General features: G+C 32.8%; 2 protein-coding genes across 2 annotated transcripts; one reads left to right on the top strand and one right to left on the bottom strand.

The window, feature by feature from the left end:
* Positions 1-2,785: 2,785 nt before the first annotated feature.
* LOC127731633 (leucine-rich repeat-containing protein 40-like) lies at positions 2,786-40,695 on the bottom strand. Its single transcript, XM_052240398.1, has 14 exons — positions 40,537-40,695; positions 35,492-35,673; positions 32,829-32,902; positions 31,991-32,120; positions 31,061-31,184; positions 30,463-30,605; positions 18,740-18,912; positions 17,781-17,871; positions 14,626-14,795; positions 14,225-14,332; positions 12,270-12,380; positions 10,552-10,629; positions 7,368-7,553; positions 2,786-3,239 (listed from the first exon to the last, which is right to left on the bottom strand). The coding sequence occupies exons 1-14, from the start codon at positions 40,679-40,681 to the stop codon at positions 3,134-3,136; spliced, it is 1,821 nt and encodes a 606-aa protein (XP_052096358.1). The 5' UTR covers positions 40,682-40,695; the 3' UTR covers positions 2,786-3,133.
* Positions 40,696-48,842: 8,147 nt separating this feature from the next.
* Positions 48,843-56,872, top strand: LOC127731722 (Krueppel-like factor 6). Its single transcript, XM_052240560.1, has 4 exons — positions 48,843-48,949; positions 50,264-50,476; positions 52,337-52,826; positions 54,009-56,872. Exons 2-4 carry the CDS (start codon positions 50,273-50,275, stop codon positions 54,413-54,415), a joined length of 1,101 nt encoding a protein of 366 aa, XP_052096520.1. The 5' UTR covers positions 48,843-48,949; positions 50,264-50,272; the 3' UTR covers positions 54,416-56,872.
* The last annotated feature ends 6,477 nt before the right edge of the window (positions 56,873-63,349 follow it).

The raw sequence follows: 63,349 nt of genomic DNA, 5'->3' as shown, positions 1-63,349 counted from the left end.
AAACAGCTGCACCAGAAGTGCATGATATGCCAGTCTTTTGTCTTTGTAGCATATATAAACAGCTGTACGAGGAGTGCATGATATGCCAGTCTTTTGTCTTTGTAGTATATATAAACAGCTGCACCAGAAGTGCATGATATGGCAGTCTTTAACTTTGTAGCATATATAAACAGCTGCACCAGAAGTGCATGATATGCCAGTCTTAACTTTGTAGCATATATAAACATCTGCACCAGAAGTGCATGATATGCCAGTCTTTTGTCTTTGTAACATATATAAACAGCTGTACCCGGAGTGCATGATATGCCAGTCTTTTGCCTTTGTATCATATATAAACAGCTGCACCAGAAGGGCATGATATGCCAGTCTTGTGTCTTTGTAGCATATATAAACAGCTGTGCCAGAAGTGCATGATATGCCAGTCTTTTGTCTTTGTAACATATATAAACAGCTGCACCAGAAGTGCATGATATGTCAGTCTTTTGTCTTTGTAGCATATATAAACAGCTGTACTAGAAGTGCATGGTATGACAGTCTTTTGCCTTTGTAAAATATATAAACAGCTGTACCAGAAGTGCATGATATGCCAGTCTTTAACTTTGTAGCATATATAAACAGCTGTACCAGAAGTGCATGATATGCCAGTCTTTTGTCTTTGTAGCATATATAAACAGCTGTACCAGAAGTGCATGATATGCCAGTTTTTTGTCTTTGTAGCACATATAAACAGCTGTACCAGAAGTGCATGATATGCCAGTTTTTTGTCTTTGTAGCATATATAAACAGCTGTGCCAGAAGTGCATGATATGCCAGTCTTTTGTCTTGGTAACATATATAAACAGCTGCACCAGAAGTGCATGATATGCCGGTCTTTTGTCTTTGTAGCATATATAAACAGCTGTACCAGAAGTGCATGGTATGCCAGTCTTTTGCCTTTGTAAAATATATAAACAGCTGTACCAGAAGTGCATGATATGCCAGTCTTTAACTTTGTAGCATATATAAACAGCTGTACCAGAAGTGCATGATATGCCAGTCTTTTGTCTTTGTAGCATATATAAACAGCTGAACCAGAAGTGCATGATATGCCAGTTTTTTGTCTTTGTAGCACATATAAACAGCTGTACCAGAAGTGCATGATATGCCAGTTTTTTGTCTTTGTAGCATATATAAACAGCTGTACCAGAAGTGCATGATATGCCAGTTTTTTGTCTTTGTAGCATATATAAACAGCTTTACCAGAAGTGCATGATATGCCAGTCTTTAACTTTGTAACATATATAAACAGCTGTACCAGAAGTGCATGGTATGCCAGTCTTTTGCCTTTGTAGAATATATAAACAGCTGTACCAGAAGTGCATGATATGTCAGTTTTTTGTCTTTGTAGCATATATAAACAGCTGTACCAGAAGTGCATGATATGCCAGTTTTTTGTCTTTGTAGCATATATGAACAGCCGTACCAGAAGTGCATGATATGCCAGTCGTTTGCCTATGAAGCATATATAAACAGCTGTACCAGAAGTGCATGATATGCCACTCTTTTGCCATTGTAGCATATATAAACAGCTGTACCAGACGTGCATGATATGCCAGTCTTTTGTCTTTGTAGCATATATAAACAGCTGTACCAGAAGTGCATGATATGCCAGTCTTTTGTCTTTGTAGCATATATAAACAGCTGTACCAGAAGTGCATGATATGCCAGTCTTTTGTTTTTGTAGCATATATAAACAGCTGTACCAGAAGTGCATGATATGCCAGTCTTTTGCCTTTGTAACATATATAAACAGCTGTACCAGAAGTGCATGATATTCCCATCTCTGCCAAAATCTTATACATTGTATCTTTGAAATGTCAATTGTTTTTTTTGTGGCAGCAACAAAAAGTTATAGCTTCTGAAAATGTGTTACACTAACTTTGCATAAACAGGTGAAGTTTTGTACCATATATCAAGAAGCTATTTCTGTTTGTTGCTGCAACAAAAAATCAAATGACATTTTAAAGATACGATGTACAAGTTTTTGTCAAATAGGAAGTAGAATAACATCAAAGAAATTTACAGGTCACTTCATATGGCATAACCAGATGAAACTTGGTACCATATTTCATGCAGCTTTGACTTGAAAACCAGGGAGATTTTATAGAATGTTGCCTTGAAATTTCAGAATTCATTAAGAAACTGAAAACTTGGGTATATAATTATGGTACGTGTAAAAAACCATTAGAAGTTTAATTTTTAATTATACATCAGAATAGAAAATAATGCACCTTCAACATGAGACTGTGAAACATGGAAGTTTAGGTATGATCCCTATGGCCATGTAATTAAAGGCGAACTCATCATCATTCTAAACCGCAAGGTTATTAACTTTCTGAAAAAGGACAAAAATTTTGTTCTCCACCAAAAATGTTTTTTTTTTATTGTTTTATATGTTGTCAATGTCAGGGCCTTGCTATTCAGTATGGGTTTTGCTCCTTGTTGAAGGATGAACGGTGACTTGTAATCCACATCATCTGAACTCTTGTTTGGATAGTTGTGTCATTGGCAATCATACCACATTATATTTTATACACATTTACATTCACAAGGATATAATTTTGTCCATCATTTATATATATTGCATTGGATAAGTGAAAAGAAGTACACAATTATGTGTACACTAATTTCAAGTTCATGTAAAAAGTAGCATTGTCCAGTGACAAATAATTCATGCACATATATAATGAGTAATATGTTATATTGTAGTAATGCCTTCAAGATCAAACAGAACTTTCACAAAAAGTAAAAATTTATAATTTAATGCATAGAATCTAATCACAGAAAACAGTGTATAAAAATATATCAAAAAATATATATAGTCCACCATATTGCATCAAACAAAATATGCATGAATTTAATAATCAATTATATTGCCTATGTATTTACCAATTTCTTTATGGAAAGGAAAAAAATCATAAATATGTTAAATTTGAACAATAATCATAGCAAACAATAATCGTAGAAATCAAAACTTTATCATATTAAAGCAAAATTTGGATGTGCTTATGGTGTTATTATTTTTATGTCTTATTATATATTAAATAGCACTTTCATTACACCAAGCAAAGCCCCCTTATCAGAAATTCCAATGCTATGATACAATGCGACTACGTAAATATTCCAGCAATGCCAATGTTCCTTTAGCTAAAATAGCAGGTCGAGGGTTTCTAAAAGCATTCCCATTCAACATTAATGATCTGAAAATAAAGAAAATTGATAACATATACATTCAAACAAAACGCTATTTCTTTACAATACAAATATGAATTTATTTGCTTATAAATTGTGTATATTCATGAAACAAAGTAAAAATACCATGCCTGATATTGGTCTTAGAATTCCTAAATTATCACAGTAACAATCGTGTCTTGTGACATCCTGTAATTAGTGCAGTTTACATACCATAATTTCCTGATTCCTTTGCTTTTGTAAATGTGTGTGAGGGAAGGTGTTTTTGTGGCGGACGTTTTATTAACCCTAGACAGTTAACAATTGTGTACAATTTCCTGACAGGTATATTGTTTAATCATTTTCCTGACATACTTAATCTGTGTACAAGAAAATTTGATTTGGACCAAATTGAATTATATATCAAACTGTTTCAGATTTGCAGAATAAAATGTTGAATAGACCTGGGTATTTTGTATAAAACATTTCTATTCCACAGCTTTTACTTCTCTAAAGAGTCAACTGACAATATAAGCCATGCTGATTTATAAGTAGATCTTGTCATGCTGATCAATTTTGCTGTTTACAGCTCCTCTCTCTTTCTACTATAGTTTGCACACATAAAAAAACAAAATGGGTAAAAATCATCTTTCAAGGGCAATAAATTCTATAAGGATTGAAAAGATCATTTCAGTCATGTTGACTGATTTGTATTTGTAATGAGTACCATAGAAGATTATTGTAAAAAGTTAACTGAAGAGGATGAACAACAGACAATGAACAACAGGACAACAGATGACAGACACAAAGTAAGGAGAAAAGCTCACATTGCCTTTTTGACCAAGTGAGCTAAAACAGCAAATTTGCACAAAAATAATTGACTTTTTACATAAATATTATAAAATAAATAAACTGCTTTGCCTAGTGCAGCTGGATACGACCGCAGAGGTCCAACCCTGAACAGTTGGGGCAAAAATGGACACAATATTCAAGCTTGATACAGGTCTGAATTGGATTGTAATTAAATATTTGACACATAGGTTTCTGACACAGAATAAATGTAGTCAAAGAACTTGAAATTGTTTATATGATTTGAATTTATATTCAATTGAAGACTGTTGCGCAATACTTAGTAAATCTGTTTTCAGACTATATACAAAGAATTAGCAAAATAAATTGTGACCCCCAATTTTTCTTTGGAAAATTGACAATTTCTTAAATCTTGAGGAAAAAAAATTGACCCCCTAAACAAAAAAGGCTCGACAATAAATCTAAGTCCATTTATAAGTAATATACAGAAAAACAGGAAATAAATTTTTACAAAATTTCCTTCTAGATACTAGCTTTTGATCATAAACAAGCTTCTGTCCAAGATTGGTACAAATCCAGGATAGTTAAAGAAAGTTATTAAAATTTTGAAAGCTTTAACCACAGAGTGAATGTAATGTTAACTAGTAGAAAAACTAAGTCTATTTATAAGTAAAATACGTATAAACAGGATTTTTTTTTTAACAAAATTTACTTTTGAATACTATCTTATGATCACAAACAAGCTTCTGTCCAAGAGTGGTACAAATCAAGGATAGATTTGAAAAACTTTAACCACAGAGTGAATGTTATGTTACAACTGGCAGAAAAATTAAGTCCATATATGAATAAAATACAGATAAACAGGATTTTTATTTTTACAAAATTTACTTCTGGATACTATCTTATGATCATAAACAAGCTTCTGTCCAAGTTTGGTTGAAATGCAGGATAGTTTAAGAAAATTATTAAAATTTGAAAAACATTAACCACAGAGTGAATATTTGTGGCCGCTGCCGCCGCCAGACAAAGACGACGACTACAACGCAGATGGAATGTAGGATCGCTATGTCTCACTTTTGCGACAAAAGTCACAGGCTCGACAAAAATCAATACATTTAAACACAAGTTATTGCCTGAAAATTAAAATAAAATGCTCCGCTGGGGCGCAGCTTGATACGACCGCAGAGGTCGAACCCTGAACAGTTGGGGCAAGTATGGACACAACATTCAAGCTTGATACAGCACTGAATTTGGATTGTAATTAAATATTTGACACAGCATAGGTTTCTGACACAGAATGAATGTGGTCTAAGAACTTAAAAAATTTTATTTTACCTATTCAAACCATATCATTATTATTTGCTTTTATATATAAATCAGAAATAACCAATTTAAAATGGAAAATTTTAAAGAAAAAAAAAATCCCCCCCTCCCCAAATTTTTTGAACCCCCTAATGATTCATCACCCCCGAACTCAATCCCAGCCTTCCCTTTGTGGTATGGTACCTTGCAGTACAATTTCAGAGAGATCCATACACTTGAACACAAGTTATTGTCTGTAAACTTGAAAAATGCTTTTTTTTTGGCCCCTTTTTGGCTCCAAATTCCTAAACGTTTAGGGCAATTACCCCCAAACTCAAACCCAGCTTTCCCTTTGTGATATAGAACCTTGCAGTACAATTTCATAAAGATCCATACACTTACACACAAGTTATTGTCCTGAAACTAGAAAAATGCTTGTTTTTTTGCCCCTTTTTGGCCCCTAATTCCTAAAACTTAAAGGCAATTACCCCCAAAATCAATCCCAGCCTTCCCTTTGTGGTATGGTACCTTGCAGTACAATTTCAGAGAGATCCATACACTTGAACACAAGTTATTGTCTGGAAACTAGAAAAATGCTTATTTTGGCCCCTTTTTGGCCCCTTATTCCTAAACATTTTGTGCAATTACCCCCAAACTCAATTCCAGCTTTCCCTTTGTGATATGGAACCTTGTAGTACAATTTCATAATGATCCATACACTTAAACACAAGTTATTGTCATGAAACTAGAAAAAGGCTTGTTTTTGCCCCTTTTTGGCCCTTAATTCCTAAAATTTGGAGGCAATTACCCCCAAAATCAATCCCAGCATTCCCTTTGTGATATGGAACCTTTTGGTACAATGTCAGAGAGATCCATACACTTACACACAAGTTATTGTCATGAAACTAGAAAAATGCTTGTTTTTTGCCCCTTTTTGGCCCCTAATTCCTAAAATTTGGAGGCAATTACCCCCAAAATCAATCCCAGCATTCCCTTTGTGATATGGAACCTTGTGGTACAATGTCAGAGAGATCCATACACTAACACACAAGTTATGTCTGGAAGTTACAAAAATGCTTATTTTTGGCCCCTTTTTGGCCCCTTATTCCTTAACTGTTGGTACCATAACCCCCAAAATCAATCCCCACCTTCCTTTTGTGGTATTGAACCTTATGGTAAAATTTCATAGAGATCCATTTACTTAAACTAAAGTTAGAGTGCGAAAACCAATGTGTCTTCGGACAACGACGACGACTCCAACGTCATACCAATATACGACCGCAAAATGTTTTTGCGGTCGTATAAAAATGCTTGTTTTAGACCCTTTTTGGCCCCTAATTCCTGAGCAGTTTGGACAACTACCCCCAAAATGAATCCCAACCTTCTACTTGTGGTATTGAACCTTGTGGTACAATTTCAGAGCAATCACAATACTTATACACAAGTTATTGTCCTGAAACTAGAAAAATGCTTGTTTTGGGCCCCTAATTCCTAAACGGTTGGGACCATCACCCCCAAAAACAATCCCAACCTTCCTTTTGTGGTATTAAACCTTTTGGTTAAATTGCATAGAGATCCATACACATAAACTAAAGTTATTGTCCGGAAACCAAAATATCGTGGACGACGAAGCCGAAAATTTTTTTTTTGCAGTCGTATAAAAATATTTACAGCATCGTACCCTTACCAAAATAACGAAAAAGATTATTGTTGCGTATGACATGATAATCAAAATCGGGCAAGTATAATCCACAGATTCTTACTTCATAATTCAATTGCAAGGTAGTGGTGCTTCATGACAAATTCACCCGAAGTCTATCCTTAAATAAAACATGAAAACTCTTCCATATGAACTTACTTAAATAATGTCAAAACAAAGTAAGACAGCACAATAAAAGTATAGTTAATATATAATTAATTATTCAGAAATTTAAACATTTTTTTCAATAATGGTGACAAAAGGTTTAAGATTTTCAATACAATTAAAAGGCACAACAAGCCCAAAAATGTGCCTTGCTCAAATTGTGTACAATATCTCGACTTACTTAATCTGTGTACAATTTCCTAATTCTGGAGGCACTTGGTCTATATTGTTATTCTGCAGATCTAGTGTGGCCAACATTGTGAGACCTTTAAATCCGTCAGCATCTATCTGTGTTATTTTATTAGTATCAGCAAAGAGATTCTCTAACTTCTTTAGTTCATAAACAACACTAGGCACAGAGGTAAATCTGAAACAAACAGAAGCAATTGTAAGATTCTAGAATACAATGCAAATTCAATAATTCAATAATCTATTATACAATGACTTGCATGAACTGTGTATGGATAATGGGTGGACAAGTCATGCAGGTTAATTATTCCATTGGAAATCTTTCAAACATTCGAACCACAAAAACATTTCTTACATGTATGGCATTATTATGGATTCAAAACAAAAATTATCATTGGATAAATTTTAAAGTGGTCACTCCAAGCAAGTCTGCATGATAAGACTAGAGAATGGTAAAACTACCAAAATAATAGAGTGAACATGTTTGTCAGGTTAAGCATACCCTGACCAGCAGCTAAAAGTATTGGAAAACAGTGGAAGGTGTCTGAAAAGCACTTACACTTTATCACTGTCAAGATGCAGACCAGAAATGAAATAGACAGTTCAGTAGAACTGGAGAAATGTGACAAAAATCCAGTCTGTCAATTTTTTGCTATGGGAAACCCCAAAAGTCACTCAAGAAATTAAATAGGTGCAAAAAAACATATGGTATAAAGTAGTTCTGTCAAGTTTTATTCCATTTATATGAAAACTTTAGGAATTTAGAAAAGGAGGAAGATAATACCAACAGGGCATTGATACACAATAAAGTGAAGAAAAACCAACAAAACTAATGGTCAAGAATAAGCAGCCTGCTATGCCAAGAGCCCAAGAAACCCTCTAATTGTCCATTTTGAAATTGTTGCAAGAAAAAAATGGAATATTTAGAAAGTTTTTAATCAAAAGAAAATTAAAAGGCGCTGTAGAAAAACATGCATGAGGAAATATTGCATCAAATATGACTGTTAAAAATCCCATAACTCTATATTGACAAATCAGAAAATTTGCAAAATCAAAAGCCAGGCTACATTCACCAATCCTAGAACAATGTGAAGTTTGTAGTAATTTGATATCAATTCCAACATAAATGTTAAGTTTTGAGATCATCAAATCCCTGCTTACTGGATTTAGTGCGCAATATAATATTAAATTAAAAATAAAATGCTTCGCTGGGGCGCAGCTTGATACGACCGCAGAGGTCGAACCCTGAACAGTTGGGGCAAGTATGGACACAACATTCAAGCTTGATACAGCTCTGAATTTGGATTGTTATTAAATATTTGAAACAGCATAGGTTTCTGACACAGAAAGAATGTGGTCTAAGAACTTGAATTTTTTTAATTTACCTATTATGGTCCAATGTCCAAAATCAAAATACATGGTTAGATTCAGCATATCAAAGAACCCCATATATTCATTTTTTGTTAAAATCAAACAAAGTTTAATTTTGGACCCCAACTTGGACAAACTTGAAAACTGGGCCCATAATCAAAAATCTAAACACATGCTTAGATTCAGCATATCAAAGAACCCCAAGAATTCAATTTTTGCTAAAATCAAACTAAGTTTAATTTTGGACCCTTTGGACCTTAATGTAGACCAATTTAAAAAAGGGGACTTAAAATTAAAAATCTAAATACATGGTTAGATTTGGAATATCAAAGAGCCCCAATAATTCAATTTTAGATGAAATCAAACAAAGTTTAATTTTGGACCCTTTTGACCTCAATATGAACCAATTTGATAACAGGGTCCACAAATAAAAAATCTAAATACATGGTTAGATTCAGCATATCAAAGAACCCCATATATTCAATTTTTGTTGAAATCAAACAAAGTTTAATTTTGGACCCCAATTTGGACCAACTTGAAAACTGGGCCAAAAATCAAAAATCTAAATACATGTTTAGATTCAGCATATCAAAGAATCTCATATATTCAATTTTTGCTAAAATCAAACAAAGTTTAATTTTGGACCCTTTGGACCTTAATGTAGACTATTTTGAAAACTGGACCCAAAATTAAAAATCTAAATACACTGTTAGATTCGGCATAACAAATAAATAAATGTGATCAAAGATTTAACAAATCTAATGCGCCATACTGTGCAATTAAAGATTACTTCTTGAAATTTTTCAATATTTGAAATTTGAAAAAAAAAAAATATTTGAAGAATAATTCTTTTTAATTTCTGAAATCTGAAATGAGAAAAAATTGACCCCCCACAATTTCTTTTTTACCCCCCCCCCCCCTTTTTTCCCCAAAAAAATTCTTTCCCTCAAGATATGGTGATAATCTCAATTCAAATTTCCAATGGAGTTGGCAACCATAATTACCCATTTAAATTAACCATAGTGCTAACTTAATCTATTTTATAATAGAATTAAAAATATAGTGTCAAATCTTTCATATGGATTTTTTTGTAAAAAAAACAGATGCAACATTTGCAGATATTTTTACTGGTCTTCCTTTATAAATATGCATTTCTTTAAACATAATTTAAAAGCAGTGTAAGGGAAGTAACCAAAACGTTGTATTTGGATTACCTCCCTTACACTGTTTTAAATTATCTTTATTGTTCATTAACCATTACTTTATACATAATTTAAAAGCAGTGTAAGGGAGATAATTTCAATGATGTATTTGATTTATCTCCCTTACACTGCTTTAAATTATGTTTTGTACTAAAGTATTTGTCCATTAACCAGGACAACCTTGTATTTCCCCCTTTTTTGTCCCTAATTCCTAAACGGTTTGAGCCATAACCCCCGAAAGCAAATCCTAACCATCCCTTTGTGGCATGGAAACTTGTAGTATAATTTCAGAGAGATCCATACACCGTTCCACAGTTATTGTCTGGAAACTAGAAAATGCTTATTTTTGGCCCCTTTTTGGCCCCTAATTCCTTATCTGTTGGTACCATAACCCCCAAAATCAATCCCAACCTTCCTTTTGTGGTATTTAACCTTATGGTAAAATTTCAAAAAGATCCATTCACTTAAACTAAAGTTAAGAGTGCGAAAACCAATGTGTCTTCGGACGACGACGCCAACGTCATACCAATATACGACCACAAAATTTTTTTGCGGTCGTATAATAAACCATAAATTTGGCTGTTAAAGTGCAAGTATACTAACCTATTATAAGATATGTACAATTCTCTCAGTTGATATAGCGAATACATTTCATTTGGCAAACTGGTTAACTGATTATTCCTAAAACAAAAATTTGTCAATGTTATATCAAAAACTTCATCATTTACTAGTACTATAACTTTCCAGTTTGTTGTCTGTTTTCGTTTAAGTCTAGTATTATATAAGTAAATACTTCTAAGATAAATGATACATGTTTCTGCATTATAAGTTTTATAGTGCACAATTGAAATAATACGCAATACACAGGTAGTGGAAAAATCAGTACAAGCTAAAAACATCCATACAGAGTGATCATGCCAATCATGGTTGAAAATATTGTAGGGTATCATTGTCCAAAGAAACTTAAATTTTATTAACCCTTAGACTGCTGCATTCATTTCTATTGTACTTTTGTGTATTGCTGAATAAAATTTTAATCACTGATGAAACAAACATGTTTACTTACAATTGCTATATCTTTGTAAATATTTAATATTCATCAATGAAAGTCATATAAAAAAGTTTTGTTAAATTCTGTATTTTTTATTTATTTTATTTTTGTGTGAGTCTCTGGTCATTTATTACCTGTACAGGTGCAAATAGAGGTAAACAAAGGTAAACATAATTTTTTTCATGTTTTATTAACGAATCCATCAATGTAAAAACTTTACAAAAGTATCCATGACTTCAGAATTGAACCAGTATAGTTAAAAATCTGTTTTAAGAACTAGTTCCATTGTGATTATCAAAAGAAAAAAGTTTCTTCTCCGACCAACGGCCTTTTTTATGCAACTATTTTCTGGTATTTTCCTTCCGACTTTCACTGCGCAGACTTTTTTTTACTTCCATGTACAAATATATTTATACAACAAGTTCATTGATATAGCTTTCATCAATAAGTAATCTTGACAAATTAAAGTTCGGATCTATCGTTGTCAGTGATCAATATTGATTCACAGTTGAAAGGCGCAATGATAAACATCACAAATCCTGTTTCATGTCATCCATTTCGAACATGGTCTGGGGAATCCCTGTGGTTCTCACTTTAAAAGTCTTCTGTTCGCAGTTTTGCTAGAATGTTTCTATTTCCATCTATTGTATCTTCTGTTCTCTTCAAAATCCTTTAAATCGGCCGCCACTGTTACATCGTTATCATAGAAATACTTCTGAACGTGTTAGCCATCATTCTAAATAATATCCGCCATTTTGTCACTTTTTTTATCAAAATTTTTCACTTTCGGTTTCATCGCTTATACCTGATTTAAAGTCAAGAGACACTCGAAAGAACACAGAATTTTAACTAATCAGAATCCGTACAAGTCTAAACTGCCGCAATCTCATGAATATTGACTCCGCCCATTCCATGGTAACTGTGTAAACAAACGAGTTACGGAAACGACAATAGTCGTGCGTAGCAGTCTAAGGGTTAAATGAATATTTTCTACTTGAGAATAAATTATCAAAATATGACATAACAATTGTTATACCAGTAAAAATAAACAAGTCTTAATTCAAAATCTCTATCTAGAAAAGATTATTTTTCACCATTCAAAATACATGCACTATGATTATAAGGCAACAAATGCATGACAAATATTTCTTATTCATGATTTATGTCTCAATCTGAAAATTCTTCAAGAAACTGTTATCTATTTAAAAGTCAGTAATGGATATGAATCAGATGCCTTTTATGCTGACTAGAAACAAAGAATTTTTCTCACCTCAAATCTAAAATAGTCAGTTTTATATACAGTCCTATATCTGGGTTTAAAACTGTTATTCTGTTCATTCCCATATTTAATTCTTTCAGCCATTCAGACAAACATATCATCCTACAATAAAACAGAATCACACTATTGTACCGATAAAAACAGAATCACAATATTGTACCGATAAAAACAGAATCACAATATTGTACCGATAAAAACAGAATCACAATATTGTACCGATAAAAACAGAATCACAATATTGTACCGATAAAAACAGAATCACAATATTGTACCGATAAAAACAGAATCACAATATTGTACCGATAAAAACAGAATCACAATATTGTACTGATAAAAACAGAATCACAATATTGTACTGATAAAAACAGAATCACAATATTGTACCGATAAAAACAGAATCACAATATTGTACCAATAAAAACAGAATCACAATATTAATCACAAAATTTTACCGATAAAACAGAATCACAATATTGTACCGATAAAACAGAATCACAATATTGTACCGATAAAACAGAATCACAATATTGTACTGAAAAAAACAGAATCACAATATTGTACCAATAAAAACAGAATCACAATATTGTACCGATAAAAACAGAATAACAATATTGTACCAATAAAAACAGAATCACAATATTGTACCGATAAAAACAGAATCACAATATTGTACCGATAAAAAGAGAATCACAATATTGTACCAATAAAAACAGAATCACAATATTGTACCGATAAAAACAGAATCACAATATTATACCAATAAAAACAGAATCACAAAATTTTACCGATAAAACAGAATCACAATATTGTACCGATAAAACAGAATCACAATATTGTACTGATAAAAACAGAATCACAATATTGTACTGATAAACATTTTTCTAAATGATATATAACAGCAAGTATAATCCAAAATAATAAGAATTCAAAGAAATAAAATATTTCACAGGTTGCAATATTTAAAACAATTGTCATGTAATAATTACAAAGGACAACTGCAAAACTCTGTTGTTCATCATGAAAGTCTGTAAAATGAAGGTTTTACTACAAGTATCACATAAACTTAACATTATCAATATTCTATGAAAATGAGGTCAAGGTCAGATGGTCCATGCCAGACAGACATGCACACCTTACAATCATTCAATACACAAAATATAGTTGTAGAATCACAATAGTACCTGAGAAACAGATCAAACCACAAAATCTTAACATTGACTAATGAACAATGAAAATGAGGTCAAGGTCAGATGAAAACTTCCAGACGGACATGTACACCATACAATCATTACATACACCAAATATAGTGGCCCTATTGCTGATAATTTCTGAGAAATAGACCAAACCACAAAAAAAGTAAACATTGTCCAATGAACCATGTAACTGAGGTCAAGGTTAGATGAAACCTGCCAGTAGGAGATGTAAACCTCACAATAATGCTATGCATCTAAAGAAGTTGACCTAATGCTTATAGTATCTGAGATATGGACCTGACCATGTAACTTTAACCTTGATCACTGATCCATGAAATGAGGTCGAGGTCAGGTGAACCTTACCTGACAGACTTGTAGACATTGCAAAGAACCCATTTGCCAAATATAGTTATCCAATTACTCATAATAAGTGAGTATTTCACTTGACAAAAAAAAAAATTCAGCAGTCACTGACACAAGAAAATGAGGTCATGGACAATGGACATATGACAGATGGCAACTTCCTATCATAAGGTATCTGTTTACAAAGTATGAAGCATCCAGGTCTTCTACCTTCTAAAATATGAAGTTTTATACAAATATTTTATGCAGTCGCCAGATTGTAATCCCTATGTCTAGCATTTCATCACAGGCGAGACAAAAATAACAGTTTCTGGACCCTTCAAATGAGTATATGAACATTATGAAGTTTTTTTACATTGGTATATGTATAGAAAAAATTACAGAAGTTACCCTGGAGGAATATCTGTGAATGCATTTTTGCTGAGGTTGACAGAAGTTATCTCCCCTTTTTGAGCTACTGTCCATACTTCATCTGATACATCTGATGTCTTCTTGTTACTAGGAAAACAAATATGTTCATTTCAAAGTTACATACAACAAAATTACATTATTAAGATAACAACATACTTCTTATTATACATAATCAAAACATTCCTTTATTCCATTAAGTAAAATGCATTTGAAAATTTTCTTGTTACTAGAATATTGACATGCTTAAGTTATTAAATGCAACATGTAAAACATATAATTCGAACCTTTTGTGTCAAAAATATAGCATGAGAGTAAATATAATGGAAATATGAATTCATGACAGTTTTGGATTAACTTCTGGTCTTCTATTGTATTGTCACCTGTAATCTAAAGCCTTTGACTGACAAACATCATGTGGATTGATACCCTGGCCAGTACCACCAATGATTCCCGATTCTCCCTGGCCACTGCTGACACCTTTATTACTGACAGGTTTGTCTGTGTTTTCCATTCTGCTCATCAAGTATTTCTTTATTTCTGTTGTTCCTCTCTTTAAAAATGCAATTTCAAAACTAAATTGTTTCAGTATGGCAGAATATCTTAGGATATGATTCAAAAATAACAACAAAAGACCAAATCTGAAGTGGCATAGCTCATGTAACAACAAATGAAACTAAACTATGAGTGAACCCCCAAAAGGAAACCCCTGCTTCATCCAACAAATTTGATTATCACTTCTTTAACATGCAAGTCAAGGATTAGATTCCATTATGCCACATCTCAGGTAGTGTTCTATTACTGTATAAATTTTCATTAATATTTATATAGCAATTTGGGAGGAGTTGCACTTATGAGGGACTATCACCACATAGTTCAATATTGGTTTGATTATCTCCCCTTAACGTGTAGGATTGGTATTACATTTTTTTATGCATATTCTCAGATGGTGTTCTGCAACTGGGTAAAGTTTCATCAATATCTGTTAAGGAACAGTTTTTTTGTGTTTCCTGCAGCTTTTGAAAAGGGTAATTTTTTTCTCAGAGGGCACTATTAGCATGATTGGCTACACTTTTAGGGCACCCTTTGCGCAGAGGACTACACTTTTAGGGCACTCTTTACATAGATATAAAGGCACTGTTATGGATAGGGATTTAATTGAATATACCATTGTTTCATATTTATTGGTAAGAAATAAAGATATGTATACTAGGTTATTAATTTAATTCCTTTTTGCAATAAAATTATCACTTCTAGACTCAGCTTATAAAATCTTGAGCATGTTCATTGAGCAACTGCCTCTGTCAATCAATAACTCCAGTTATAAACTTTAATAAATTGTTAACACAGAGATATGTCTCGCCTATTTGTTATTTTGATAATGCAAATGTTGAAATTAAAATTACAATACTTTAACATGTAAGTTATGCAAATATTCAAAGTCAATGAACCATGACTGAAGGTACAGGGCTAAACAATCTCCATGGAGATGAGATGTGCCAATGCTAATACAACTGCAAACCAAATACCATTGACTTTTCATAAGTCGTTCCCTTTAAACAAACCTAAACACAAACATTAACCTGTAAACTATGCAAAAGTTTCAAAGTCAATGAACCATAATTAGGGGGTGGGGTTATATAATCTCCATGGAAATGAAACTTGCAAAAGCCAATACATTTGCATACCGAATATCATTGACTTAACATAAGTGGTTCATCTTGAACTGACCTAATCACAAACTAATACATGTAAACTAAGCAAAAGTTTCAAAGTCAATAGACCATGACTGAGGGGTAAGGACCAAATATTCTCCATGGAAATAAGATGTTCTAATGCTTCTACAACTGCATACCAATTATCATTGACCTACCACTAACGGTTCCCCTTAAACTGACCTAATCACAAACTAATACATGTAAACTAAGCAAAAGTTTTAAAGTCAATAGACCATGACTGAGGGGGCGGGGCCAAATAATCTCTATGGAAATGAGATATGCCAATGCTTATACAACTGCATACCAAATATCATTGACCTACCACTAGTGGTTCCCCATAAACTGACCTAATCACAAACTAATACATGTAAACTAAGTAAAGTTTCAAAGTCAATAGTCCTTGACTGAGGGGATGGGGCCAAATAATCTCCATGGTAATGAGATGTGCAAATGCTAATACAACTGCATACCAAATATCATTGACCTACCTCTAGTGGTTCACCATGAACTAGACTTATCACAAACTAATACATTGTTGACGCCGCCGCCGCCGTAGCAGTCGTCGCCGCCCCCGCCGCCGGAAACAGCATACCTATGTCTCACTTTTTGACTCCGTCAAGGCGAGACAAAAATGGATCACTGAGACTGATTGTCTAAGGATGTGTTGTGAAAGTGGACTTTGCATGACCAAGAGCATATGCAAAACATTGCTTTTTTGATGCACAAAAGAAGTGCCAAATACCTTTTGGATATCACATGTTTATAAAAATCAAAGCTACCTTGGCTCATAACAATTAACTGTACAAATAGTTTTAGGATATTTAAAGATTTGTATAGCAAGAGTTAGACTTACTATACATATTCTTGTGCTATTCATCTTTTTTTCCATCTAGTTCTGTGCTTTTTGTTGGGTTTTTTTATTGAAACATTGTTGATTTTTCTTACTATTCAAAACTATATCAGCTATATTCTTAACTTAATTTATTTAGATAACAATAGTATGAAAGCCCTTGTAAACCCAATCCGACGTCTCGACGACTGAATAATATAAATAGAAAATATAAACAAACATCGGATTGTTTACGTAATCAGTTGTAATGTTCATCCCATGCATTGTAAAATTATAACTCAAACGATCGCCTGGTTCCCTTTTAAGTTGTCTACATTTTAAATTCGTAGAGATACAAATTGATGTTGTCCCTATAAGATTCAATCATGAACCGTATTTGTACTCTGTTGCTTCAAAACTTCAAACATAATTACGAAATTCAATAAAATGTTGGCCATTAAAATTTTATAACTCGAAATAGTTTTGCTAAAAGATGAATTGCAGAACCGAAATTAAATTACGGCGGGGCATTCTGAATTACGACGGAAAAGGAGCATGGGGCCATTTTTTTTCCTAAAAAGGGCAGGGCGTCAAGAAAACACGGCAGGGTGCAATACCACGCCAAAACCTCCTGTAGGAAACACTACGTTTATCATATACTATAACCACTTATTGTAAGTTAAGTAAGTTCAGTTATCTCCCCTTTAACATGTAGGACAAGGATCATATTCATTTAAAACTTCAAATATCAATCATTTAGGTTTTTTGTTATTTTCTTCATTTCAATAAGAAATAGAGACTCTTAATGTGCAAAAAAAAACAATATTTTGCTTGCTCGTATCTTTTCTTCCTATCCCAAAAATCAAAAGAGCTAAAAATGAAATTATTGTGGCCTTATAAATTATTCAGTAACTCAATACCATAAAGGGTTTTATTATTTAGATCAGTCCAGACACTGAATCTGAGAGCACAAAAACAAGTAAAAAGTTACCAAAATTATGTCCCTTCTGATTGACTTCATAGGATTTCCATCTAAAACAACTGCCTTTAAAGCAGTCATTGTTCCCATAGCATATGGCAATCTGAAAACCAAAATTTTCTTATAATAAAACATTAGATTTTGACTACTATACATTCCTCAATCAATATTGAGGACTAATTCATTGATATTCTTCACTCCTCCTTTTAAGTTATGATTTAAAAAAGTTTTTTTTATTGAGGCTTGTAGCTGTCTATATAATCACTGTATGCAAAATAAATTGGCTGGTTAGGTCGTTGGCAAAAAAATGTAACACAAAATTTTTTGTCATGAAACTTTGTTTTTCTGACTATTTGTATATAAATTATTGATCCATTCATTGATGGCGTTGTCAGTTTTTCTTTGACTTTGAATGTTCCATTGGTATCTTCCACCTCCTTTTTTGCCCTGTGAACAAGAGCGAATTATTGTAACATAAGATTTGGTAGGTCACAAACTTTTGGGAATGATATTCACTGAATTTAAATCCCATTTAAAAATTACCCATTAATTAGGACCTGCATACATATTTATAACCATATCTTATAGTCTTAACCCAGACCCCATTAAGTAGGACCTGCATACATACTTATAACCATATCTTATAGTCTTAACCCAGACCCCATTAAGTAGGACCTGCATACATATTTATAACCATATCTTATAGTCTTAACCCAGACCCCATTAAGTAGAACCTGTATACATATTTATAACCATATCTTATAGTCTTAACCCAGACCCCATTAAGTAGGACCTGCATACATATTTATAACCATATCTTATAGTCTTAACCCAGACCCCATTAAGTAGGACCAGCATACATATTTATAACCATATCTTATATTCTTAACCCAGACCCCATTAAGTAGGACCTGCATAAATATTTATAACCATATCTTATATTCTTAACCCAGACTCAAGTTAAGACCTACCCAGTCAGATCGTTGTTTGTCAGATCAAGTCTTTGAAGTTCAGTCAACACAACAATTTCATCTGGTATAACAGCCACTTTGTTGTCCCTTATATCAAGTACACTGAGTGTTTCCAAGTGATTTAAATGTTCTTCTGTTAATTCCTTGAGCTGGTTATTACCGAGATGCAACTCCTAAAAAAATGATAGAAATGAGAATCAAAAATAAAAATATCTAACAATAAACTGAAATAATATTTACATATTAAACATTTATAATACATATCATTACATCTATTCTAAACAGGTGTATATTGAGTCCATGACGATGTCACGCATGTTTTCTTTATTTCAACTATAAAAGGCCAAGACTTTCAAATCTAAAAAAAACAGCCAGAAAATTTAAGAGCAATTTTTTTTTATTGGTTCAAAATTTGTTTTTAAACTGAATGAAATTATTGAGAGAAAACTGAACATTGAGCAATACAAAAAATAAATTGCCTATATTTTAAAAAACAAAGCCCTCAATTCTGAAATAACTGTTTGGGAAAACATCAATACTACAACAATGCTTGTACTCGTGGATCTTAAAAATCTTATATTTACAAAACGAAATAGAACATCATGATCATCAAAAAAGGATTTAAATCAACAAATTGGGATGTCAATATCCAATTCCATGCCATTAAATGAAAATGATATGTAGTTATCATATTACATATGAAGAGTTGTCACACTCAGATGTCCTGCTTTATGAAATACATGAATTATTTCAAACTATTACTGAAACTAAATAAAAGTTAACTGAAACCTGTCAGAGGAACATGTATAAACACATAATGAGTTCATGTATATATCATCTCAATCCATAATGTACATTTCTGAGAAACAGACCTAACCCAACACTCACCTCAGTAAACAGGACAACATGAGCATGAAAATGAAGTCAAGGATATATGACAATATCAGATAGCAAACTAGAGGTGCTTTGAGCAAAGTTCATGAGTTGATACCCCCCAAAATATGTAAAAACATAAACATATATGGTCAACAGGAAGATGATGAACAATAGATGTGAAAATGTACAAAATGATATGAAGCTCAATACCAAAGGAGTATGGCCACGAAGTGCCGATATTGGCCCTGTGAGGTGACAAAAAATAAAAGAGAAATAAGGTGGATCCTTTATAGCTAAAACATATCTATGTATATCGTTATTTGTTATTATAGTATAAAAACATATTTTTGTGACGTCATTAGTGTGACGTAATACCCGGAATCGAACCGGAACGCTCAAAATGTCCAAATTCTTAAAGAATTTCACACTTCCTGGTTAAAATTCGCATTGGCCACAGGCCTCGACCAAAGTAATTTTACTCTTATTTTAATTGTTTGACATTTTGACTCAGTTTGCAACAATATTTAGCGTGGTTGAGGCCTGTGGCCACATCGAAAATCTAACTTTTTCTAACAAGCAAATCCTGATTCAACGCCGCCATTTCCGAGGTACGATACATTTTGAGACGAATTAACTGTACCAAGAATTTGTACAATTGCTATAAACGTGATAAATAGAAATAAATGCTATGATTCATTTTTTGATTTTTTTATCACAAACTAAAAAGAAGAAAATGGAATAGCAAGTCTTTGATTTTAGCGAAGCTTCGTTAACCGCTGACCCGTCGATGGTTTTATTTTTAAACACCGATATGATACCTATGATAGATACGTCCTCATAACTGTTTTATTAGAAAAAAAGACAAATTGGAGGAAATACATATTGTGAATTTGTGTATTATTTTAAAGTTCATTTCCACATTATTTGTAATAATTACCCGGTCTATGCTATGCAAAGTTGAAACAAAAAAAGGACAGTTTTAAATTAGAGCAGTAGTTTTTCTCCGTAAAATTCTACATTCAGCAGATCGATATGGGTGCCAACATTAAAATTGAATACAAATGTCCTTTTAGATACACGTATTAATTTTGTTTTATAAAGACGAGATCGTCGAAATGTAACTTCCATGGAATGTAATCTAATGTTGACGCTTTGATGAAGTGCTTTCTTTCACGTCCGCATTTTCTATCGAGTATGACATGCCAAGCTAACATTTTAAATAATTACTACGGATGGTGAAAACAAATTACAGAACTATGAACAATAACATACATTGAAAATCGTAGGATTTTCGTAAGAAATCACGTTTGAATTGTTATATCATATTGCACAGTAGTTGAATAAGCTTTTCAATATATTTTTCATAAAAATAAAAATTACGACGCCATTCATGAGAGGGCATGGTGTATACTGTCCGTGACATTCAACCAGAACAAATATTTGTGTGCAATGAAAACTGAAATAAAGATGAAACAAAACTATGATATAGCTTGGGTAACTTCAAATAAATATCTGATATTCACGCGGGATAGCGTGCATAATTGGTCAGAATGCTTACAAGGAGCAATTGTTTATTTGGTCCCTTTTTGGTGGTCCCTTTTAAATTTGGGTGAGACTGCTACAAGCGACCAACAAAAATGGCTGCTTACTATGAATATACTATCTATGAGATATCTTTATATTTCTGATTTTTTTCGGTTTTTGTGGTGGCCCGAGGTTCGTGTTCAATCTGTAGTTACCTGTTTTTATATTTTGTTATTGTTTTTTTTTCCTTTTGTCGCCTCTATATGTTCATGGTGTTGTATGATTTTATTTGTCTTATGATTCTTTATTACGCCCCCGCCTTTTCTCTTATTTTCAATGACAACACATGCAATTTCTTGTTTCCTGTTTGAAATAAATTCTCTAAATTGCTCCCCGTCATAAATATGCATGAAGTATTTGCCACTGGACGTTCGTCAAACAACTATCAATCATATCTCCTCTAAAGTTAAAGTACAATAATGAATTTAAACATAATTAAATAAATGATTTTAAAATCTTTTGAGCAGATATCTTAGCGCGTCTATTATTTCACTTTTTGGGAAAAAAGAAAATAAAAGAATATTGGATATCAAAGAAACACACTATTTTACTAAAATGAGTTGTTTGTCTCATGATTTTATTATTTTTTTATTTTTGGTGTTTTAACGCCACTTTTAAGCACCACTTTTGGGCTATTTCATGGCGGCCAGTTTTTATTGGTGGAGGAAGCCGGAGTGCCCGGAGAAAACCACCGACCTTCGATAGGAAAACTGACAATCCTAGTCAATTAAGATTGGTGTCGAGTGCACCCGCACGAGCGGGGTTCGAACTCACAACCTCAGTGTTGACTGGCTAGTGATTACAGTAGTAACTACTTAGACCACTCGGTCACCGAGGCCCCCTGTTTGTCTCATGATGAAGGATGACTGTTAAACGTCCAGCGCAAGTTAAATGCATAATTCGGACGAGAACATGTTAATTTGCGCACAGTGGGCATGGCTATATACTCTGGTATCTAGGGAATACAAGACATAATCTGGACATCACACATGTCCAGAATTAAGGAGCTTCTCTTGAAAATGCAGCATGCCATATACGAAAGTGACCGTAAGTAGAGTGTAGTTCACCGATTTGACTCAAATTCTCATATTCGACTCATAACATACTAAAACGTACATCCAAATTAAAAAAAACATAAAATAAACAATTTACGATGCATAGAGTCGATAGTATGAATCAGCATTTCGTGTGTATTTTAGTCTAGACGCCGTTTAATTAACCATCGAGGCGACCTTCCGAAGACTGCCGACGGTCATATAACTCGATATAAACATAAACATAGATAAAGATAGATAGCGAACTCGTGAAATTGGATTTTTCTAGGTCTGTTTAATTTCATATTATAGGTTAAAACGATATGTTAATAATCGTTTGTACCGGTATAAGAATGAGTTTTCGTAGATTGAATCAGTCAACCAAATGGTTTCCCATTGTTTCACTTCCAATGTTGACAATCTTTTTCTTTTAATTGCTGAACACGCCTAGTTCATGTGTAACCCATCTCTTGCTAAGGTGTTCAATTGACATTCACATGAATACGGATTTAATGAGGTCAAATTATCCTTTTGCAAGTGAATAATTCATTAGCGATGTTTCTTTGCTTATTTTGACAAAACCGAAGCAAACTGGCTGCTAAAAGCGAATAATTATTTCACTATTTCACTATTTCACTTTCATTAATGACTGAACAAAAAATGATATTTTTTTTTTCTATATCTCTTAGATAATGCCCGTTAACGAGAACACGAATCATAAAATAATAAAAGTATTTGTTCTTTTAAAACGTAATTGATAGAAACATGCAAAAGTCGGATAGATTTAATTGAATATAGCTAAATTGCTAAATGAAATCGTTCACAATGGACAACTGATAATGAGTATTCTATCAAATTTTTGAGTTTTATTTAAACTAGGCAGTGGCTATTTTGCCGGCGCCAGCAAAAAAGGAAAAGATGCTATTTTGTCGTCTTTGATTAAAATATCTTAATTAAAACAAGCAAAATAGCATATTTCGAGAGCAATGGCCATTTTGCCTGCGCCGGCAATATAGTGAATTTTCTATTTTGCCAGTTCTTTGTAAAGAGTGAATTTTAATATTTACTTTTGAAAAATACTACAAAAATATGCATTGTCAACATAAAAGAATCAAATTATTATTCGACATATAGTTGAATAAGATAAGTTTCACAATATTTGAGATACATATAATCGTTTAAAAACATTTATGAGTCAGAGTGAAAATAAAAATTTGTAAAAAGGAATAAAAATAAAAAGTATTGAGCATCCATTTGTAGCAATGAAATCATATCAAAAAATGTATTTGAAATTACTTCTAAAATCAGTCTAATGCTACATGTATGCATAAGAATAAAATCTCAGATTTTTAAACTATGCTGTAAAAACAAATGAAAGATAAAAGTCTCAGAGCATATAGATTTGATAAAAACGTTATACAGTCTAAAAAAAATCAATCACATAGCTTCAAAATCAAAAATGTTTAAATTAAAGTTGCTTTTGAAATAAAAGTCAGTTTTGAATGGCATATCTGTAAATAAAATCGTTTTTACTGGCATGCTGGCTTCCGCTTACTGAGAGTTGACACACTAGCATATTTTCAATTTTGGCGGCGGCGGCAAAGTAGCCACTGCCTTTTAACTATTACTTTGTCTAGCAAAAAAGTTCTTGGAAAGTATAAAAAGGATTCATTGAACCATTTGAATGAATTATGTTTCAATTTTTACAGGTGACTACATATTTCATGCGCTTTAGGTACAACTAGAGAGAGCAGTACTATATAATGTGGTCAGAAATGTATGAATGGCAGTATTAAATGAAACTATCGTTCATTCAAATGTTTAATTCTGAATGTTGATTTGAGAGTAAATATAAATAAAATGCTCCGCAGGGCGCAGCTTGATACGACCGCAGAGGTCGAACCCTGAACAGTTGGGGCAAGTATGGACACAACATTCAAGCTTGATACAGCTCTGAATTTGGATTGTGATTAAATATTTGACACAGCATAGGTTTCTGACACAGAATGAATGTGGTCTAACAACGTAAAAATTTTAAATTGGACATTCACCTATTATGGTCCAATATCCAAAATCTAAATACATGGTTAGATTCAGCATATCAAAGAACCCCAAGAATTCAATTTTTGATGAAATCAAACAAAGTTTAATTTTGGACCCTTTTGATCTCAATGTGGACAAAAATGATAACAGGGCCCAAAAATCAAAAATCTAAATACATGGTTAGATTCAGCATATCAAAGAACCCCATATATTCAATTTTTGTTGAAATCAAACAAAGTTTAATTTTGGACCCCGATTTGGACCAACTTGAAAACTGGGCCCATAATTAAAAATCTAAATACATGTTTAGAATCAGCATATCAAAGAACCCTAAAAATTCAATTTTTGTTAAAATCAAACTAAGTTTAATTTTGGACCCTTTGGACCTTTATGTAGACCAATTTGAAAACGGAACCAAAAATTAAGAATTTAAATACACGGTTAGATTCGGCATATCAAAGAACCCCAATAATTCAATTTTTGATGAAATCAAACAAAGTTAAATTTTGGACCCTTTGGACTTCAATGTGGACCAATTTAAAAACGGGGCCCAAAATCCAAAAACTTAATACACGGTTAGATTCAGCATATTACAGAACCCCATATATTCAATTTTTGTTGAAATCAAACAAAGTTTAATTTTGGACCCCGATTTGGACCAACTTGAAAACTGGGCCCATAATCAAAAATCTAAATACATGGTTAGATTCAGCATATCAAAGAACCCCATATATTCAATTTTTGTTGAAATCAAACAAAGTTTAATTTTGGACCCCGATTTGGACCAACTTGAAAACTGGGCCCATAATCAAAAATCTAAATACATGGTTAGATTCAGCATATCAAAGAACCCCATATATTCAATTTTTGTTGAAATCAAACAAAGTTTAATTTTGGACCCCGATTTGGACCAACTTGAAAACTGGGCCCATAATCAAAAATCTAAATACATGGTTAGATTCAGCATATCAAAGAACCCCATATATTTAATTTTTGTTGAAATCAAACAAAGTTTAATTTTGGACCCCGATTTGGACCAACTTGAAAACTGGGCCCATAATCAAAAATCTAAATACATGGTTAGATTCAGCATATCAAAGAACCCCATATATTCAATTTTTGTTGAAATCAAACAAAGTTTAATTTTGGACCCCGATTTGGACCAACTTGAAAACTGGGCCCATAATCAAAAATCTAAATACATGGTTAGATTCAGCATATCAAAGAACCCCATATATTCAACTTTTGTTGAAATCAAACAAAGTTTAATTTTGGACCCCGATTTGGACCAACTCGAAAACTGGGCCCATAATCAAAAATCTAAATACATGGTTAGATTCAGCATATCAAAGAACCCCATATATTCAATTTTTGTTGAAATCAAACTAAGTTTAATTTTGGACCCTTTGGACCTTTATGTAGACCAATTTGAAAACAGAACCAAAAATTAAGAATCTAAATACACGGTTAGATTCGGCATATCAAAGAACCCCAATAATTCAATTTTTGATGAAATCAAACAAAGTAAAATTTTGGACCCTTTGGACCTCAATGTGGACCAATTTAAAAACGGGGCCCAAAATCCAAAAACTTAATACACAGTTAGATTCAGCATATTAAAGAACCCCAAGAATTCAAGAATAAAACCCCATTGAAATTGATCAAGAAATAAGCAATTTATATGAAGTATCTTCTTTTGCACAATACTGTGCAATTGATTATTTCTTGCTATTGCGCAATACTGTACAATTGACAATTTCTTGCTATTGCGCAATATTGTGCTATTGGATATTTCTTGCTATTGCGCAATACTGTGCAATTGAAGATTTCTTGCTATTGCGCAATACTGTGCAATTGAAGATTTCTTGCTATTGTGCAATACTGTGCAATTGAAAATTTCTTGCTATTGCACAATACTTATTATATAATAATTTACACATCCTGTTTGGTGTGTATCTCCTACCATATCATTATTATTTGCTTTTAAATATAAATCAGAAATAACCAACTTAAAATGGAAAATTTTAAAAGAAAAAAAAAAGGAAAAAAAGAAAAAAAAAAGAAAAAAAAAATCCCCCCCCAAAATTTTTTGAACCCCCTTATGATTCATCACCCCCAAACTCAATCTCAGCCTTCCCTTTGTGGTATGGTACCTTGCAGTACAATTTCAGAGAGATCCATACACTTGAACACAAGTTATTGTCTGGAAACTAGAAAAATGCTTATTTTTGGCCCCTTTTTGGCCCCCAATTCCTAAACGTTTCGGGCAATTACCCCCAAACTCAATTCCAGCTTTCCCTTTGTGATATGGAACCTTGTAGTACAATTTCAGAAATATCCAAACACTTACACACAAGTTATTGTCATGAAACTAGAAAAATGCTTGTTTTTTGCCCCTTTATTGGCCCCTAATTCCTAACATTTTGAGGCAATTACCCCCAAAATCAATTACAGCCTTCCCTTTGTGATATGGAACCTTGTGGTACAATGTCAGAGAGATCCATACACTTACACACAAGTTATTGTCTGGAAGTTACAAAAATGCTTATTGTTGGCCCCTTTTTGGCCCCTAATTCCTTAACTGTTGGTACCATAACCCCCAAAATCAATCCCAACCTTCCTTTCATGGTATTGAACCTTATGGTAAAATTTCATGGAGATCCATTCACTTAAACTAAAGTTAGAGTGCGAAAACCAATGTGTCTTCGGACGACGCCAGACGACGCCGGACGACGACGATGACGACGACGACGACAACGACGACGACGACGACGACGACGACGCCAATGTCATACCAATATACGACCAAAAAATTTTCAATTTTTGCGGTCGTATAAAAACAAGGTGTGGCATGATTGCCAATGAGACAACTCTCCTCAAGAGACCAAATGACACAGAAATTCACAACTATAGGTCACCGCACGGCCTTCAACAATGAGCAAAGCCCATACCGCATAGTCAGCTATAAAAGGCCATGAAATGACAAATGTAAAACAATTCAAACGAGAAAACTAACGGCCTAATTTATGTACAAAACAATGAACGAAAAACATATATGTAACACAGCAAGCATGTATTCCTCCGGAATGAGAATGATGTTTATGAGTGCACGTGTGGTTCTGGTGTCTGATGACCTTTGTACAATTATAATGTGTTCTATGATTATGAAGTACATGTAATGCTATGTACTGTCTATACACATTGTTTGCTTTATCTGTGTTTTCATCCTTTACTTCTTTACTAGAAAATAAACTTTTCTGTGTTTAAGTGAATCACGGGTTTTCTCTCCATATACAAATATGATGATGTGGTGTGATCCAACTATCCTCATACATTTTTACGACTGTACATTGCTCGCCAAGATATTTTACAGCTTTCAATCTAAATTCCTTCTGCCCAATAGAAGACATTCATTGCTTATGTTTTAAAATCATTTATGGCTTTTAATTTAATCTATGCTATAGAATTATGTTTGCTTACATGGTCTCTGCAATTTCTATTTCGTGAATATCAATGCAGAAAACGAGTATACGGGCCACTTATACAAAATTTAATTGAAGCGCTTATGTGCGGCTTAAACCTTAATATTAGTAAGTTTCTGTTAATAAAGTTTAAAAAAACCAATACATATGGACGAGATTCAAGGAATATTTTGTTAAAAAATTTCTGTGTTGAAATGATTTTAAAGTTACTAGAACGTTAATGAAAATATTTTTAACGTTACGCGCAAATGGCTAAAATACCATTGTACCTTGGTCTTTTCTGACGCCCTGGAAAATTATACAAACATAGTTACAAGTCTAATGGTTATCATTTTATGAACTACACTTGTTAGTGATCCTTCTGCAGTAATTTCGTCAATTTCTGAGACAGGGCCGTTTTTAACCCTTCGTGGCCATACTCCTTTCAGGAAGCTCTGATTTTGAGAAAAAATATGACAAAGATTTCATGGATGGACAAAATGACAGGAATAAACCAGTATACACCCTTCATTCAGAGTTTTTGTATAAGAAGATCACCTTTACAGGTTGCAATATTGTAGACAAATTTCAGTGAAGTCAACATATGAATATTGATTAATGGATGGGCAGACTTGTAACATAATACACCATGCTGACAACTGGTGAATAAAAATAGTAGATCTCTGTTAAATTTCTTCTTCCAACTTACATGTATATACATATTGGTCATTTATCCCTTGTCAATAATATATAACTGTACCCTTTAACTTTTTTTCTATATATGTGCCCCATTATTCTTAACTTATTAGTCAAGTTAAGCTATTTTGGTTTACTAAAACTTTATATTGTTCCTTAAAAAAGCTGAGAAACCATCCTATTGTATAAAAAAAATATCTACTGAATTAAATCTTGCTGTCAACTAAAAATAAGTCTTTTCAAAATAATTTGTGTAATTCCTTGTGACAGATATCATTTTCAGAGACCAGTGCTTTTGAAAAACAAATAAATATGGATTGTGTCCACATGTGGACACAGATAATGCCCCCGCTTGCATATCATATAGTTATAAAGGGACATAACTGAAGAAAGGTAAAAGTGACGCTACCAAAATTTGAATTTGATCTGAGTTTTGTGGTAATAAGCATTGTGTGTAAGTCTCATAACATTTGGTTGAGGCTAACTTTAGTAGAGAACAGAAACTAAAAATTCAGCAATTTTTCTATTTGTAAACACGCATAACTCTAGAACAGTTGTGTATATGTTTTATAACATTTGGTTGAGACAAACTAAAGTTAGAGAACGGAAACAAAAAATTCAGCAATTTTTATGTTTATTATAAAGGGACATAACTCAAGAATGGTAAAAGTGAAGCCACCAAATTTCGTACATAATCTGTATCATGTAGTAATAAGCATTGTGTATAAGTTTCATAACATTTGGTTGAGGCAAACTAAAGTTAGAGAACGGAAACAAAAAAATTGTACTAGATCTTAGTTTTGTGGTAATGAATATTGTGTATAGGTTTCATAATGTTTGGTTGGGGCAAATTTAAGTTACAGAATGGAAACTAAAAATTTTGCAATCTTTCTATTTATAAAGAAGCATAACTCAATAATGGTTAAAGTGACACTACCCACATTCAACTTGATCTGTGTTTTATCAGTGGAAGGCAAAATTAAACATTGCATTGTATAAAGCATTGATTGTAGTTGATTCAACTATAATAATGGACAAAGGAAGATAACTCCAAATTTAATAAAAATTACTTGAATAATGACATTGATATTTTTAGAAATTACATTTAGTTTTAAGACAAACTCAAGTTAGAGAATGGAAACAAAATATTCAGCAATTTTTTCATTTGTAAAGGCACATAACCCTAGAACGGTAATCAAACAGCTTGTAAGCACTGAATGGTAAATATTGCTTTTATTTATCAGTAGGAAGTAAAATTGAATATTGCATTGTATAAAGCATTGGTTGTAGTTCATTCAACTACCATTATGCACAAGAAAGATAACTCCAATTTTCAAAGAAGACTTTGAAATATTTTTAGGAATGAAGGGTAAAAATTGCTTTAATTTATCAGTGGAAGGCAAAATTAAACATTGCATTGTATAAAGCATTGATTGTAGTTGATTCAATTATAATCATGTACAAAGGAAGATAACTCCAATTTTAAAACTTCCTTGATATTTAGGAAAAAAAATGAAAAATTTAGCAATTTTTCCATTTGTAAAGGGCATAACTCTAGAACAGTAAAAGTGACGGCACCAAAATTCAAACATGATCTGTATATTGTGGTAATAAGCATTGTGTATAAGTTTCATAACATTTGGTTGAGGCAAACTTAAGTTAGAGAACGGAAACGAAAATTTAGCAATTTCTCCTTTTGTAAAGGGGCATTACTCTAGAACGGTAAAAGTGATGCCACCAAAATTCAATCTTGATCTGTATTTAGTGGTAATAAGCATTGTGTATAAGTTTCATAACATTTGGTAGAGGCAAACTAAAGTTAGAGAACGGAAACCAACATTGGGACTACGTACAGACGTACGTACGTACGTACGTACAGACAGACAAGGGTAAAACTTAATGCCCCCTCCGCTACGGTGGGGGCATAAAAAACACAGCTTTAAATAACCAGTCATGTCAAAGGGAGATAAGCCATATATCTGAATAAAAATAAAGCATTGGTATAAATATCATCATACATGACAATTACCTTCAAATTTTGACATTTTGACAGTAATGGTAAATACTGCAGTTTATTATGTCGTAAATACAGTTGTTCTAGATGCAACAGATTGCCAAAGTCTGAAGGCAACACGGATATCTGATTATGTGTAGCATCAAAATATTTTAAGCCTGAAATAAGAAAATTTCAATGAATTTCATTGTTATTCAAATAATCCTGCAATCTTAAGGTATCATGAACTTGCTGACATATTACAATTAAGAAAAGTTGATTATGTCCATTATACATTATTTATTCTGATTAAATGACTCCGTAGATTTCATAAAGACCATACTGAAGCATAATTTTCAGCAGGATTAAATTAAAAATAGTCAAGGACTTCATTGTTTTACATTTTGTCATGTCAGGGCCTCATATATTTCCCTTTTATAGATCGCTATGCTGTACAGGTTTTGCTCATTGTTTAACTCTGTACGGTGACCTTTAGTATCTAACTTCTTCCTCATTTGGTCTCTAGTGGAAAGTTGTCTCATTGGCAATCATACAACACTCTGCTTTTATTAAAGCAACACATATCAAAACATCCTAAAATTCATAAGCATTTGAATAGTAAATGATAACTCACCGTCCATACATCCTAATTCTGGTGGTAAACTTTGAAACTTGTTATTGGAAACATTAAGTCTGCTGACTTTAGTAAGGTACCCTATTTGTGGTGGCAAATTTGTTAACTGGTTATTAGATATATCCTGTAATAGATAATGCAATACAGAAAGATTGTGACTTATGAACATGAGAAAGTTTTATTCTTTACATGAAAGATAAACATTGAACATAAGCACCACCAATTTTGTGAAGTTTTTACAGTTTAATCTTAAATTTTCTGTGAAATGTTTTGTAAACTACTGTTTGTCTTTTCTTTTTGGCCATGATGTTGTTTGTCCTTTTATGACTTCAATGATTTTGCATTCACCTCTTGTATCTTCCTTATTTTTAAATTCAGGAATATAAACAGTATTAAAAATATTGGCACGTATCATTATTAGCATGAATACAAAATATAAATACACTTCCTCCCTCATCAATCATGGGAAGTCAGAATTTGAGATCAAGAAAATTTATTTTACAGGTACATAAAACTGAACTGTACTATTCTTAGACTGAATTAACAACTCTTAGAACGAATTTATAGCTCTTAGACTGAACTGTACACAGTTACAGCTCCATGACTGAATTTAGAACTCTTAAAATTCAATTGTTAAAAGTTACAACTCTTAAACTGAACTGTTCAAAGTTACAACTCTTAGACTGAATGGTACAAATTGCTCTTAGACTGAATGGTATGAAGTTACAACTCTTAAACTGAACTGTTCAAAGTTACAACTCTTAGACTAATGGTACAAATTGCTCTTAGACTGAATGGTATAAAGTTACAACTCTTAAACTGAATCTAATAAGACATTCTAACAAAGATCTGGTTGCTATTTTTTAGTTGTTCCAAACAATTTTACAAATATTTAGGCAAATAAGTACCAGTATCTTTTCATGTACCTACCAACTCTTCAAGTTTCCTCAAGTCACCGATTTCAGGACCAATATGAATCAGTTCGTTGTGTTCAATGTGAAGACTGACCAAGCTATGACATCTACTTATACAGGCTGGAAATTCTTTAAGTTTATTCCGGCTGCAATCAAACAATGCTTATAATGTTATCAATATGATTCTGAAGAAAAAATGCACACTGAAAGAATACTGAATAAGGTAAATGGAATGTGATATTAAAAAAACATAGAACAGCAGGATTGAATTTCCTTTCATATGAAGTTATTTTGATCATTGTTTTCTTGAATGGTAAAAAAATATATCATCATCCAGCATTTTTTTTTAATAATGCATTATATTATCCTTAGATAATATAAATGTATAATGATAGTATAAATGCATGCATATCTTAATCTCAGACAATATAAGTGTGTGCTATAATAATGACAACTAAAATATATCAAAGTATCACAAAAGAGGTAGATAGAAATAAATGTATCGATACACTTTGATGATTCAAACATTTTATAAGCTAACAAGATTTAGATGAATTCATTTTAAATTTAACTCTTAAAAATACTCCTTTTTAAGTTTGAAAAAGAATAAACTTTGTCAACTTTAATAAATAATAAATTATTCAGAACATAGGTTAATGTAAAAAAGAAGATGTGGTATGGTTGCCAATGAGACAACTTTCCACTAGAGACCAAATGACAAAGAAATTAACAACTATAGGTCACCTTTCAGCCTTCAACAATGAGCAAAGTCCATACCGGATAACCCTTTTCTTTAAGATGGCAAGCACCATGAAAAAATGGACCCCAATTCTCTTCTAATTCTACGTACTAACCTGGCATCAATTTTTACCAAATTACTTAATGAACCTATAGCTTGTGGTAGACTTTCTAATCGGTTATCATGAACCTGTAAATAAAAATGACATGCAAAAAAGTTACACCACCCAAAAAAAATTAATATACATTTATCTGAGCAGCTTTTGATACTAAAAAATATTTCTTTCAATTTCCTGAATAAACAAAAATGAATGTAATAATGTTTCAGTATATGAATAATTCAGTTTGTTATTTTGAGTAGTTGTTTATCTAGTCAGGAAGCCCAGGAGGTGGAGGGGTCATCGTCCATCTTAAATTGTAAAATAGCAGAAACAATATGTCAAAATCCAAATCTTAAATGAAATCTGCTAATTTTGAGACAGGAATGCAATTCATATGTTTAACTGTTTATCCATAAAAAAAAAGAAAGTTATGTCATTTGTCTTATTATTATGACTGTTTTTTACAAAAACAGGAGATTCTTTTTTTTTCAAATCAATTTATTTCAACTTGGCTATATATGGGTTGATAGCTCAGATGATTTAGTTTTATGGGATGTATAGTAGACAAACAAATAAGTTGATAATATTTTTCATTTTTTATTTTCTGAAAGCACATTATAACTTAAGAGCTATCTTCTCAAATTTTTATTTTGAATTTTATCATTTAGTTTTCTTTAAATTCACATAAAAGTGGTTAATCTATGTATAGTCTTCATAACATTTGACAATTTTAGACACAATGTAGCTAGAAAAGCTAGAGGCTCTCAAGAGCCTGTGTTGCTCACCTGTATTTACTGATGCTTTGGAAATTATGTACAATAAGGTTAAAATCATAATCAATAGTATTAGATATTAGATATTATAATGATATCAAAGATAACAAAAAACTGCAAAATTTCTGTAAAATTACTAACTCAGGGGCAGCAACCCAACAACGGGTTGTTGGATTCGTCTGAAAATTTCAGGGCAGATAAATCTAAATCTGATGAACATTTTTGCCACCTGTCAGATTTGCTCTAAATGCTTTAGTTTCAGAGATATAAACCAATAAACTGTTTCGCTGAGCGCAGCTGGATACGCCCGCAGAGGTCAAACCCTGAACAGTTGGGGCAAAAATGGACACAATATTCAAGCTTGATACAGGTCTGAATTTGGATTGTAATTAAATATTTGACATATTATAGGTTTCTGAATAAATGTAGTCAAAGAACTTGAAATTGGTTATATGAATTAAATTCATATTCAATTAAAGATTTCTTGCTGTTGTACAATACACTGTGTTGTTGTGCAATACACTGTGCTGTTGCGCAATACTTAGTACTAAATCTGTTGTCAGACAATAAACAAATAAAATCTTATAACTCGGAAACGTAAAATCGAAAATTTATAAAAATCAAAAGGGAGCTTACATCAATAGATATAAACAATTTACGAAAGTTTCATAAAAAATGCTTTTAGCATTTTTGAGTTATTGTCCGAAAACTGGAAAATCCCCCTTTTTGTAATGAAAAAAAACCCATAAATTGGAAACGTATAGTCTAAAATTCATAAAAATCAAAAAGGAGCTCATGTCGATAGAAATAAACAATTCACCAAAGTTTCTTGCAAATTGGTGAAATTGTTTTCGAGTTATTGTCCCAAACTGGAAAATCCCCCCTTTTTTAATGAATAAAACCCCCAAAACTCGGAAACGGTAAATCCAAAATTTATAAAAAACGAAAGGGAGCTCACATCAATAGATATAAACAATTTACCAAAGTTTCATGCATATTGGTTTAAGCGTTTTTGAATTAATGTCTGACATGTTGACGACGGACGGACGGACAGACGGACGGACAACGGTATACCATAATACGTCCCGTAAACGGGCGTATAAAAACTGCATTTTACCCCTATGTTCTATTTTTAACCATGTCGGCCATGATGTTTGGAAGGCGGGGTCATCGGACACATTTTTTAAACTAGATACCCTAATAATGATTATGGCCAAGTATGGTTAAATTTGTCTCATTAGTTTCAGAGAAGAAGATTTTTGTAAGAGATTACAAAAATTTACGAAAAATTGTTAAAAATTGACTTAAAAGGGCAATAACTCCTAAAAGGGTCGACTGACAATTTTGGTCATGACGACTTATTTGTAGATCTTACTTTGCTGAACATTATTGCTGTTACAGTTTATCTCTATCTATAATAATATTCAAGATAATAACCAAAAACTGCAAAATTTCCTTAAAATTACCAATTCAGGGGCAGCAACCCAACAATGGGTTGTCAGATTCGTCTGAATAGGCAACAGGGCAGATAGATCTTGACCTGGTAATCAGTTTTACCCTATGTCAGATTTACTCTAAATGCTTTGGTTTCAGAGATATAAGCAAAATCTACATTTTACCCCTATGTTCTATTTTTAGCCATGGCAGCCATCTTGGTTGGTTGGCGGGTTCATCGGACACATTTTTTAAACTAGATACCCTAATGATGATTGTGGCCAAGTTTGGTTGAATTTGGCCCTGTGGTTTCAGAGGAGAAGATTTTTGTAAAAGCTAACGACGACGGACTATGACGGACGACGGACGCCAAGTGATGAGAAAAGCTCACTTGGCCCTTCAGGCCAGGTGAGCTAAAAACTGTGTGACCATATTTTTTATCGTATTTTTGAAAATAGAAAGATTACTAACATCCAGGACACTTAAGGCCGATAATTCTTTTATGTCCTCTGATAGCTCTGTCAACAGATTAGAAGCTAGAATTAATTTCGTCAAATCGGTCTGTTCCCACCATCTGTCATCAGTGTTGTCAAGGGATACAGTCTTAGACTCCTCTGGTACATCAATGTTAATTCTCCATACTTCATCTGGAACTAAAATCAGAAAATATCTTTAAAATCTAATTTCAAACTTTAAGGCAATATTTGGTATACTGTTGAACTTATATATTTGTTATATGTTTTGTACCATTATAAAAATATACACTTTTAGTTTAATAGTAGCATATATAAAGATAAAAAGTATTATAATTTATCAAAAAAACATCCTTCATATGTCCACTAGACAATAGTCTGTTAGATATCAGTATTCATATTCTTTAATTGTGTCTATAACATCATATTTGCTTTAAGGCTTCAAACTTCTTGCAATCAATGCAAAACTACAACGAGAGTGCACTCGCTGAGATGTCTCTCCTGCTTTACTGATCATTGATTTTATGTTGAAAGTCTTAAAGATAAAGGTTTTACTACAAGTATCACAAAACTTAACATTTTTAAAAGATCCATGACAATGAGCTCAAGTTCAGATAAATTCTGTCAGACAGACATGTACATCATTCAATTATTCTATACACCACCTATTGTTTATGGTAATTGAAAAACAGACTAAAACACAAAAACTTAACATTGACCAATGAACCATGAAAATGAGTTCACGGTCAGATGGTACAACCAGACAGACACTACAACTTAATTACAATTGTTCTATACATCAAATATTGCTGACCTATTACTATAAGTATTTGCAAAACAGACCATACACAAAAACTTAACATTGACCAATAAACCATGATAATGGGGTCAAGGTCAGAAGATACCTGCTAGACAGACATATACACCTTACAATCATTCCATATACAAAATATTTCTGTACGCTCCACAGAGAGTCAAATTGTAAACAAGCATATCACTGCCACTACCAAGCTTATAGCCTCTTCCGAATATTTGAAAGTCCCGACTGTGTATTGGTTACATAAATTACACAAACAACCATTTAAATTCTGTTTCATCTCCGCATCTAGTAAGTGTTCTACTACTAATCTGTCAGTGCTTCTAACTACCTCCCTTACTACTATCAAAGAACTTGTTATTAACTTTTGTAATAAAGCTTATGAAAATAATGGTAATAATTATTTTTGGAGTGTTAAAAATTCATTAGAGGTTTTAGATAAAATATGTGCTTTTGATGGTCCTTTTAATTCTATTGACAGTTATGATTTTTCTACTCTCTACACTACACTTCCACACAATCTTTTCATATTTAATCAAATGGGTCTTTTGAAAAATCTCATTGCAAATTTATTTGCTGTAACTTGTTTAAAGCCTTTTTCGTTAACTATGCTAGATACACTTAAAGGAAATGTGAAGATATGATTGAAGCTTTAAATTTTCTCCTGGAAAACATATATGCACGTTTCGGCGATAAAATGTATTGACAGGTAGTAGGTATTCCAATGGGCACTAACTGCGCCCCTTTAATAGCAGATCTATTCCTGTATTGCTATGAATCTCAGTTAATGACCAAACTCAGTAAAGACATGTCATTGTTACATTTGGTTGATACATTTAACAATACCTACCGTTATCTTGATGATATTTTTTGGTTAAACAATCTAGAGTTCTCTAAATATACTATCAAAATTTATCCAAAGGAACTTACTTTAAATAAATCTAACATAAACAGCAGTAGTTGTTCTTTTCTAGATTTAGACATTTCAATTTTTAAAGGGAAACTCCCTACTAAAATTTATGACAAAAGAGACGATTTTTCATTCCCTATTGTTAATTTTCCCTTTTTAGACGGCCATGTTCCTTTGGCTCCATCATATGGTGTTTATATATCCCAACTCATTCATTATGCCCATGTGTGTAGTGATGTCATAGATTTTAACAAACATAATCAATGCATCACTGGTAAATTATTAAGTCAGGGATTTTGTTACCATAAATTGCTTAAAAATTTTACTAAATTCTTTCATAGATACAAAGATTTGATTAGTAAATTTGGCTGTACCTGTAGAAAACTTATTAAAAGCGGTATTTCACATCCTAAATTTTACGGTAATATTGTACTAAAAGCGCGGAAATCACTATGTGATCCATGTAAACTCATCGAACCTTTAAACAAACTTCTTAGTAAAGGTTATCTTACCAATATTGTAATAAGTTCTTTGAATATAGTTTACATTGGAACAAATATTAATTTTGTCATCAGCAAATTAAAACATAATTCTTTTCAAACTGTTTTTTCGGGATGTATGAATACACATCCATGTTCATTTTCTATATAGAGATTACTCTATCTATATATTACATTATTATTATTATTATACATATTTGTTAACAGATTACCTCCTAACTATCCTACTGCCTGTCGATACTTTTATTTTGGCATTGCAAATGTCATGTCTTCTTTGACTGTCTATGACATTAAAACACTAAATCCCTGGGATGTGTTTTCGTTGATTTTAGTCTCTGATGCATGATTTTTTATTATTAATTGTTTTTGGCTTTTAACTAGCTGTTTTCTGCTCTATGGTCGGGTTGTTGTCTCTTTGACACATTCCCCATTTTCATTCTCAATTTTATTCAGTAACTGTGAGTACTCTCAAATCGTACTTTCGTGTTAATTTGACCTGTTGATACAATTTGTAATGTATTTTTGTTATCTAATGTTTACTTATACACTGTTAAATCTAGTCTCACTATTTCTAATATATACCACCTTTGATAAGTGTTTAGTATGAAGAAAAATTTCACTTTTGTTCTCGTACTACATTTGTACTAGGAACAACAAAATTATTTATTTTGTAAAAATTATTTCCATACTCCATGTATACCTTACAACAAAATTATTTGTATTTACCTCAGAACCTATGTACGTTATTTTATTTGGCAGCACTTTGTCCAAGGTTATGGTTGTCTTTTTGATATTGTTTTCATCTAACCCCCTTGTTTTATCAATTTTGTATTTACATTGTGTCATAGATCAAATTTATTCGTTCAGTGTATGCTCACTTGTTTTTGTTAATATGTCTTTTGATTGAGTTAAGCCATTTCAATTTATATTTTATAGTGTGTCTTTGTATGTTCTGATGTTACATTATTGTTTCAGGTAGGATGAAGGTTGGCGCCTATTAAAACGTTTAAACACGCTGCATTTGTTTGCACCTGTCTTAAGTCAGGAACCTGATGTTCAGTGGTTGTTGTTCGTTGATGTGGTTCATAAGTGTTTCTTGTTTCTCGTTTTTTATATAGATTAGACCGTTGGTTTTCCTGTTTGAATGGTTTTACACTAGTCATTTTTGGGGCCCTTTATAGCTTGCTGTTCAGTGTGAGCCAAGGCTCAATGTTGAAGGCCGTACTTTGACCTATAATGGTTTACTTTTACAAATTGTGACTTGGATGGAGAGTTGTCTCATTGGCACTCATACCACATCTTCTTATATCTATTGACATATTGCTTCCAGTACTTGAAAAGAAGACTAAAACACAATAACATAACATTGACTAATGAGCCATGAAAATGAGGTCAAGGTCAGATGATACCTGCTAAAAAAACATGTACATCTTACAATCATTCCATACACCAGATATAGTTGACCTCATGCTTATAATACTTGAAAACCAGATCAAAACACAAAAACTTAACATTGACCAACATGACCAATGAACCATGAAAATGAGGTCAAGGTTTGACAAAAGCTGCCAGCCTGACATGTACCCTTTATAATCATTCCACTCACCACATATAGCTGACCTACTACTTATAGTATCTGAGGAACAGATCTAATCATGTAAACTTATTACAATTAATGCAAAACTACAACAAGAGTGCTTACGCTGAGATGTCTCCCCTGCTTTGCTGACCATCGATTTAATGTTGAAAGTCTTAAAGATCAAGGTTTTATTACAGGTATCACATAAACTTAACATTTTTAAAGATCCATGAAATGGGGTAAAGGTCAGATTCATAAAACCCAGCATATACCAAATATTAATACTAATAATAAGTGAGAACTTCACATGACAAAATACTATAAATTTTTTTAAAGCAGTCTCTGAACCATCTAAATCATGATATGAACAACGGACATATGACAGACAGAAACTTCGTAACATAAGGTATCTGCATACAAGTTATGAAGCATCTAGCTTTATACAAATTGTTTACGCTGCCGCCCCCAAATAGTAATACCTATGTCTTGCATACTGCAATCCTGAAGGGTGACTGAGGAATAGAAATATGGTCACTACAGGTCTTCTTCAGACCAGTAGTTAAACCCTTGTCAAAGTAGGGCGTCCTTTTGGCTGTGTGGGATGTACAAGTATGCAGTCAAGGACGTATATTAGATTAGTTAGTTATACGTCCTTGTATGCAGTCATGCAAGTCCTGTCAGAATGGGGAGGTTAAATCCGGTGCCTCGTGTAGAGAGAATGCCACACTCTCTGCAAATTAAGAACTCTTGTAACAACCCTTTCAGGGCGCCATGGGTAGCCTGTTGCAAGGCAAAACTTCTGTCACTATCCACTATATCCTCATTTTTCCAGTGGCAGTCTAAATTTCCCCGACCTTCATCCCGGACAGTATCTATTACCTGCTGATTACAGGATCTACTTATTGTATGTATTGTTAATTTGTTCTCGTCCTGAACATGCATGAAATATTTGCCACTGGATGTTAAGAAAACAAAAATCAACCAATCACATTTACGACGAAAGTCGGAGGAGAGACAAAAAATAACAACATAGATTAACTTTGATCATGACATCAATATTTAGATATATTTAGAAGCGGACCGGCAAATCAGAAAATCGGTCCGGACACAGAATTACAACAGAGATAAGGACAGACGGACAACTTTATACCGTCCGGCCTACAGGTGTCTCATCTCTTAGATCATGATGCCGAAACAACGTTGTCCTGTACCGCGTAGTTTTATTTGTTATTCGAACCTTTTGATAATGATCTTCCAGATAAATTTAACTGTCCACTCTTTCTTGCTTGTTTGAAAATGCTTGGGTGAACTGTTTTAGAGTTATCATCACGGGTTTGCTGAAAGCCAAATTTTGGATTTCTCGACAGTTTTCTAGATGCCATTCTTCGGTATTGTGTCACTTTCGCCCCATAGCATGTTCGGCCCAAGGTTCGTTCGTCCATAAAGTCCGTTTGTCCTGGGACATAATATATCAACGTTAGTACAATAGTCCAAGGTTTGTCATAGTTTTTAGTTTCAACAAACAACAAAAATATACACGTATCTATTTAGTTCGTGTCAATTCAAATGAAAATTATGGAAAAAAATGAAAATATCATGTTATATTCCATAACGGTTAAGCTGTTTTTCTCAGTTTTGTATTACGAGAAGTCCATAACTAAGTAATATCAATAGTACATGTATTACCTATATTGTAAATGTTTAATGTGCTTATGATGCCATAAGGCACCAACTTCTTATGCCTTCTGTTTATTTAATAGTCAAAATACAATTGCCTGGTGCACTGGGTCAATTATAATATTAATTCCATTATAATGTGTTTTTTTTTTTTTTTTTTGTGTTTCTTGGTAAATCTATGTACGTGTTATCAGAGACATATTATTATTGTATAATATGTTTCTGGTGTTTTTAGAATCATTTGCCAGTGAACGAGCAGAAAATATAGGAATCTGCCCTTTGAAGTGGTCAACTGTTGTGCCGTTATAAGGAAGCGGCTAATGTTGGTAGCAGATTCCATTGTACTATTGCGTGCGGATAAAATGGAAATTTTTTAAAAATCGTTATTGTTTTGCATTCGTTTATAACAATGGTAAGTATTTTTATGTTTTGTTCTGATGTCTGATTTTAGATTAAATTGCTAAATGTTGGTGTACAATTTCAAGTATAGAATACCACTATTCTGGTTTGTCACCCGTCTCATTTGCAGTGTGTTCTAGCATATTTGAGACAGAGCTAGTATTTCGGCGTCTGTTACATGTATATCTCAATTTGATTGAATTGTAATTCTTTAGTTATTTAAAGAGGATTGCAAACAGCAAAAGACTACGCTGTGTGGGTCATCTGGTTTTGTTTTGTTGTGAGGGTCCCAGACCCAAGAGCTGTAGTAAAGCTAAGGTATAACTAATGACATGTATAATGCCCTTTCTCTCTTTTTTTTTTTTTTTTTGGTTTGGCAGATACTTTTAGAATACGTTTAAGAAAATTAAGCTGTCGATTTGCATTTCGGATGTTATTTTATCGACATGGTAAGGTTATTCCATTTCAGATCTGATTGCATGGTTATGCCTAAATATTTTGTAGAAGTTTCTATTTGTAGAATGTGACCATGATGAACGTAATCATTTTTTGATATCAAGAAATCCATTTTATGATATCGAAAAATAAACTTTTTGATATCAAATAATACTGACGATTTTTTTATATCAAGAAATACATTTTTTTATATCAGAAAATAGGAAAAAGATGAATGATGGCTCCCTGTGTGTCAATAAAAGCATCCGAGCTCACCCATGAGCCCTAACTTTAGGTCTGGTGTTTTGGTCGTGTTTAAGGAAAGAATATCTCAAGAGTTCGGCATAATCAGTCATAAGAGAGTTTTGTGTTTTTGTGTTTCACATTTCAGTTATGTTAAGATTCTTGTAAGTTGCCGTTTCTTTTATAAGCAATTATTGGTTTCCTCTGAAACAGATGTGTGCAGCCAGGATTTTGTGAAATTAAGCCCCAGTGTCAGTTTGGTAATCTTGTTTTAAGCCAAGTTTTTTCCCCCGTTGTTTATGTTGCGGATTTAGTAAGTTAGTTAGTTCTGTTAAATATAAAAATAAGAAGATGCGGTATGAATGCCAATGGGACAACTATCCATCCAAGTTCAAATGAAGTGGATGTAAGCAATTATAGGCAAGCCAACCGTACGGCCTTCAATAATGAGAAAAGCCCATATCGTATAGTCGGCTAATATTTTGCCCGACATATGACAAATATTTATACATTCGTAACAACAACAAAAAGACTCAAAGTACAGATCATCATCTGAGAGTACTCACAGTTACTGACAAAGCCAAAAACAAGTAATAAAAAAATGCATGTCTTGTATTTTCAAATACTTCGTCTATTTCGTCTTTTTAAGAGACGTTTTTTGAAGACTGTTAGAATTTCTTATGGACCGCGTCTTGCATAAATCCTTTTAATACATTTATTTTATATGAGATTTTTATGTGAAGTATTGAAAAGTTTCAGTAGGTTTAATGTACGTTTTTATATATAAAATATCCTTCATTTTGGAACCTTTTGTCTTTGTATTAAAACGACTGTCAAGAAAGTTGGTATGTAAAATTTAGGTGGATATGTATTGTACTAGATATATAAGGCGAAAAGATCGTGTATTACGTCAGTTGAACCTGAATATATCATCCAGCCATCGAATCTAAATCTTGAACACATCAGTAATTTGTTTCGATGTGTCAAGCTCTGCATGTAAAACGTTTTTTTCAGTATTTAGTAAATTCTTAGGGCTTTTCCGCCGATTGGGATTCTAAGTGTTCGACGCAAAAGTAAATATGTTATATTTTAGAATAATTTACCAAAAGCTTCAATATTGTTTTTTAGTGGATGGGACTCGAATTTCGTAATAAGTTGGAATGAGGTAATTCAGTACTCGTTCAGTTTCGTTAAAATGAAGATTAGTGTACATGTCTTTTGCTTCAAATGTTATTAACTAGCAGTTTCCTGGAGACTTTGAAGTCTGAGTCATTTTAAAACTTGAAGTGTCCTTGATATAAGTATTTTGTTTTTGTAATTTTTGTAACAATTAAGGGACCCTATGTCATCAATATAATGACCAATATCGTGTAGCGGTACTCCACATTATAAATCAATTGGTCTACCGGGAACATTTTTTGTATATATTTCCTGATGTTTGGGCTCATGGGTGAGCTTGGATGCTTTTATTAACACACAGGGAGCCATCATTTATTTATTTCTTATTTTCTGATTTCAAAAAATGATTGTTTGATATCAAGAATTCGAATTTTTGATATCACAAAATCATTTTTTTGATACCACAAAATCCATTTCTTGATATAAAAAAATAAAGAATATCGCATCAAAAAGTGAAAAGTTAAACTATAAGGTTGCCGTTATTATCACATAGCGGTCAGGAGTCTGTAATTCAGTGGTTGTCATTTGTTGCTGTGTTACATATTCGTTTTTCGGTCTTTGTTTGTACATTATTAAAACCGTTATTTTCACTCGTTTGAATTAAATTATTAAACAGCTGTCATGTCGGGGACTCTCCCTCTGGTATCTTTCGTCCCTCTTTTATAGCTGACTATGCGGGGGCTTTTCTCATTATTGAGGGCATTATGATGACCTATAGTTGTTAATTTCTGTGTCATTAAGTCTCATGGCAATCATAATACATATTCTTATATATATATATAGCGATGTCGTTATTACTACATAGCTATGTCGTTATTACGACATAGTGATGTCGTAATAACGACATGTTATGTCGAAATTACGACATAGCGATGACGTTATAACGACATGTTATGTCGAAATTACGACATGATATGTCGTAATTACGACATAATGTTTTTTTTTTTAATAGCCCTTATCGGCTTCCGTAACCAACCGCTGGAGCTTTATAAAAAAGTCATAATTGTAAATCAGTAGTGAAGATATATCGTAATGCATAAAATATGTATATTTATGTATGTGTAGTTCAGTCATGTTCAAACTGCTTTTTCTTTTCTTTCTATGGATAGATATATGTATACTTGATTATTGATTGGTTTTTTTGTCTAAATAATGTCATATATTGTAATATGCTCTTTGTGAGCCCATTTAAGAGGGTGGTAAAGGGTTATTTTCGTGCAACGTGATCACCGTTTTTTATTTCACGTTCAACGTGTTTTTACTTTTTTATTTGACGTTCAGTCGTGCAAGACAGGTGCCTCGTTCAACGTGTTCTGCTTATTTAATTTTTACGTGCATCGTGATTTTCAAATGCTTATTTTGCGTGCTCGGTATTTTTCAAATAAAATTCAAACACTTGACAGGGATCGTCAAGAAATACATTTTTAAAAGCCTTAAACCATTTATATCATAAATGTGTTTACTAAATCGGGAATAACAATTAAAACAGAGAGTTTATATATACAAGAAGACAGTGACTCAGTCACAAAAGGTTCACATCAAAGTCTTTATTTTTCGTGCAACGTTCATGACAGAAATTATTTCACGTTTTTTCCGTGCAAGCACCCCCCTTTACCACCCTCATTTAATGGAAATAAAACGTCTTCTAAAAGTTGTCAATGAAAAACACCGTAATACAGATCACTTTTTCTTCGGTATAGCATGTTTTTTTTCCTGGTCTTATTTTTAACAAAAATATGCCGAATTATATCCTAAAACAATCATGAACAATAGATTTGTAGTGAATGGTATAATTTTTATGGAAGAAATCATTGTGAACTATTTCTTTTAGACGGGTTTTCAGTTTTTCATGTGGTATGGTGGTGTAAAGGGTGGAAATATCGAAGGTTTTGATAGAATTTATTTCAGAGAATGACAAAGATTTAACATTTTCCAGAAGTTCTTTGGAGTACTAAGAATGCCACTACAGGAGTAAACAGTATCACAGTATTTCTGTAATCCCTCTTTCACCCAAACTCATGTGTGCTGGTTATGACCCCACTTTCACTGTTCAATGACGGCAGATCTGAAACACATTTGAGGATCACATTAGATCATAAGAACGTGGATAACCATTGACATAGCCTTAGGCATGTAACTGAAATACTCTGCACAGCCATTCATGGTTTTTCAATTACAACAAAGATCGGACGTATATTTTTATTCTATTTTATTGGGTATAGTCTAAACACTCTTTAAACCCGTCATATTTTTCGAACTGGCTATTCGTAAAAATAGAACAGGTAGACAAGAACTAAATGTTGCCCTTTAGATGTCTAACTATGACCGTTATTTCAGTAGTTGTGTTGCTGTCTCATTGACGTTACCAATCATATCATGTGAAGATTTTTTTTTAGATTTGTGTCAAACTCCATCTTAGTCTGAATTTGATAGCAGTCTCAGACAACATGAACTAAACTGCTAGCTTTGCTTGGAAATAGTACATATGTTGACTATTAAAGTTGTTTATGGAGCCCACACGTAAATTTAGATACAATACTAATCCATGTAAGACTTTATCAGAATTGATTCGTTGTTACTCCTGTCCTGGAAAGGCGTTCATATTTGTATACAAGTTTACCAAATATATGTATAAATTTTCACATAGTTGTTCTCAAGCTTACACATCATTACTAATCTGTTGTTTCTTTCATTCCTGTAGTGTACCGGTACTATTATGCTACTAACTAATGAAGTGTTGTGATATATGTTAGTAACATAAACCTTGCTGCCCCTTTTTGAACTATCTCCAGTCTGTGGATGTCATTTTGTTGGTATGGGTCCCATAAACTGCGCTGGCATATTCCAATGTAGGTGTGACAAGGGACATGTATGTTTTTTTCTTTACTCGACTTGTTGGAAATGTATACATTCCTTTTAAGAAAACTGATGGTATTATTGACGTTGGAGCATATGGTGCTTATGTGTTTATCCCATATAAAATCTGATGAAATGGTACGTCCCAAGCACCTATCTGATGTGACATGGTCAAGATTATGGGCATGTAATATGAAATTGTACTTAGATGGACTTCGCTTCTAGTGCCATCGGAATACCTTTACATTTATCAGGATGATAAATTCAGCCAGGTTGTCAAGGTCCCTTTGTTTATAGGTTTGCTGCATCTGTATCTGATAAGATTGTGACATAAAAGCAATAATGTCATTAGCAAACGGTCGTACGGTTGATTGAATCCCCTCATGCATGTCTATTATAAGATATATTTTTATGTATCTTTGATAAGTCGATGACTATTTAGTAGTTGGACTTTCTTAATTTAAGAATTGTACATAGGTCTATCGCCTTCTGTCGTTCATCATGGTGCTACATTGATCCTACACTAGTTAATAATAGAGTACATATGTGTCCATGCATCTATGGCTCGACTTTACATTTTACTTTTCAAAATTTTTTGTCAAGATAAGTTTTCCAGGCAATACTAAATCCCTGGGATGTGTTTTAGTTGATTTTAGTCTCTGATGCATGATTTTTTATTATTAATTGTTTTGGCTTTTAACTAGCTGTCAGTAACTGCGAGTACTCTCAAATCGTACTTTCTTGTTTATTTGACCTGTTGATACTAATTGTATTGCTTTTTTGTTATTTGATGTTATTCAGGGTTATATCTGGTCTATATACCAGCTTTGATAAGTGTTTGGTATAACTATAAATTTTCACTTCGTACTATGAACATCAAAATTATTTATTTTGTAAAAATATTTCCTTTCTCTATTGGTACTGTACACGTATACCTAACAACAAAATTATTTTCATTTACCTGTGTTTAAAGTTATTGCAAATGGCTGATATTTTTGTTCGAGCATATTGTTTTTCTTTAATTGTTTAACATTTCTTACCGATATAACATGTTACTTTTATTATTCTTCCCTTAGTTTATTTATTTTGTATTTACATTGTGTCATAGGTCAAATTTATTTGTTCAGTGTATGTTCAATGGTGTTAATATGTCCTTTGATTGAGTTAAGCTATTTCAGTTGATATTTTATAGTGTGTCTTTCTATGTTGTGATGTTACACTATTGTTTCAGAAAAAGGGTGAAGGTTTGGTACCATTAAAACGTTTAAACCCGCTGCATTTGTTTGCACCTGTCCTAAGTCAGGAATCTGATGTTCAGTAGTTGTCGTTTGTTGATGTGGTTCATAAGTGTTTCTCGTTTCTCGTTTTTTATATAGATTAGACCGTTAGTTTTCCCGTTTGAATGGTTTTACACTATATATAGTAATTTTGTGGGGCCCTTTATAGCTTACTGTTCGGTGTGAGCCAAGGCTCCGTGTTGAAGACCGTACTGTGACCTATAATGGTTTACTTTTATAAATTTTGACTTGGATGGAGAGTTGTCTCATTGGCACTCACACCACATCTTCTTATATCTATGTAAGTATCGGGATATGTCAGAATCAGAACGCAGGAGTTTGCGTCATTTATCTCGGACTTGGAGCGGTCCCAAACACTTACAGTAACTCTTGGATGTGGGCAGGGTCGATTCGAAAGTTTTATGTACACTTATTTGTTTGACTAGCTATACGCCCTGCTTACTCAATGAAAGGCCGATATGTGCATCCTCTCTGCTTTTCTTCACAAGGCATACAGGATACAGTGTACCGCCATCTGCCTAATCTGATTCTTATTTTCCCGCGACAGGGCAGTATATTGTATTGTCTATATCTGTAACTTGAGTCTTGATTGATATGCTTGTAACGAGCACTATGATTAGGAAAATAAAATAATAGTACTTAGTATATAAGATAATGCCATGATTTTTCATAAGTGGAAAATAAGAGCACAGCATCGTAAACTGCACATTGACAGAATGAGCAAGAACACGCTAAACGAATGACTATTATTTGAAAAGAGTGGTTCATGCCCTGAAACGTCAAGATTTAAAGCCAAGTAGTCACTGGCTCTATTAATTTAAGAATTGTACAGCCTTGCATTGTGAATTATTGTGCTGAAACTGATCCTTTACACACGAAGTGACATTGGGAACAACCTTTTTTAGTAAATAAATACTGGGTCTATACACTTAATACTAATACAAATCCTTTCACTGTTCTCCTAGTCGGTAATGTCTCAAAATCAGACAAAATTAAAGTCCATTACACTAAAAATGTCGTTTAAAACTATAATCATAAACAAATATTGGCATAAATTCAAATTTGTAAACTATTTTGTATATAAATAAACTCATCATATTGTCAACAATGTTAAATATATGCCCATGTGCAAATGTAGACTAGTGATGAATATTCTCATGATTCTACTGTATTTATAAACAATATGCTTCTTATATTCAGTTAATTTTTTCAACGTTCTCGATGTACATGGACGGTAATATAATGCATTTCTTTCTCCATTTGATTCCCAATCATTCAATTTCTTAAACCACATTTAAACGTGCTGCAATACACATCATCTTACAGAATAAACACTAGAAATCCACGTGCAAGATCAGCGGAATACAGTCATGGAATGCATGATCACTTTTATTTGATTGGTCGACACTCAGAAAAAAGAGTTTTTCATTGGCTTAGAAATCCCCGCCCTCACCCAAATGATGTATTTTGGAAATAATTGTATATTCACAACGAAGGAAGGCTTGTGTATTCCTCTTATTTCTTACATCAGAAAATTATTATAAGATACATTCAATGTGAAAGGTAAGCGATGTTTATATGTTTTAAATTTATTTTATTGTCTTTCATGAAAAAAACAAATGTGTCTTCTGTTATGCTGTTTTTCTCTCGTTTTGTCTTTTTCATGAACTGGTTTTGTTTCAGTGTAAACAATGTTTGTGCATGATTGCTTTACATGTATTCACATGTTATCTGTCGAAAATAAATTTCTTTTAATTCTATTAGTAATAATTGAACTAAAGACTTTGTTATGAAAGGTCTTCATTGTTTATCATGAGGAGTTATTTCCCCTACTGATCATGATTTTGACAGCTGATCGATCAAAGTGCAGTTCGACACAGTCGTCATGTTAGGGCACTTTACAACAGAAAATAATTTGCATAAAAAGTGATCTTATGACATGATGAATATATTGTTATTTGCTGGCGAAATAATGAAGCTTTATAAAGAAACATGCTAATCCAGGTTAGGGGGTGTGTCATTGACCTAATTGTGTAATTTCGGTCATGAACTGGTTTCACCCATTTTCAGTGCTATTAATTATAGAAACAATACACACAGCGTTTTGAATGCTGAAAGTGTTCTGTAATAACTTAATTTAATAGCTTAAATTTATTTCACATACGAAAAAGTACAGTGAATAAGCAAATGCTACTAGTTGAGATAGCAAATTTGGACGGTGTCACGTGATAGATAACTTTGGGGAAACTATTGGTATATAAATAGAAACCATGTGTGTTTATTATAAATAGAAATTACAATTACAATTTTTACAATTTTTCAACAAGTTTTACTCTTAACTTAAAGTGCATGGCAGGACCTAGATAAATAACATTCAAATGCCATTTTTGTTTCAGAAGATTAAAAGCTTTGCACTTTTTGCCAGGTTGCAGGAGATGGTAAATAAACTAACACTTGAGGTTAACCTGATAGTCCCCTCAGTTACACCATTTAAAGTGCAGATATCTATTAAAGATCACTACAAATATAACATTTAATGGGGAAGCATCTTTCCAAATGTTGATTGTTTTAGCACCTTAGCATCTGCAGAGATGAATAAAAATCCATTTTAGTTTTTAATATTCTGACACAAAGTTGCATCTCAATTATTTTATCTTGGTTCTGCCATGCCTTAAACTTTATACTGATGCACACATTACTTTGTCTGAACTCAGAGTAAATTTGGGGTGAAAATTTGTTTATTTTTGCCTTCAGGTAATTCGGAAAGGTGAACTTTAAATTGATGAGTGTTTTACAGTTATATCAAGTGTGGATTAAATTAAAAAAAAGATTTTTTCTTGTAGCATTTTATTTGTAAATCTTTCTCACATATTTCAGACTATTAAAATGTGTATTCAATGTACCTTGAAGCAGCGCATTGATGAATGCAGTAATGCAGTGGAGAGAGAAGCTATAGAGACTCTTTTATCAATAGGCAATGTTCTCAATTCTAAAGACTACTGTGAAGTGTACAAGGCACGTCAAACAGCTTCTATGAAGACATGCAGAGAACCAGCTCCTTCACCGAAAAAAGAATCTAAACTTGCAATGGTAGGTTCATACATGTACATATTTGTGGCCACATTACAGGAAAAGCCCTGGATTTCTCCAATGAAGAAACATAATTGTTGTTTAACCATATTCTTTAAATAATTTTTTAATGGTAAGCTTAAAATAATTCCCTCAAGATGACCAATCCAAATTCATTTCAGTGATTTTCCTGCCTTTATTTTAGGGCCGAAAATATCGGCCCTGTTCCCAATCAGAAAATACCTGAAATTTTCCAAATTGAACCCGTAAAATTCCCAATTCAATCAAGTTGTAGCGTAAAGGTAATTGATAATTTTATTGTGTGTATGATTTGGTTCAAAATATAGGTTGTTGTACTGTTCCCGAAGAAAATCATGTCGAATATAGACAGGTAACTATCATATTTCGTAAACCAGTTTTTACAATGGGTGAGCTTAGTTCAGCATTTGGATGACGTCCTGTGGTTAACGGTAAGAATTTGGAATGGTATGAAGTGATGGTGCTGTGTTATTATCTGAGTAACATTGTAAATATATGCCAACATGAAAAACTAAAAGGTTTTCATTATTTTCTAATATAAAGTAAATTTTTACTATATGTTTTTTACGGCAATGTCTTACTAAGCAAAGATATGCTGGTCTGGTTTATTTTTTCGCTGTGAATTGAGCATGCCCAAACAGACAACATGATTATCCTCCTCTCATAGTTCAAAATATTAGGTTCGCAAATTAAAAAGGCAAAGATGCCAATGATTGTAAAAAACTTGATATGTTTGGCTTTGAAAAATCCTAAATTAGTACTGATACTACAGGAACTGATATCTTGAACGAAAATGTTTCTACTTTTACGGATGTTGAACAGGATGAAGCCGTGATTGTGGAGGATTAAGGCACTAAAGCAGTCACCTCAGACCCTAGTACTGGCTCTGAACAAATTGTTTCTACACAAACACATGAGCAAAGTTCACTTGAAATGAACTCTGCTCCTATACAAAGTGAAACTGACCGTCAATCCCACTCCGAGTGCGACCCTCAAGTTGATTCTATTCCTTTCTGGTGTGCAAAATGTTATTCATGCACACCAGAGAGGAATAGACTGATACAGGATCACCTGGGTGCCATAATGAGGATTTTTCAAATTAGACCATGAAAGAAAATTGGAATTTTAAAATAATAAATAACATCATTAAAATATATAAAACACAATGATTTATTTCTTCCCAATTCATATGTTATACGACACATTTTTCCCAATTGCCTAGGGCCCAGGGCCAATTTGAAAAAGGTTAGGAAAATCACTGCATTTTATACCAAAAAATTATTCAAAATTACTCTTGAATGACATTTATTTACAAAACAAAATGTTATACTTCACTGAGAAATACAACTGTTATACTCCATGCCAGATGCACTGTGTTTGAGGGTAGTTAATCAGATTGTAATCATTTCCAATCACCTGTTCCACTATTATTCACTCAACACTAAGAGTGATTTTTTAAGACAGAGGCGAAAGATACCAGAGGGACATTCAAACTCATAAGTCGAAAATAAACAGACAATGTATTGGCTAAAAAAGAAAAAGACCAACAGACAAACAATAGTACACAAAACACAACATATAAAACTAAAGACTGAGCAACACGAACCCCACCAAAAACTGGGGGTGATCTCAGGTGCTCGGGAAGGGTAAACAGATCCTGCTCCACATGTGGCACCCGTCGTGTTGCTCATGTTTAACTGAATCATCTTCTGTGTACTGTATTTACATACTAAGCCAATGCAACAAACGTTTTTAGGGTGTAATGATTTCTAAAATAATTTTGATAGATTGTTAGCAAAGGAATCTGTAGATAGTTGAAATGTTTTAATTGTTTGCTTTCAGCTTTTGAAGGAAGGTAAAATAAATGACAATGAACTTCCATTTGATCGTCCAAGTCTTGTACCAAAAATAGTGAACAGTGCCATTAGTGAGAATACCAAGACATCTGAGCTGACAAACAATGGATATGCATTGAATTCTCAGTCAGTCCTCAACAACAACATTTTAAGGAATAGTCCACTTAACATTAATACATTGAGTACTAATCTACCCCAAAAAACAACTGTCATCAATAATTCATCACAGCCACTTGTTCAGGTCATTCTCATTAATAACAATACAGTACAGCCACTGCAGCAAGCCATGACATGTAAGGCCTGGTTAGATAAACTTTGTCCCATTGCACCAGCTCCACCTCCAGGAAACATGACTGTGGATGATATCATTAATTCTAACAATGGAAGAAGAAGGAATTATGCATGTACATATGATAATTGTGGGAAAACATACTTCAAGAGTTCACATCTCAAAGCTCACCTTCGAACACACACAGGTAAATAAGTTTTTATTACATGCACCTTTAGTAGCTTGCACTAAAAATACATGTACATGTACCTATTAAATCAAGTAAGAAGAAATTCAGTCAGTCTTATGATACCTTCATAATAATTAATCCCCTACCAACAAAGTCGAATGGGACTTTAGGTTTGCACTCTGTCCGTCTGTCTGTCCATTTGTCAGTCCGGCAAATCAGTTTTCCACACTTCTCTTCTTCTTGCTTGAAGATATTGATTTGATATTTGGTATATAGTTTTATCATGACAAGGTACAGATCAAGTTCAAATTTTGTTCCTGTCTGATGATTTTTATGCAGGATTATGGTCCTTGGACTTGGAAAATTCACTCGAATAATCAGTTTTCCACACATTTTTTTTTTGTCATGCTTGAAGATATTGATTTGATAATTGGTACATAGTTTTATCATGACAAGTTATAGATCAAGTTCAAATTTTGTTCTGATGATTTTGTGCAGAATTATGGTCCTTGGACTTGGAAAATTCACTCAAATAATCAGTTTTCCACACTTTTTTTCGTCATGCTTGAAGATATTGATTTGATAATTGGTACATAGTTCTATCATGACAAGTTACAGATCAAGTTCAAATTTTGTTCTGATGATTTTGTGTAGAATTATGGTCCTTGGACTTGGAACACTCAAATAATCAGTTTCCACACTTTTTTTCATCATGCTTGAAGATATTGACTTGATATTTATTATATAGTTTACACTATAACAAGTTATTGATCAAGTCAGCATTTTGTACCAGTACAATGAATTTTTAAGCGGCAGGGGACTATGTATTGCCATGCAATACTCTCGGAATGCTTGTTTTGGTGATTTTGTGTTCACAGTGATGGGGAAATACTCTACGTAATATTTGTAAGAAGTCTCCTGATTGATCTTTTTAAGTTACAGATTATATGTAATGAAAGCCTAAGGCTAGATACTTATTTAATGTCTTTACATCATTGGTGATTATTAGTTTTGTTAATTGTCAGTTTAAAGTAAATTATTTTGTGCAGATCCTTAAAATAGGAGGCTATAATACTCACATTGAAAATCAAACTTTTTTGAAATATGAATGTATAAATTTAGTATATAAAACCAGTATGGTATTTTGATATTTGTTTATCTTTCAGTAGTAAATGAATGCAATATATGTTATAATTTTAGGAGAGAAGCCATTTGTGTGTGATTGGGAATCCTGCAATAGAAAATTTGCAAGGTCAGATGAACGTTCACGACATAGACGAACACACACAGGAGAGAAAAAATTTACATGCGAACACTGTGAAAGGCGATTTATGAGAAGTGATCATTTGGCTAAACATTTACGTAGACATGCAAGTAAAAAAGGATCATTATCATCAGACAATAGTTCTGCTTCACTTATGTCATGGGCATCATCTAGATCGTCGACCAGGACATGGCATTCATCTGTATCAGAGGAAAGTTCAGGGTCATGGCAAAATGATGAGGATAGGTCAGATGATAACCAATCAGTTGACTCGTATGATTCCTCATCTGTAGGAAGTGGGTGTGGTGACATAATTGTAACTCCCATGGAAGTGACTGTGTAGAAATGATCATTTATGTGTTTATAATTATCCCAGTGAAAACAAGCAATATTTTTTGTAATTATTTCTGAATATATATGTGTATGTTTGATTATGTTTACATAATTTCTTTGAAAAATTAATTTGTTGGAAACAAAACTAAAAACTCATACTAATTTATGGCATATATGCCCATGACAGAGAATATGGGCATGTTTTATTTAACATTTATGTAAATGTTCATGTGCTTTCTTTGGTGTTTCAATTGATGACAAGGCTAGCAACATCAAGTGATTTGATATTTAAAAAGTTAGAAATAAATTCCTGTTCATGTTCAGGTAATGATGTATTGCCTTAGGCAAGTAACAGTTTTGTCAATTGACTGATAGCATATCAAACAACATTGTCATAAATGTTAATTGCTGAGAATTATTTAAGGTAAAATCTTGTATTGGATCTTTATAAAACATTTGAATCAATTTTTTGTAATTATAAATATACATTGTAAAATGTTATATCTTCAAAAATGAAATGCTACATTTTAGAGGCATTGATATTAAAGGGTTTACATTGTACCTGTCTCAGGTTTAAAAATAAATGAACTTCCTGTAAGTATCCATTAAAATGATTAATTGGAAAAGAACCAATATACATATATTAAATGAATAGTACTTTCATTGCTCTTTTAAAAATTTGTATTTGGAAATTTCTACACTAGAACTGAATCCTCAATAGATTTATTAAAGGACCAAGTGAGTATATCAGAAAAAAAATTCTGTTCGCCATTGATGTACTAAAAAGTCTAAGCATGAAAGTTTTTTTGTACTTTTACCTAGACTAAATGGAATAAGTTTTTGAGTAAGATGTCTGTGTATGCAAGGTTGTTAGATGGTTGTATATTATATAATTATATTTTAAAATATTTTGTTACAAATACTGTAGTCAACATCATCAGATCATATTCTAAAGCTTGAATTTAAAGAATGTTTATACCCTGAAGTATACAAAGCTGAAGCCATAATGTTTATTTGAGTCCAACACAAATGGCAATGAAGTTAAATCTGAATCAAAGAAAACTATGGCCTTTTTTACGTCAAATTTACAGTTTCATGACCTTATCTCAAATTTGGAAAGATTAATTTTTTAGGACATTTTTTGTGTAAAATTTCTAATGGCCACCGACATATCTCTTCTTTTGACTTAATGTGTATTTTTTACTTATATTATAATTTTTGTTATGTGATTTTCATATTAATTGATGATTGATGGTGCTATCATATCCTTTTCATTTCTTTTTCAGAGATGTGTTCTTTAAATTTGAATTTAATGTGTGCATTAATTGTTGCATTCTTCGACAGGTGATAAAAATGCCTGATTAATTAATGTTATTCCTGTACATGTTAATGTAAAGGAATTATCAGCAAAAATCCAAATTTAAGTTTGAGATGTCAGTCCATTCACAAGTTTCCCAATATGAAAACATGTAATTTTCTGGAATTTCTGAATTTACAGAAACTATATTTAATAAAAAAGATCTTGTATTATGTTTTCAATACATGATGAGTTATGGTGTGCCAGAAAAGACATTACTTATGAAGTACTCCATTATGTTTTAAGATGTTAACATATTATTGTATGAACGTTATACAAATGTTTTCTTAAAACTCAGGAACTTATTCAAAAGTTCAATTTTCATTTGTTTAATGTCTACAAAGAATTTTGTGAAGCAAGACGATATAAGATAAAGCATCCATCCATTTCCAGTCCCTCTGAATCTAATCATTGTCATGTTATTATGTTTTTTCTGTAAGGTGTCTTAATGAAGTGTCGATCTTGTTTCCTGCCTTCCTACCAACCCCAATGCATTAATTGGACATTTTTGGTTCAGTTCCCTAGAAGTCCAGAAAATTTTCCTATGTAGTTTATGTAAAATAGTTTTAGAAGTAAAATCATTTTTAATTTTTTACGTACCTACCTTATTAATTTCTGCCAGGAGGCAGGGAACAGGCATATATAGTGTATACTTATAAAGAATAACACATATTGTATTATCATTTGATTATTATAACATTTTTAAGAAGTTCTGGAAAAAATTCAAAGTAATTTATTCAAGTAGTGTGGCAGTTTATATAAATTTTGTTTTAAATTTGGTGGAAAATAGGGAAGACATATCTTGGCATTCACAGTTTTTTTTTGATGTTTTCTTAAGATCTTTTCCTAGTTTCAATTTTTATTTTGATCTGATAATTCTGCTCCCAAGTTACTTAGAGAACAAAACACATCATATTTATAACATATTCTTACTTTTGCTGTATTCATGATCATATCAATGCAATGATTTTAGATTTAGGTCCCATGTTATATGGTCTCGTGTTCATGTTAATTTTTATTGTGTGTTTGTGAAAGATATATGTTATTTATTAATTTGATGCAATGCAAACTTATTTATTTATTTCTTTAATTAAATTGATTACATTTTTACCAGTTTTTTGTTGTATATTTAGCCTTAATACCTCTCTAAAATTACTCGTGCATATTTTCCAAAGAAGTATGTATATAATTTCACATTGTAGCATAAAAATTTTAAAAACTCCCCAGTCCTTATGATTTGCTAATCAAAAATAATTACAGAGAGATATGGTTGAATGCATTCAAAGGTCAAACCCAGCAGCTTCCTGTAAACATGTTAAATATGAACGATTGCACAACCTCTTACATTGTTGAAGTGAAAACGTGATGTACCAATATTTAAACATCTGAAAAAAGGAGTCCCAGAGGATAAAACACAAATCTTACAAGACTGAAGAATAACCATAATGTTAAATAATTCCACTTGAAGAACACAATAGAAGTCTCAAAACTGGTTGCTCACAGTCTTGTTAAGGTTATAATCACAGGTAGTCCATCAAATCTAGCAGGAGTTGGAAATCTGTACTAAATATCTCTGAACTTTTGTGAGAGCATTTCGGTACTGTAAAAGGATGAATTAAAGGGAAAACACTCTGTTAGTCAAATCTTAAATCCAAAAAAATGCGCAGTAATAAGCTGAAGTAAAAAAATGTCACAAAATTTGTCTAAAATATTCTTCATGTCATACTGGTTAAACATGTTCAAAACAGCTGCAGATATTGAAGGAAAAAGACATTCACCTCTGAATTAAACTGGATTATACTATAGTATTATATGTCTCTGCCACTGGTACCATGTAGAAAGCCAGAAATTGAAGTTTAACATTAATTTTATATGTTTGGATATGTCAAATTCTTAAAGAAATATGTTTCAAAAAATGCCAGAAAGTAATCCTAAAAAAGTTGGATGGTTTTCCATAAAGAAAAGAACTACCGGTATTCGGTTTCAGATTTTAAGGTAGCTACCTTGAACCACATTCCATCTTTCTTAATTGGTTATTCTAGTAAGCTTGCAGAAAATCTCTTCCTGAAGTCTTGAAAAAAATTCTTTCAAATATTGCATTTCATTGTTATACAGACAGTGGATTTCTACTCAGTAGTCGGCTTCCTCAGCTTGAAAGGAATCTTATCAATGACTTGCGCAACAGTTAAACTGGAATGTACAGCAGGCCTAGGTCACGTACGGCTGACAACGGATGAATTAAATGAGCCTAGCAACCGTTTAACTGCCATGTACAGCAGGTCACCTAAGCCCGACAACGGATAAATTAAATGAGCCAATCAACAGTTTAACTGCCATCACGGTACAGCAGGCCTAGGTCATGTACGCCCGACAACGGGTAAATATTCCTCTACTGAGGAATTTGAAGGGGCATTAGCTGTCAAATTCATGTTCACCGATTTGACTCAAATTCTCATATTTGATTTATAACATACTAAAACGTATATCCAAGTTATAAAAAGTCTGAAATAAACAATTTACAATGCATGGGCTCGATAATATGGATCAGCTTTTCGTGTGTATTTTAGTCCAGACGCCATCTAATTAACCATCAAGGTGACCTCCGAAGACTGCAGACGGTCATATAACCCGAAGTAAGCATAAATATAGTTATAAATAGATAGCGAACTCGTGCAATTGGATTTTTCTCTGTCTATTTGATTTCATATCATAGGTTACAAATATATGTTAATCATTGTGTTTACCTGTATAAGAATGAGTTTTAGTGGAGCGAATCAGTCAATCAAATGATTTACCCTTGTTTCACTTTCAATGTTGACATTATTTTCTTTTTAATAACTGAACACGCCTAATTCATGCGTAACCCAACTCTAGCTAAGAGGTTAAATTGAAGGTCACATGCATGATGCATACGGATTCAATAAGGTCGAATTATTCACTTGCAAGTGAAAAATTAATCACCGATGTTACTTGCTGATTTTGACAAAATTGAACCAAAATGGAATTTGTGGACGACATCACCAACAACATGAGTGCAGGTAAACAAACAGACGTACTGATTATGGATTTCTCTAAAGCTTTCGACAAGTTTAGTCACAGTCTCCTCGTACAATGATAAACTCGAACACTATGGAATCAGAGGAAATGTCAATAGGTGGATTGCTCGCTTCCTGTCACATCGGACTCGAGCAGTAGTAGGGGATGGAGAGAGCTCAGCACATATTGATGTAGAGTCTGGGGTACCCCAAGGTTCAGTCCTTGGGCCTTCACTATTCTTGTTCTACATCAACGACATGCCCGATGGAATTAAAGCCACTATCCGTCTTTTCCCAGATGACACTATAGCATACCTCACAATATCAAACGACAAAGATTCGAACGATCTACAAAAGATCTAGATAAACTAGCTAAATTGGAAACCAAATGAAAAATGGCCTTCTACCCAGACAAGTGCAATGTACTTACCATCAGCCGGAAAAATAATACCATGGCAACATCCTAAAATCTACATGGTCACACTATCGAACCTGTCAAAAGTGCCAAATACCTAGACTGCACATTCACATCCGAACTGAAATGGAATGACCATGTCAATAACATATGATAATGTAACGAAGCCAATAGAACAATCGGCTTCTTAAAACAAAATCTGAATATTGGATCTACTTCTGTAAAGGAAAATGCGTATAAAACACTTGTAAGACCTATAACAGAATACGCTAGTCCAGTATGGGATCCATACTATAATATAGAGATTGACCGACTAGAGATGGTGCGGACAGAAGTAGAAGCCAAGCAACAGTTTAACTGCCATGTACAGCAGGTCTCGTGCGCCCGACAACGGATGAATTAAATGAACCAAACCAGTTTAACTGCCATGTACAGCAGGCCTAGGTCACGTACGCCCAACAAGGAGCCAAACAACAGTTTAACTGCTATGTACAGCTGGTCTAGGTCACGTACGCCCGACAAGGAGCCAGGCAACAGTTTAACTGCCATGTACAAGCAGGTCACGTACGCCCGACAACGGATAAATTTATGAGCCCACTAGACGGAGGTTGGGCTTGGGACCGTTTTCTTTCTTTTTTTTTTCTTTTCTCTTACTGTTTGTCTTCTTTCAAATTGTTTCTCATCGTCTCTGCTATTATATATTAAACTGTCTCTTGTCCTTTTGCCCATCGCTTCATTCTACCGTTCTGCGTCTACCTTATCTGACCAAGATGTTCGATTCAAATATTTTATCTATTCACTTTCATAACACTTGTTTTAAGGTCAAGTTATACGTTAAAATTCAGTTATTTGTACTACATTATAACAAACGGTTTATCAAGTATATGTAAAATATTTCCTTGTAGTCTACCGTGACTTCGTCATTTCCTATAGGATCTCTCAAAGAATTAATCATTGTCCAGTAATCTTGTGCATATCGTTGATGATTATGTCCGGAATCTACCTTGCCAGACCAAATGTTCTTTCTTGCTCTGTTCGATCCTGGAAAAATTAAGAGTTCAAATATTGTGCATATGCATATGCACCAGAAGAGGTGATATTGTTATAGGAAAAAGCCACTGCCGGAGATAATGTCACGCATCTAATTTGTCCCAGATAAAGTAGAGAAAGTTCAGCATATAGTCTGTACACATTGTTATTTCGAAAACAATAATCTACTGTTGTCTAGTGTTATGGTTTTAAAATTCGGTATTTTTTTTACATTCACTTTTTATTTGATTTAATAAATAAAAGAATGTTACCATTTGTAAAAAAAAAATGGATGATAGTCGATTCATTTTTCTGCCGTTATTTTGGTTGGTACCAATATAGTAGTTATATCGAGAACGAAATTTACCAGAGTAATGGATAATGTAAGCTAACTAGTATCTTGAATATCTAGCGTATCAAGCAGAACCATTCGTTGGACATCTAGTTTCAAAATTATGTCAAATGATCTGTCTGACCGCGAAAACGTCAGATAGTTTATTGACATTTTCCTACTACAAAAGTCTCTTACAACTCATCACTAAAATTAATGTATCGTTCATAGGAAGGTTCTCTATGGGAATAATGTCATATAACCAATAATTGTGTTTACCGTGGTTACTCGACCTTTTGAAAGAATCCTACGATATTTTAAATCAAAGGTCTGAAAAATTCTAAGTTCCTGTAGAAGTTGAGGGTTGTTCAGTGTCGCATTTGGTTGTTCGCATGTTAGCATTTTTTTCTTTCTATGCTTTTGATTCACTGTTGAACGTATATTTATATATATTTATATATGTGTGTAGTTCATGATGTTCAAACTGCTTTTTTCTTTTCTTTGTATGTATACTAGACTATTGTTGTTTATTTTTGTTATTGTCTTATATTAATGTCTTATGTTGTATTATGCTCCTTGTGAGCCCATTTAATGGAAATAAAACATCTTCTTCTTCTTCTATTCAATATCGAGCTTGTACAAAACAGAATAAATTCATATCACATTAAAATTTTCGCTTCCTGAATAGGCACGTAATAACCATATCGTAAAAAATGAATAACCATAATTAACAACCCTCTTTCGTTCGCTTTGCATGGTCATGTTACATACTTTCATATTTCTTAAGGTGATTTTTTATGTTTCAATTTTTCCTTTCGTAATTGATATATATAACTTGCGATATGAAAGTTGTTGAAAGAAAATGTATATTGACCTATTCATGGTGATGACAACGACGTCATTCAAATAGTAAAATATTTTAAGGTGAATCAGTGGTAAGCCCCAGGTGACAGTAAGTAAGTAAATAGGTGACACATGTGATTTACATACACCTTCATAACACTCTTTATAATATTTACAACCACTCTAATAATTACGAAACCTCATTTGCAACGTTTTATATCCATTACGATGTGCTATAAGAGAATTCTGGTTTAAAATGTCTTTTATACTTGAAAATCTGACATTAGTACAAAAATAAACAAGTGCCGCAAAAAAAGGCGGGCCTTAATTTGTTGATAGAAGAAGTGATAAGTAGTTTTTCTAATTCTATGTAACGATGCAATTTTCGACTTTTAAAACATTCTGTGTTTTTCAGTTTTACTAAATATAGTTTTGATTAAAAGTCTAAATCATTTTAGGACAAATTATACTATAGCTTCTAAAATAAAAAAAGAAACTCGAAGATAATTCAAAATGGCGAACTAAGAAAAGCAAAAGCAACTCATATCAAACTAGAAAAAAATAATCAACCCTCCCCAGTCCTTTATAATTTTTCTTTTTAGGTATATTTTCTCTAACGATGTTATGGTGCAAAGGAAAAAATAAAACACTTTCTAATTTGAATTGTTTCCCTTTATACAGTACTTAAATAATTCTATAAAACTGCAATACTTTTAAGGTAGCAAATAGCTCATTCAATGACATTCCTTACTCACTCAATGTAGACAGTGCATATAAGATCTTATATATAAAAAGGATATTAATCTGTTTAAGCACAGCCTGTACAAAAGTTGTGGAAAAGACCTTTCTCTGTACGTCGTGATGCGGTCGTTTAGTTTAGATTTCCACTTACTAACAATGCTTTAGAATACAAGATAAATTTTTAGGGTTGAGAACACCTACCAACCTCTATAGGACTTACTGTGACTTCGAGACAAAAACACCATTAAAAGTACAGTGATTTTTTTTGTCATGATAATATGCACCGTATCCCTATTTTCCTAAATAGAATTGAGAATGGCAACTAAGCCAACGGGGAATGTGTCATAGAGACAACAACCCGACCAAAGAGCAGAAAACAGCCCAAGGCCACCAATGGATCGACAACGCAGCGAGAAAATCTCGCACCCGGAGGCTGGCTTCAGCTGGCCCCCAAACAATAATGTTTCAAAAATGTATACATATAAACTACATGCACTTTTCTTTAGCATGCAGAGCAGTTAATATTGAGCTATTTTTTCTACACAATAAGAAAGTCCCGAAGACTTTGTTTTGTTTTCATTCAAAGTATCGGTGGTTGCAACTCGCTGAAGCGTATTGGAAAGCTCTCTACATTGCTTGTCAGTTGGACCTTCAATATAGCTGTCCAAAGATTTTACAGTCCGGTGTCCCGTTACAGACATAATAGCCCGGTCATCGACTCCCGCTCTTTTCAATCATGTTGCCACAGTGGCTCTCAAGCAGTGATTTGTGTATGATATTCTTGACATCATACTTGCCAATTTGTTTTTGCCAATTGGTTGAGCAGCATACCATATATTTGATTTAGAATACTGGAGCAGTTGCTGAAAAAAATGCGGTACACCTTGGACTATAAGCTTCCCAAGATCAAACGTCCAAGCTAAACACTGAGCAGTGAATGCATATAATTTATTTTAGGGACTTGATTCATATTAAATGTTAGAAATCTGTATATTGTTTAATGCATGTTTTAATTTAGCTTTATGCCAGAAGCATGTTGGTAAAACATGTGTGTGTTCACATTTTGAACATGTAGTGCCCAATTCAATCAATCTTTTTTTTAGACTAAAATCATAATATTTAGTTTGTACACACATGTCTAGTGTCAATCAAAATTTTGTAGTGAAAATATTTCTTATGTCAAGGCATGTTAT

Source organism: Mytilus californianus, unplaced genomic scaffold (genome assembly GCF_021869535.1).
Source record: "Mytilus californianus isolate M0D057914Y unplaced genomic scaffold, xbMytCali1.0.p SCAF_1, whole genome shotgun sequence".
Taxonomy (NCBI): domain Eukaryota; kingdom Metazoa; phylum Mollusca; class Bivalvia; order Mytilida; family Mytilidae; genus Mytilus; species Mytilus californianus.
The sequence above is the reverse complement of the archived record's forward strand: the minus strand, read 5'-3'. Positions and strand labels throughout refer to the sequence as shown.

Bases quoted from the DNA above. Each gene is read 5' to 3' on its own strand.
- LOC127731633 (XM_052240398.1), bottom strand. From the start codon at position 40,681: ATGGCATCTAGAAAACTGTCGAGAAATCCAAAATTTGGCTTTCAGCAA. The intron at 35,674-40,536 runs GTTCGAATAACA...TTCTGATTTTAG, and splicing joins TGGAAGATCATTATCAAAAG to TTCCAGATGAAGTATGGAGA. The intron at 7,554-10,551 runs GTTAGTATACTT...TGTTTGTTTCAG, and splicing joins TTGTACATATCTTATAATAG to ATTTACCTCTGTGCCTAGTG.
- LOC127731722 (XM_052240560.1), top strand. From the start codon at position 50,273: ATGTGTATTCAATGTACCTTGAAGCAGCGCATTGATGAATGCAGTAAT. The intron at 50,477-52,336 runs GTAGGTTCATAC...GTTTGCTTTCAG, and splicing joins AAGAATCTAAACTTGCAATG to CTTTTGAAGGAAGGTAAAAT. The intron at 52,827-54,008 runs GTAAATAAGTTT...TTATAATTTTAG, and splicing joins TCACCTTCGAACACACACAG to GAGAGAAGCCATTTGTGTGT.